This window comes from Crinia signifera, chromosome 19, assembly GCF_055691185.1.
Source record: "Crinia signifera chromosome 19, ASM5569118v1, whole genome shotgun sequence".
Lineage (NCBI taxonomy): Eukaryota > Metazoa > Chordata > Amphibia > Anura > Myobatrachidae > Crinia > Crinia signifera.
In genome coordinates, this window is record NC_139226.1 from 41,057,130 (window position 1) to 41,120,028 (window position 62,899).

General features: G+C 44.9%; 1 protein-coding gene across 2 annotated transcripts; it reads left to right on the forward strand.

Moving 5' to 3' along the window:
• The first annotated feature begins 9,547 nt into the window (after nt 1-9,547).
• LOC146042441 (E3 SUMO-protein ligase ZBED1-like) lies at nt 9,548-58,512 on the forward strand. Of its 2 annotated transcripts, XM_083162432.1 has the most exons (6): nt 9,548-9,974; nt 34,335-34,405; nt 35,966-36,228; nt 38,838-38,902; nt 42,858-43,015; nt 44,975-58,512. In XM_083162432.1, exons 2-6 carry the CDS (start codon nt 34,357-34,359, stop codon nt 47,023-47,025), a joined length of 2,586 nt encoding a protein of 861 aa, XP_083018558.1. In that variant the 5' UTR covers nt 9,548-9,974; nt 34,335-34,356; the 3' UTR covers nt 47,026-58,512. The 2 variants fall into 2 exon arrangements, with proteins under 2 accessions (XP_083018558.1, XP_083018559.1); XM_083162433.1 differs by lacking the exons at nt 34,335-34,405; nt 35,966-36,228 and having other exon boundaries at nt 9,549-9,974.
• Nucleotides 58,513-62,899: the final 4,387 nt, after the last annotated feature.

The following is a 62,899-nucleotide window of genomic DNA, read 5'->3' on the forward strand; positions in this document are numbered from 1 at the left end:
CAGCATACACTGTTGTCATGGTATCCAAACAAATGTGCTAGACGCGGCCGCCGGAAACTATGCGTTCCAGGGACCAATGCTTTCTAGCGTTCCAAAAGCCGGAATTGCGTCATTTTACACTCCGGATACTGGAAGTAGTGACAGCAAGCAGGCAGCACTGCGCGCTATCACCACTCACCCGCGGCATTGAATACAGCACAAAGTATGGAAATATAAAAACTCCACGAAAGACAAGAATTATTTACACTGAGAAGATGCTGAGAAACTGCTGGGTACTCAATCATTAGAATGATGAACTTTTCTGACTGGAACTGAAGGACATTGCAATAGAAATAATACTTATTTTCCACTGCTGCAATAGAAATGGTTATTGTCGGGTGTAGCTGGGTCATAGCTGTGTAAAGGGGTCCTTGAAAAATAAACTGGGTCTACTGTGATTTTGGGCGGTAATGTAGTGTCAGGAAAATGTCACCGCAGTCTAAGGGCCGGCGGGGCGCAGGTCCATTTTCGGGCAGGGACGCAGTGCTCTTGTGACTTCAAAAATGGCAGCTGCAACCCAAAACAAGGCACTCCGGCGACTGACTTTGTAGTACAGCTGCGCAGCCAGGGAGCATTAGCATTTCTGTGATGCGATTGCACAATTTTGGAATCGCATCACAGGGAGGGACCCGGGTCGAATGATGGCCTTGCCCTTTGCTGGGCGGGAACAGCAACTAAAGTTGCAGTATTGCAAATTTTAACAATACAACTGATACTAAATCAGGCCTCATATATGAAAAATGCTTATCCCCTATGTATGTGTTCTGTAAGGCACATCATCATACCTCCCAACATTGGTGGCAGTGGAGGAGGGACAAAATTAGGGGACGTGGTCTCCAGGTCAGTGGTTATGGTCTATGCCACGCTCCCACTTTTTACCACTGTTGTGGGCATGGCCAGCCTTGTGAGAGGTGCTCGCCATGCACCCATCCCCGGGTGTGGGTTAAAGCCGGAAATCATAGTACACGCATTGAAAAAGCCGGAAACCATGTAAAGTGTATTAGAAAAGCCGGAAATCATAATAAATGCATTGAAAAAGCCGGAAACCATGTAAAGTGTATTAGAAAAGCCGGAAGTCATAGTACACGCATTGAAAAAGCCAGAAACCATGTAAAGTGTATTGGGTATGTATCATTGGATAGAGAGCAACTAGATTGACACCACTAGGTCGACTTGACTTAAGGTCAACATGCAAGAATGTCGACTTGACTGAAGGTCAACATGCAAGAATGTCGACATGACTGAAGGTCGATGTGGGGTAGGTCGACATGTCATTAAGTCGACACAAGCATTAGGTCGACAGTCAAAAGGTTGACATGGGGTTTTTCACTTTTTTTTTTGGCCCGAAATACGACAGTTTTTTTTTTTTTAACTTGTGTAATTTTTATTAAATTTTACATGTTATATGTTATATGACAATACAATAAAAGAAATAAAGAATAACATTGGAGGCCCGATGGCCCCATTAGACATACATATAGAAAATTATTAAAAAGGTCTTAGTATTTGCTTTCTGTGTACATACAGTTCAATAAATATTAACATTTTACCAATTCTCTGTGTGATCTTATGCTAATTCTATTGTTGCATGGTATATACGGCGTGTATGAAGTCAGTGGACTGTGTTCTACCCTCCGCTATTCTCTGCGGGTGCAGGTGGCAAAGCAGCATCCAGAGATGTTCTACATTCATGTGAATCTTTATAATACATTGGGTATTATGTGGGTATTTCAGAGGCCAAGGTGGAAGCATTCCATCTATCCCACTTATGGTGGTATTTTTCAAGTGAGCCCCTCAATCGAAAGACATATCTCTCATGGCCGGATACCTCATTAACCAATGCACGCCAATGCTGGATATTAGGGGCGGATGGAGCGAACCAGTTTCTTGCTATTATTACCTTGGCCAGTGATATCAAGCACAAAACATACCTATAAATTATGGGCGAATAAGTCTCCTCCAAGTCCATTCCAAACAAACACAGCCTAGGTGACACAGGTGGTAGTGTTGTTTCTGTGCGCCGGATATCGGACCACACCCCCTCCCAGAACTTCAGTACCATAGGGCACAACCACACCATATGCCAGAAATCTGCCTCACTGGATCTACATCTGGGACAATCTGAGTCTAGCCTTATACCTGCCCTGTGTAGAGACACAGGTGTTCGATAGGCCTGGTGCAGGATGTAGAAAGATACCTGTTGGTATCTAACGCAGGGGGTAGAGCACTTGATGGACCCTAATATTAACGTCCATTGGTTCTCATCTATAGTTCCCAAATCTCGCTCCCACTTAGTTTTAAGCCTTTCTAGTATTTGGGGGCTTGCACGCGTGTTAAGGCTAGCATATATTTTGGATAGTTGTTTACGGTGGCCGAGATTACTAAGAAGTTCCTTGACTGGAGAGTTAGAAATAGCTGGTACTAGGCCTGCAAATTGTGTTTGTATTGCATGTCGTAGTTGAAAATAACTAAAAAAGGCACTATTGGATATGCGGAATTCCTCACCCAACTGCTGGAAAGATCTAAGGGATCCGTCTGCATAGAGTTGATTGATTGAGGTGAGTCCCGCCCTGCGCCATATATTATCTTCAGATATGGGTAATAGTTCCTTAAAGGATACATTATGCCACAGGGGGGTGTCACCGTCAATTCCCCCCCAGTCAAAAAAGGAATGGGATTGCCTCCAAACAAGTATGGTCTGCCGTACTATAGGAGGAAGATTGCTCGGGGAATTACCAGAGAGTAAAAAATGTAATGGGGAGAACATAGGGCCAGCTCTTTCATTGTAGAGACTAGCAAACGTGCCCCCCCCCCCCCCTCCCCCAATCCAGTCGGAGATGTGTGTTAGTTGAGCTGCTAAGTAATATATGCGTAGATCTGGAAGCCCTAAGCCACCATTATCTCTCGCCCTAACCAAAGTTCGTATGGCCACACGCGGAGTTCCCCCTCCCCATATAAATGTAGAGATTGTGCTTTAAATTTTACTGCAAATAGATTTTTATTGATTTTAGGTATGGCTTCAACAGTACAGTTCAGTTATAAATTTGCCAAATAAGGAACAATGTAATAGCGTAATAAAGTACGTATAAACTGGTGCGGAAACAATAGTACATTTAAGGAGAAAGGGGGAGGTATAAGGGGAGGAAAGGGATAGAGGAAGGGGAGAGGGGGGGGGGGGGGGGGTTATTCCGGAACATTCAACAACATATGACTAACAAAGATAAAGCACATAGTTATATGTATATACATATATATGGAAATGCGTGAGCCGATCAGAAGCAGCTTTCTGAGGGTAGAGGGTTGGCAAGGAAGAGAGTACGGAGGAGGAGCGGTAAGGTTCAGGTCGCTGGGAGGAAGGGGGGCGCTAGGGGGGCTAGGAGGCCATTACATCTTTGTAGGTCTTGGTGTCCCTGAAGAACAGCCATCTGGACCACGTATTCCTAAACTGGGCATGTCTATCGTCAGCAGAGGATATGATGTCCTCCATGTCCATGTAGAAGTCTATTTTCTTGAACCAGTCTTTTACTGTTGGAGGAGAGGAGGAGCGCCATCTCACCGGGATAACCGATTTAGCTGCGTTGTTCAGGTGACACAACAGAGAATTTTTATATCTTGAGAGTGGGGCTGGGGAAAGGTGAAACAGCCAAAATAGTTGATCGGAGGGGATCTGATCGCCCAGGATAATTCCTGACAGCCTGATGATCTCCGTCCAGAAAGGCCGTATGAGAGGGCACTGCCACCATATATGCAATGGGTTCCCTGGGGCCCCCGCGCAGCGCCAGCAGATGTTGGGAACACCAGTACCCATTTTGGAGAGAGTGTCTGGACATCTGTACCAGCGGGACATGAGCTTGTACTGTGTCTCACGGACTCCAACATTGGTGGAGCAAGCGTGAGCCAGGCAGAAAATCTTTTCCCAATTGGATTCGCCTATGTCTCTTCCTAATTCACGGTCCCATGTTGCCGTAAAGTGGGGGAGTCTGAGACTAGTGTCAGACAAAATGAGATTGTATAATGTAGAGATGGTGTGTTGGGGAGGGGTCGAACTGGAGCAGAGGAGTTCAAAGGGCGACGGGGGTGCAGTAAGTGCGGTGGGAGAGCCGAGCGAATGGAGGTAATGACTAACCTGAAGGAATCGCCAGGATTCACCGTCTGGCAAATTCCACTCAGCTTTAGCTTCGGCAAAAGACAGAAGGTGCCCCCCTCTCATCAGCTGTCCCAGTCGGAAGAGTCCCTCATCTAGCCAGCGGCTGAAGGCCTTTAGGTCGGTACCTGGGGGGAAACTGTTGTGGGCCAGGAAGGACTTAAACGGGGAGGCCTTTGAGGAAATAGAGGGGAGTTTCTTAAGAGATTTCCAGGCTTGCATAGTGGGCCCTATCGTGGGGTGGTCTGAGCCAGGCAGGGAGGGGAGCCATGGGGCAAGGTACACCGGGATGTGCAGTTCCTGCTGCTCAATCTGAACCCATTGCTTCAATGTATCTCTTCTGGACCATTCAAGGATCCTAGTTAGCATGGAGGCCTGATAATACCCTTGGATGTTTGGGAGTCTAAGGCCCCCTCTAGATGTTGTTCTGTGCATGAGGTCCAGTCTCAAACGCGGTCGTTTACCCGCCCATACAAAGTCTCGTATAATGGCCTGTATATCTTTGAACCAATGTTGCGGGATCTTAATGGGGAGAGTCTGAAGGAGGTATAGGATCCTCGGGAGGAAATTCATTTTCAGGATGCCCAGTCTACCAAACCATGAGAAGGGCCGGGCCCTCCAAGCACATAGGTCGTGCCGCAGTTTTGTAAGTAAGGGGGTGAAGTTGGCTTCAAAAAGCCGGGAGGGGCTTCTGGTGATGACTACTCCTAGGTATTTTAATTGGGAGTCATGCCAGGTAAAAGGGAACGCTGCTTTGAGGCCGGGGATTATGTTAGGTGGCGTGGAAATATTTGCGATTGACTGTGCTTTAAATTTTTGTAAAAAAATGTTTAGGGATATACATTGGGGCATGTTGTAAGACATATAGATATCTTGGCTGCACAACCATTTTAATTAAATTTATGCGCCCTGACATCGTCAGAGGGAGCTTTTTCCAGACGTGAATCTTCCTTTGGAAATCCGACATGACAGGATCTATATTTTGTTTCACATAGGCTGAGCTATCTGCTGTGATCCATATCCCCAAATACTTGAAGCGGAGGGTCCACTGAAGGGGGGAGTTAGTTGGGAGATCCTCTGGGACTGTACCCGACAAAGGAAAAATACTAGATTTGTCCCAATTAACCAATAGGCCTGAAAAGGTACCAAACATACTAACTGTGTCCAACATGGCCGTTAAAGATGAGCCGGCATCGTTTAAAAAAAGCAGCATGTCATCGGCATAGAGCGCAATAACATCAAAGCAGTTATCTATTGATAGGCCCTTTATTATAGTGTGACTCCTGACCAAGCACGCAAGTGGCTCAATTGCCAAGGCAAAGAGAGCCAGCGATAGCAGGCACCCCTGTCTTGTCCCCCTGCCCAGGTCAAAGTGTTCAGTTATAAAACCGTTAATAGATAGTCTAGCTCGGGGGTTGGAGTATAATAACCTAATCCACTTTATATAGTTGGGACCAAAATCAAACCCGCGCAGGACCTCCCACAAATAAGACCATTCAATCGAGTCGAAGGCCTTGGCGGCGTCCAGCGACACCACCACTGCCCCCGACCCACTCACGTCCCCCCTCTGTATGTGGCAGAACAATCTGCGCAGATTCTGTGTGGTTGACTTACCGGGCATAAAGCCCGTTTGGTCATCGTGCACTATAGTATTTATGACAGAGTTAAGGCATATTGCGAGAATCTTGGCCAGGATTTTTATGTCAGTCGTCAGTAATGAAATCGGGCGGTACGATTCTGGAGCAGTTGGGTCTTTTCCCGGTTTTAGTAGTACTATAATAATGGCTTCCAACATGGATGGGGGTAGTCTTCCTAATTGGAACAAGTCATTATACAGTGAAAGTAGATATGGGATAAAATGATCTTTATATTTCTTGTATATATCTATAGGGATACCGTCGCTGCCCGGGGCCTTTTTATTGGGAAAGGAGGCTATAGCTGTCTCTATCTCCAAGTGGGTAATCGGTTCCTCTAATCGTGTTATAGATGAAGAGGAGAGGCGGGGTAAATAAATTTTGGCCAAATAGTCATGTAGTTGTTGTGTCGTGTATGTAACCCTAGTAGCATATAAGTCAGAATAGTAAGAATGAAATACTCGTGCAATGTCCGGGGTGGAGTATTGTAATGCACCTGAGGGGATCCCGAATCTGCTGGATAGTGCTATTTCCTCTATCTTCTCTTGCCAGGAAAGCTTAGTAACTACCCCCCACCTCAGCCTGTGAATGCATTGCGTGTTTATTGAACAACAGTTTACGCTTGGTTTTGTCCAATAGATAATCAGACCATTTTCGCCTAGCAAGATTCCAGTAAGTGCGATCAATGGGTGATTTGGATAGTAAATAAGTGTCCTCCCGCCTTCTACACTCCTCCTCAAGCCTGTGTTCCACCATTTTCGCCTAGCAAGATTCCAGTAAGTGCGATCAATGGGTGATTTGGATAGTAAATAAGTGTCCTCCCGCCTTCTACACTCCTCCTCAAGCCTGTGTTCCTCTTCCCTACTAGCTCGCTTGATATTTGCCACCCTTTTAATAAAGGAGCCTCTCAGATAGGCCTTGAAAGTGTCATGTTTCAGTGCGGGATTCATACAGGAAGCATTGTGGGATTCAAAATCTTTCCATGAAATACGACACAGTTGACATGGACACTGAAACGTAGCACCGCGTCCCCTCATATGGCTCGATGCGCTCACCATGCTTTGGGTGCAGTGCCTCGTTATGCTCAGCACACTATTTTATTCTACCACCACGCCTGGTAGATAGTAGGGCATGAAATACCACCTGTTGGCACATGTCGGCTCAAAACAAAAAGGTGAAACCCCCATGTCGACCTTTGGACTGTTGACCTTCCCCATGTCTTCCTAATGACATGTTGGCCTTCCTGCATGTGGACCTAGTGACTGTATACCAGTGTATTAGAAAAGCCGGAAATCATAGTAACTGCATTGAAAAAGCCGGAAACCATGTAAAGCGTATTAGAAAAGTACGTGGCTCCTACACAAAAGTGAGTGCTGGCTCCTACTCAGTTACAGAAGCTGGGTGCTGCCGGAAATATTACAGTGCAGCACCCAATACAAAGCAATACAACAATTGATGTGCCTGTTGCTCCTTCATCAGCAGTTATGGAAAAGGCAGGCAGGGACCTTATCTTACAGTAGGATTTTGATAATATTTTTGCAATTTAGCTGACATAGGTTCGTGACCCTATTCAATAAACGTATTTGTTTTTCTCTAGCCAATGCTATATACAAGAAGCATGCTGCTGGTCAAAACAACAGGGCCCATTTACCATAGATTGCATATGCTTTTTCAATGCATTTACTATTATTTACGGCTTTTTCAATACATTTGCTCTTATTTCCAGCTTTTTTAATGCATTTACTATTATTTACGGCCTTTTCAATACAATTGCTATGATTTCCAGCTTTTTTAATGCATTTAGTATTATTTCCAGCTTTTTTAATGCATTTACTATTATTTCCAGCTTTTTCAATGCATTTACTATTATTTCCAGCTTTTTCAATACATTTGCTATTGTTTCCCACTTTTTCCAATACATTTACTATTATTTCCGGCTTTTTCAATGCATTTGCTATGATTTTCAGCTTTTCTAATACACTTTACATGGTTTCCGGCTTTTTCAATACTGATTTCCAGCTTTTTTAATGCAATTACTATTATTTCCAGCTTTTTTAAAGCATTTACTATTATTTCCAGCTTTTTCAATGCATTTACTATTATTTCCCACTTTATCAATACATTTACTATTATTTCTGGCTTTTTCAATAAATTTACTATGATTTCCAGCTTTTCTGATACACTTTACACTTTACCGTGTTTCCGGCTTTTTCAATGCATTTGCTAGGATTTCCAGCTTTTTTAATGCAATTACTACTATTTCCAGCTTTTTTAACGCATTTACTATTATTTCCAGCTTTTTCAATACATTTACTATTGTTTCCCACTTTTTCAATACATTTGCTATTATTTCCAGATTTTTCAATAAATTTACTATGATTTCCAGCTTTTTCAATGCATTTACTATTATTTCCGGCTTTTTCCAATGCATTTGCTATGATTTCCGGCTTTTTCAATGCATTGGCTATGATTTCCGGCTTTTCTAATACACTTTACATGGTTTCCGGCTTTTTCAATGCATTTACTATGTTTCCGGCTTTTACCCTCTTCCCCCATCCCCTTTCTGCAGTGAATAGACACTTTGAGTGCACGTATGGATAGGAATCAATTTTCACCAAAAACTAAATGCGTACATTTTCAGGGAAATGAGCAGCCATATTTAATTCTCTGCTGAGGTAAAACAATAATATCATTGTATTATCCAATGGAACCAAATGTTGGGATTTTATACTTAAATAAAAGGAAAAAAAAATCACTGTAGTATCCATTTTCGCAATTACGATATGAGGAGAAATTCTGGCATTTCGTTCAGCAGGGTTGAAAAGTAAGTCGGTAATGTCTTTCAGAGGCCCTGTCGGAAAGGGTTTTCATTTCATAACTCTTGCTTTGTACAAATCATGCTAGTTAATACTGTAGCTCTGCTAGTTAATACTGTAGCTCTCCTTTGTAGTAAAGCTGCATACAGTTCTATCCTAAGGTAACACAGGAAAGTTTAAAAATGAATTATATGTATTGTGCAAACACAACAGCAAGGGGGTCAGCACCAGAGCTGGCTTTTAATGTGCCAGCAAAATATGTTAATTTTAACATTTTCCCCCAGAAACGACTTTGTATTCACAGTTGTAATACCCCCCAATTCACATGACATTTCAGCACTCAAACTGCCAGAGTAACAATAGCCAGAGACGCCATACTCCTCTTGTAACACTACTGAGGTGAAGTAACAACTACAGTAGAAAATACCCATACATAATCCTATATAATTAAGGCCCCCCCCCCCCCCCCCCCCCATCCACTAGGGCGAGGTATCGCATGCGGTATAATCTACTCCACAACTATATGACTTTCAAAGTGCTGGACTATAGTCTGTTGCTGTGCACATGTAATGGCGCCAAACAGCAGTGACTGACTGAGCCAGCCAGCAGCAGCGCGTGATGTGACGGAGTCTGTCTGCTGCTGCTGCGTGCTCGGCCTCGGCTTCAGCTCCCTGGACACATGACTTGGTATCTAGTTACAAACAACCCTAGCAGCCATTGGTCACCTTGGACATCAATCCACACAGTACAAAGGGGTGGGACATATTGCATGCCCTGATTGGCTGCCGCATGCCCGTGTCCTTAACCACGTCTCCTTCTGCCTTCCTCGCCGACCATTGCCTAGCGGCGCTGTCCATCACCATCGCCGGCAGCGGGGCGTTTACAACACGCGTTTGAATTGTACCATGATTGGCCAGTCTCCTGCCCATCAAAGGGCAGAGCCCAAACCGGCGACCCCATTGGCCGCTACTACTGTCCGTCATGAGGTGATTACCAATCGATATGTCCAATCGGTACAGGCCGCGGGGGCGGAGCTTGGACCCGCGGTATTAGATTCTCCGTTGTTGGGTGAAGAAAATCGAAATATCAGAAGAATGATTTACCCCGGGATGGCCGATACATGACCGTACGGACGGAGCCACGCACAGGCTGGCGATATAATTGCACCAGACCGAGAGGTGCCTACCGATACCTCCCGATTCGATACCGATACCTGAAGACAACGGAGGGGGAGGGGCGGGGAAACTGCTGATCGGACCATCCCCGCCCTGGGGCATCATCACTCGGTCCGGATTGAGGGGACAATCGGAACGGACATTGCCGATTATCCCGATACTACAGGTGAGGCGGGTGCGGCGAGGCCCGGGAGTCGCTGCCATCACCGGGAGGGTGGCTGGGAGTCGCCATAGAGCCTCCACTAATCGATATATCGCTACTGATGTGTACCAGGGAAGTCATGTGTATATGTAAGCATGTATATATGTCATGTTCATATATATATATATATATATATATGTATGTACTGTATATGTGTGTGTCTATATATATATATATATATATATATATATATATATATATATATATATATTTATATATATATATATATATATATATATATATATATAATTAATATAATGCACATGTAGCCCTGGGCATTTAATACAGGTGCATGCAGGGTGCAGTCTCTGTGCTGTGCATATGATATTAGCAATATATCAGCAGCAGCCTCCCCGGCATGTGTGCAAGCTCCTATCAGAATGACATGGGAGGAGATTGCAGAACAGTGTCTCCCTCCTATAAATAAATGTAATATTTCCCTGTCATTAGTGAGGCAGAGTTCTGTATTTGCAGACAGAGAGCTGGAGGACACCATGATGCCAGCGATTACTGTGCTGCTGGATGGTTCTAGCTGCACCCTAAGGTCATATATATATACATGGAGCAGAGACAGGGAGATGAGGGAACGTTAGTGCACACGGTACAGTGATACATTCTGGTTATGGTTATTGTATGTGATCACAGTCACACAGTATAGCGTATGGATGACGTCCTACATTACCTAGGACAGTCCCTGAATCCAGAATCACCAGGGAGCGTAAAGAGGTACACATAAACCTTACACCACCTCCGATGAGGTTTATAGGGCATAATGGTGGTGAGTAATATGAAGATTGTCACTATTAAAGCCTCCTCCTCCTCTTCGGTTTGTGGCTGCTCCGAGTTCTCATTAACTGCATCAAATCAAAGCACTGGAAGTAATAAACGCAATCAGGTTTCCCTAATTATATTCATTTGCTAGCGTTCAGTTACATTTATTTTGCACAGGCGATTTGGCCATAAGTGCATACTTTGATGATCTCTGCCTCTCCCAGGGATGGATGTGAATGGCCATCAAGGGGTTAATGTCCCTGTGAATTAACCTATTAATCATACGTCTGTGAAAGATTCAGGCACATCCCATTACATGGCTGTGTATCCTGTACCCGAGTTATGTTACATCCGCCATGGTGTCCATGTCAACATTTCATTAGTGTCAACATTATCAACATGCTGGCTTTCTCGTGTCGACATGAATATAAAAACGGGGGGGGGGGCTATTTCAGATTTTGTTGGAGTTGCTAACACTGCTGCTTCCGTAGCACTGTATGGTAATGCAGCAGGAGGTGTATGTTAGACCCCTCGGTACTTGTTTCCTAGCACGGCCACAAATCTTGGCCATCGGGGGTAATTTTAGTGGCCTGCGACGCGACCGACGCGATGCCCCCGATTTTTCCATTGAAAACAGTGAAAAATCGGGTCGGTCGCGTCGTGTGCGCCTAAAAATGCTTAAATGGTCCACCCGCGATTTCCCCATAGGGAACAATGTTAAATGCCTCAATTTACCCGCGATGACCCCGATTTCCCATAGGAAACAATGTTAAATGGGTCAATTTACCCAAATCATCACAGGGAACAATGGTAAATGGGCCAGAAAGCCCAAAAAACCCCCCTGACCAGTGAAATGTCCCCCCAAAAGTAGTTCACTCCACCCCGCGATGAACGTGAACCCGAAGCGTGACGAGCGCAGCGAGTCCGCGAGGGGCGGCGGTATGCGTCCTCCGACCTTTTCATACCCCCACTATCCACTAGGGCGTGGAGTGAGAATAGAATAGTGTGGCGAGCGGACGCGGATACCTTTACAGGTAAACTTGTCCCTTCGCGGGCTTCACAGGTATCCGCGTCCCCTCGTGGGGCTCGCTGCGCTCGCCACGCTTCGGGCACTATTCTATTTTCACTCCACGCCCTAGTGGATAGTGGGGGTATGAAAAGGTCGGAGGACGTGCTCGCCACGCTTCGGGTTCACGTTGATCACGTGGTGGCGTAAAATACTTTTGGGGGACATTTCAATGTTCAGGGGTGTTTTTGGCCCATTTACCATTGTTCCTATGATAATTTGGGTAAATTGAGCCATTTAACATTGTTTCCTATGGGAAATCGTGGTCATCGCGGGTAAATTGAGGCATTTAACATTGTTCTCTATGGGGAAATCGCGGGCATCGCGTCTGGCCCATCGCACCCGATTATTTTGCGCATGCGATGCCCGCGATGGCCCCGATTTTACCCCCGATGACAGCGATTATGATCGTTGTGGCCGTGCTAGGAAACAAGTATCGACCCCTCCAGCTGTGGCCGTGATCCCAGCTACTTCCAAGGACACAGGCATCATGTCACTCACACCCAATGGGGACACGCAGGCCGTTAGTTTTAGCGGCCAGAAAATCTCTCTCCGATGACCGATCCATGGCCTCGGTATAGTGGATAGGCAAATGTTCGACACCTAAAAAGGTGTTCACTTCACCCAGCACAATATTATATTCTCCCTCTATGCCCACTTAGATAGTAAAGTATGAACCAAGTCGATCAACGCCAAAAAAAAGTACACATTTCCGTTAAGTGGTTACTCGATTTATCCACATACCAATGTGATATTTTATCTTGCCAGTATGGAAACACAATATGTGGGACAAACTACCCTTCATTCAAAAGATCAAATTAAGGAAGATTTATTGACCATTAAGGGAGGCAATGAGAAACATGTAATATCAATACGTTTTATATAAAGTAATAATTCCAATCCTGCTGGTGTGCAGTTTGCAATAGGAATGAGGCACATTATACAGTGGATGGGAGTGGGGGAGATTGTCATTAGAATCAGAAGTCTGTTGGCTTTTTAAATTGACTTTTAGCACGACGGATTGTTTTAATCACGGCTCCGTATTGTCCCTTTGTTTTGAATAACGTCATTTCTAGCGTTTCAATGAGTTTATTTCTATATCTTTATAATTATTAGATAGATGTTTCCCATATATAGCATCTTGACTACTTATTTAAGAAATGTGGGTCATTGATACTGAATGCGGGTACATAGCATTCTCATTAATGCCACATACAAGTTAGGTTGGGTATAAGAATAGTTACCATCCCTGACCCTAGCCCTCCCCGGTAGTGCCTAAATCTATTCCCCATACCCTGCCGCCTAAACCTAACCCCCTGCCCCTCAGTCTAACCAAACTGTTAACAACACCATCATCTCCCCTGTTCCCCAACTCCGCTGCCTGGGTGTCACTCTTGACTCCTCCCTCTCCTTTGCACCCCACATCCAAGCCCTGGCCCATTCTTGCCGGTTCCAGTTACGCAACATTGCTCGCATCAGGCCCTTTCTCTCACAGAGTGCAACTAAGCTGATCATCCACTCATTAGTCATCTCACGGCTTGACTACTGTAATGCTCTTCTCACTGGCCTCGCTCAATCCCAACTGGCTCCTCTCCAATCTGTCCTCGATGCTGCAGCCAGGCTTATCTTCCTCTCCCGCCGCTCTAATTCTGCCACTCCCCTTCAACAAAATCTGCACTGGCTTCCATTCCCCTACAGAATCCTCTTCAAACACCTCACACTCACATACAGGGCCATCTCTTATTACATTGCTCCATATATCTCTAACCTCATCTCCATTCATACACCCTCCCGCCCCCTACGGTCAGCTGACGACTGTCGTCTCTCCTCCACCCTGATCACTGCTTCCCATGCTAGAGTACAGGACTTTGCCCGTGCTGCACCCCTTCAGTGGAACGCACTCCCTTGCTCCATTAGACTCTCCCCGACCTTGCAAAGCTTCAAACGGGCACTGAAAACTCACCTATTCATCAAAGCGTACCCTTCCACTGCATAAACTAGATGGTTCTCCGATCCCTTGCCTGTTTACATCCTGCTATCTAACCACCACCCCCTCGCTTGCACCTCTTGTAATCTGTCTGTCTCCCCTTCCTACTAGATTGTAAGCTCCTCCGAGTAGGGCCCTCTTCCCTCCTGTTGTCAAAGCCCACTTCTCTTCACATGTCACTCACAGCTCTCCTATACTCCAACACTCAGTGACCATCTTCGTCTGCATACTTATCTCCATCATTGGCATCTAGCCTCTAGTTGTATGTTGATTGAGTCCTCACTACTTATATCCAAGCTGTAATGTGTATTGATCTGTGGCGCTCTTTATTTGTACTGTATTTTTGTTATTTATTCAATGTTATGCCAAGCTTTGTCTCCCTGTATTGTTCCTTTGTACGGCGCTGCGAAACACTTGTGGCGCCTTATAAATAAAATTATAATAATAATAATAACCCCTACTCTAAGTGCCTAACCCTCCCTCCCTGCAATTTAGGCCCGATTTCCATCGATTCGAGAGGTTGGACCTGCAGAACATAAGATAAATCGGAATCAGACCCATCAGTGGCATATTGTGCGTGCTTTGTAGCACCCACGATGTACTGGGGGCTGTATGGATGGTGTGGGGGCAGTACGGATGGTGTAATGGTTAGCATTACTGCCTCACAGCACTGAGGTCATGGGTTCCATTCCCACCATTGCCCTAACTGTGCGAAGTTTGTATATTCTCCCCGTGTTTGCGTGCCCGTGTTTATGTGGGTTTCCTCTGGGTACTCCGGTTTCCTCCCACATTCCAAAAATATACTGGTAGGCTAATTGGCTCCCAACAAATTAACCCTAGAATGTCTGTGTGTGCGTGTACATGTGGTAGGGAATATAGATTGTAAGCTCCACTGGGGCAGGGACTGATGTGAATGTTCAAATATTCTCTGTAAAGCGTTGCGGAATATGTGTGCGCTATATAAGAAACTGCTAATAAATAAATAATAAATAAAATACATGTTGAGTATCCCTTATCCAAATTATTCTGAAAACCATACAGTCCAGAAAATGATTTTTTTTTTTCTTTTGTTAAAAGCACTACTGAGGATATGATATATAACTGGCACTACTGGGGATATGATATATAATTGGCACAGAATGTGTGCAAGAAAATTTTGCTTGGCATTCAAAGTCAGTACCTGAGATAGTACGCAACCTTTGTTACATGTTTTGAAACCTTGCACAAATAAAATATATTTGTGTGTATTTCATGTGTTTTATGTTGTTATGCAAGATATCGCAAGATACATCATTGAAATATAAAAATATTCTGAAATACTGAATAATCCGTTATCCAAAATTCTTCTGGTCCAGAGCATTTTGAATAAGGGATACTCAACCTGTATCGCATTCGATTCTGTCCGTAGGTGTGTGCCAGCGGTCCGACCTCCAAGTACTGTAGCAGGCGGCAAGGAGATTAAAAAAAAAAAAAATACTCAAAAGATTGGGCGGCCTCTGATTGACTGAGATAGCTCTCTCAGCCAACCAGCAGCCACCTATTCATTTGTTAAGGTTTTTTTTTTTTTTATTCTCCTATCCCCAACGCTGCTGCAGCTCCTCGGGATTCTTTACATGTGATAAATTGTATGTAAAAAAAATGGCACAAGTGCTGGGCGGCTCACAGGGGAAATCGGAGAAGTCTCAATAGTGTATGGGTGCCTTAAAACACCCAGGGGGGTACCTAACCCCTAAGTCCCCCTCTAGTGCCTAAAATGAACGTTGCCCAAAGTCCTATTTTTCACCAAGCTGTTGCATAGAAAATGAAATTTCTTGCTTAACTTTCCCGCCTGTGACTAGTTTCGGTAGATTGCTATGATCATGTTTATTTTTAGGAGATCATTCTAATTTTCATCCTGTTATGTATGTAATTATCACAGTATAAGGTATCTATGGATGGAGCAATGATTCATTCATTCAGTCAATACATCTAGTTTTTTGATGTTTTTTATTTTCATTTGTGTTATTACTGAATGACATTTACCATACACATAATTGTAAATCGGATGAAGAGCCTCCCATATGCACCTAACTGAATGGACCCCTAATGATAGATTGCACTGTTGAGAGAGTAGGGCCAGAGCGAAAGAGATTGCAGTAGTCTTGGTGGCAAATGTGTATGAATGAGCATTGTTGGTCTAAATGAAATGTGTATCAATGAGCATTGTTGGTCTAAATGAAATGTGTATGAATGAGCATTGTTGGTCTAAATGAAATGTGTATGAATGAGTATTGTTGGTCTAAATGAAATGTGTATGAATGAGTATTGTTGGTCTAAGTATAGGGAAAGGTCTGATTCTAGAGATCTTATGGATTTGAAAGAAGTAAAAATGTGAGATGTACTGAATTTGGGCATGAGAGGTGACGCTCGGACAGGAGACTAGATAGGGTATCCAGATGATAGACTGACAATGTATTGGTTGACATGCATAATGTCAATTTGGGATTTTCCATAAGTTTTCTCAACATCTGGACATCTACTGGAGATAGTAACCATGTCCAAAGTGTGGCGAGCAAAGCAAGCCCACAAGCATACATGTTTGTACAGATGGAGATCACATAACATAAAATATACCAGAATTGGTTAAATAAACATGCGTCAACCATTGACATGTTGACCTTTAATCCTGTTAACCTATTGTCTGTTGACCATAGCATTGCCAAACCATTGGTCCAATGCCCCTTGAGAGAGTGTAGTACTTTCAGCAGATTTAGTAGGGGAGGTACACCCCATTACAGTCTAATACATGGATCCAGGTAAAATCCATACAAATGTAAAAATAATATGCTGCCAAGATTAAGAAAATTACTAGCCCCCCCCCCCCCAAAAAAAATATTTTAGATTTTTGACTGTACTATAGTACGAAATCAGAAATGTGTGCATGTTCTATACAAAGATTACTAAGACTCTACGATCCAATGGAGATCCCAACTCAAAAAGTTGTTAAAAATTAGACCAGTTGACGATCCACTTATGGGAAGATACGAAACCTCTTCAAATTAGCTTGTGTTTATATGATGGGTTTGATTGTTGTAGTCTACACCTGTGAATAATGGACATGATTTTGGCCCTTTTGATTTAGAGAGGCTTACCCGATAGTCTGCTGACAGCATTGGCACTAAACTTTATTAGGGCACATCCCCACATCACCTAATATCGATGGACGAAGTACCGCAAATGGGTATTGAGATTAGTTTGCAAGCTCCTGATTTTTGATCAAATATCAAATATAGCAGGGTGTACACCATTTTTTATCTTGGGGACATGTCCTAGTTAGAGGTGTCTAAAAAAAAACTATGTATATAAAGAAAGTTTGGTAATGAAAGTCCAGATTTTTATAGAATAAACAAATGTAGACATATCGGGTGTTGCTTCAATCATGTTACACGACTCCAGGTGTAGCTGCGTGTATAAACCTGCATAATGTTGCTGAGTGGGCGGCTAAACGTCAGGGTTTTTGGATGACCAAACTACGGATTTCAAAGACGTTGTTCTCGCACCTCCGGAATCTGCGAAGAACAATTGTGACTGCCCATTACTATAGACCAGTGGTTCCAAATTCTGGTCCTCAAGTACCCCCAACAGTGCACGTTTTCCAGGTCTCCACACAGAATCACAAGTGACATAATTTGCTCCACCTGTGGATCTTTTAAGATGTGTCTGAATAATAAGTGCACCTGCTGGGTGACCAGGAAAACGTGCACTGTTGGGGGTACTTGAGAACCAGGGTTGGGAACCACTGCTCTAGACAGCCACCAGGTGGCCACAATTGAATTCCTCTCTTAGCTCACACATTTGAATAATTGAAGAGCTGCTATATTTATGCAGTACAAACCTGGAGTTAAATAATTAAGGGAATTCCCTAGTAAACCAAAAAGCGGAGTTAGACAGCGTCTACTGAGGCAAGTCATAATGTTTTTGGATCCCACATAAAGCACTGTACGCGTTATCACTAGCCTAATTCAACTCTTATGCACGTTCCCTTGATTATTTTTATTTCATTTAAGGTGTGTACACACGGGAGCAATATTGTGTGAAATCGCTGGGAATATGGTCGCTGAGCGACCATATTGCCAGTGATTTGGAGCGCAGGTGGCGATAAATCGCCAGCTGCGTGCTCCCGTGTGCACTGCCTAATGGTCGCTGGAGCATGCTCCTGCGACCAGCGGCTTTCCCCGCGATCGCTGTGCCGGGAGGTCAGCGCCGGGGAGATCAGCGTTGATCTCCCCAGCCCCGTGCGGCTGCTCCCTCCTCCGTTCAAAGTGACAGCAGCAGCGTCTGCTGCTGCTGCACTCTCCCTCCGCCCCGTAGCAGTGTCTCCATTTCATCGCTGATGAAAAGGAGACACTGAGCAATATGATTGCTGGGGATATATTGCTAGCAATATATCCCCAGCAATCATATTTCCCCGTGTGTACACAGCATTAGCCTTTCATTGTTGGTTTAGTACAGCTGCATGTCTTTAATCTGCTAGCTTCACTTGTGCTATCTGTTGTGATGGCATCTCATTTGCAGAGTAGAGCCACTGGCATTTGTCTGACATCACAAACGCAAACAAAGAGAAAAGTTTAAAATAACTATTTTGTTTATAGCAAAACTGTTACTGGTGACAGATGTGTGCAGATTTTTTTATAAATAACCATAGACCCATAGACATAGGTTTTCTTTTCTTTTTAACCCCTTCCTGACAGAGCCAGTTTTTGCGTTCCTGACAGAGCCCTTTTTTTCAAATCTGACATGTCTCACTTAAGTGGGGATAACTTTTTTTTGCTTTTACTTATCCCAGTGATTTTGAGATTGTTTTTTCGTGACACATTGTACTTCAAATTAGTGGTAAATTTGGGTCGATACAGTCTGTGTTTTTTTGTGAAAAATACCAAAATATCGTGAAAAAATGGAAAATTTAGCGATTTGCAAAATGTTAAATTTTCTGCTTGTGAGACAAATAATCTTACCACTCAAAATAGTGAATAACTAACATAGACCATATGTCTACTTTATGTTGACATCATTATTTCAACTTCCTTTTAATTTTTTGGGACACTAGGAGGCTTACAATATGAATAGCAAATTCTCAAATTTTCAAGAAAATTTCAAACACTGATTTTTTTAGGGACCAGTTCAGTTCTGATGTGACTTTGAGGGACTTGTATGTGAGACACCCCCATAAATGATGCCATTTCAAAAACTGCACCCCTCACAGTATTCAAAACAGCATTTTGGAAGTTTGTTAACCCTTTAGGTGTTTCACAGGAATTAAAACAAAGTGTAGGTGAAATTTCAAAATTTCTTTTTTTTTGCAGATTTGCAATTTTAATACATTTTTCTAAGGAACACAGTACATTTTACTAGAGAAATGTGACTGAAAATTGATTCCCCCAATTCTTTTGTTTTCATAAATATCCTATATGTGGCCCTAGTGTGCACGGTGACCAAACCACAGGCTTCATAATAGAAGGAGCACCTACTTGATTTTGGAGCCTCCTTTTTATGAGATTATTTTTTAGGCACCATGTAGGTTTCTAGGCACCATAAGATGCTAAAAGTTAGGAACCCCCCCACAAGTGACCCCATTTTGCAAACTACACCCCTCAGGGAATTCATCTAGGGGTATAGTGTACATTTCAAACCCCCAGGGGTTTCACCAATTGTGGTACAACTGGGCAGTGAAAATGAAAAATTATTTTTTTTACACAAAAATACAGTTCTGGCTCCAAATTTGTCATTTTCAGAAAGTATGAAGGAGACAAAGCACCCCAAAATCTGTGCCCCAATTTCTCCCGAGTACGGCAATGCCTCACATGTGACCAAAAAATACCAGTTGGGTGCATGGCAGGACTCAGAAGGGAAGGAGTGATTTTTGGATTTTGCAGCTCAGATTCTGGTGGAATTTTGGTGGGTGCTATGTCGCATTAGCAAGACCCCCAAAGCACCAATACAGTGGAACCCCCCCACAAGTGACCCCATTTTGCAAAGTACACCCCTCAGGGAATTCATCTAGGGGTATAGTGTACATTTCAAACCCCCAGGGGTTTCACCAATTTTGATACAAGTGGGCAGTGAAAATGAAAAATTACATTTTTTTACACAAAAATGCAGTTCTGGCTCAAAATTTTTCATTTTCAGAAGGTATGAAGGAGAAAAAGCACCCCAAAATCTGTGCCCCAATTTCTCCCGAGTACGGCAATGCCTCACATGTGACCAAAAAATACCAGTTGGGTGCATGGCAGGACTCAGAAGGGAAGGAGTGATTTTTGGATTTTGCAGCACAGATTCTGGTGGAATGAATGGTGGGTGCTATGTTGCACCAATACAGTGGAACCCCCCCACAAGTCACCCCATTTTGCAAAGTACACCCCTCAGGGAATTCATCTAGGGGTATAGTGTACATTTCAAACCCCCAGGGGTTTCACCAATTTTGATACAAGTGGGCAGTGAAAATGAAAAATTACATTTTTTTACACAAAAATGCAGTTCTGGCTCAAAATTTTTCATTTTCAGAAGGTATGAAGGAGAAAAAGCACCCCAAAATATGTGCCCCAATTTCTCCCGAGTACGGAAATGCCTCACATGTGACCAAAAAATACCATTTGGGTGCATGGCAGGACTCAGAACGGAAGGAGTGATTTTTGGATTTTGCGGCTCAGATTCTGGTGGAATTTTGGTGGGTGCTATGTCGCATTAGCAAGACCCCCCAAGCACCAATACAGTGGAACCCCCCCACAAGTCACCCCATTTTGAAAACTACACCCCTCAGGGAATTCATCTAGGGGTATAGTGTACATTTCAAACCCCCAGGGGTTTCACCAATTTTGATACAAGTGGGCAGTGAAAATGAAAAATTACATTTTTTACACAAAAATGCAGTTCTGGCTCGAAATTTTTCATTTTCAGAAGGTATGAAGGAGAAAAAGCACCCCAAAATCTGTGCCCCAATTTCTCCCGAGTACGGCAATGCCTCACATGTGACCAAAAAATACCAGTTGGGTGCATGGCAGGACTCAGAACGGAAGGAGTGATTTTTGGATTTTGCAGCTCAGATTCTGGTGGAATTTTGGTGGGTGCTATGTCGCATTAGCAAGACCCCCCAAGCACCAATACAGTGGAACCCCCCCACAAGTCACCCCATTTTGAAAACTACACCCCTCAGGGAATTCATCTAGGGGTATAGTGTACATTTCAAACCCCCAGGGGTTTCACCAATTTTGATACAAGTGGGCAGTGAAAATGAAAAATTACATTTTTTTACACAAAAATGCAGTTCTAGCTCAAAATTTTTCATTTTCAGAAGGTATGAAGGAGAAAAAGCACCCCAAAATCTGTGCCCCAATTTCTCCCGAGTACGGAAATGCCTCACATGTGACCAAAAAATACCAGTTGGGTGCATGGCAGGACTCAGAACGGAAGGAGTGATTTTTGGATTTTGCAGCACAGATTTTGGTGGAATGAATGGTGGGTGCTATGTTGCACCAATACAGTGGAACCCCCCCACAAGTCACCCCATTTTGCAAAGTACACCCCTCAGGGAATTCATCTAGGGGTATAGTGTACATTTCAAACCCCCAGGGGTTTCACCAATTTTGATACAAGTGGGCAGTGAAAATGAAAAATTACATTTTTTTACACAAAAATGCAGTTCTGGCTCAAAATTTTTCATTTTCAGAAGGTATGAAGGAGACAAAGCACCCCAAAATCTGTGCCCCAATTTCTCCCGAGTACGGCAATGCCTCACATGTGACCAAAAAATACCATTTGGGTGCATGGCAGGACTCAGAAGGGAAGGAGTGATTTTTGGATTTTGCAGCTCAGATTCTGGTGGAATTTTGGTGGGTGCTATGTCGCATTAGCAAGACCCCCCAAGCACCAATACAGTGGAACCCCCCCACAAGTGACCCCATTTTGCAAACTACACCCCTCAGGGAATTCATCTAGGGGTATAGTGTACATTTCAAACCCCCAGGGGTTTCACCAATTTTGATACAAGTGGGCAGTGAACATGAAAAATTACATTTTTTACACAAAAATGCAGTTCTGGCTCAAAATTTTTCATTTTCAGAAGGTATGAAGGAGAAAAAGCACCCCAAAATCTGTGCCCCAATTTCTCCCGAGTACGGCAATGCCTCACATGTGACCAAAAAATACCAGTTGGGTGCATGGCAGGACTCAAAAGGGAAGGAGTGATTTTTGGATTTTTCAGCTCAGATTCTGGTGGAATTTTGGTGGGTGCTATGTCGCATTAGCAAGACCCCCCAAGCACCAATACAGTGGAACCCCCCCACAAGTGACCCCATTTTGCAAACTACACCCCTCAGGGAATTCATCTAGGGGTATAGTGTACATTTAAAACCCCCAGGGGTTTCACCAATTTTGATACAAGTGGGCAGTGAAAATGAAAAATTACATTTTTTACACAAAAATGCAGTTCTGGCTCAAAATTTTTCATTTTCAGAAGGTATGAAGGAGAAAAAGCACCCCAAAATCTGTGCCCCAATTTCTCCCGAGTACGGCAATGCCTCACATGTGACCAAAAAATACCAGTTGGGTGCATGGCAGGACTCAGAAGGGAAGGAGTGATTTTTGGATTTTGCAGCACAGATTCTGGTGGAATGAATGGTGGGTGCTATGTTGCACCAATACAGTGGAACCCCCCCACAAGTCACCCCATTTTGCAAACTACACCCCTCAGGGAATTCATCTAGGGGTATAGTGTACATTTCAAACCCCCAGGGGTTTCACCAATTTTGATACAAGTGGGCAGTGAAAATGAAAAATTACATTTTTTTACACAAAAATGCAGTTCTGGCTCAAAATTTTTCATTTTCAGAAGGAATGAAGGAGACAAAGCACCCCAAAATCTGTGCCCCAATTTCTCCCGAGTACGGCAATGCCTCATGTGTGACCAAAAAGTGGCAGGACTCAGAAGGGAAGGAGTGATATTTGGATTTTGCAGCACAAATTCTGGTGGAATGATGGTGGGTGCTATGTCGCATTAGCAAGACCCCCAAAGCACCAATACAGTGGAACCCCCCCACAAGTGACCCCATTTTGCAAACTACACCCCTCAGGGAATTCATCTAGGGGTATAGTGTACATTTCAAACCCCCAGGGGTTTCACCAATTTTGATAAAACTGGGCAGTGAACATAAAAAATTACATTTTTTTACACAAAAATGCAGTTCTGGCTCAAAATTTTTCATTTTCACAAGGAATGAAGGAGACAAAGCACCCCAAAATCTGTGCCCCAATTTCTCCCGAGTACGGCAATGCCTCACATGTGACCAAAAAATACCAGTTGGGTGCATGGCAGGACTCAGAAGGGAAGGAGTGATTTTTGGATTTTGCGGCTCAGATTCTGGTGGAATGAATGGTGGGTGCTATGTGGCATTAGCAAGACCCCCGAAGCACGGTGAAATTATGAACCTAATATTCCATAGATGTGTGGTATATTTTAAAACACTCCTTTATACATAGGCCGGGTTTGTCGGGGCAAGTGTCACACTGGAAAATAGTTTGCTTTCTTATTCCCTTTTTATAGCAAACTTTGCACCTTTTTTGTGTCCTGCCCTTTTTTCCAGTGGAGGGGATTTCATCAGGAAAATGCTGCCCTGGTACAATACGGGGGCCAGTACTAGAAGTACTGGGGCCCTCTGCCTGCTGGTTCCCAAATATTAGGCCCTTTATGACTTCCTCTTGAAAGTGCATAAATGTCCCCCTCTGGCCGGTAGAACGGAATAGCACGTAAGCGTTATACAGTGCCATCTGGATGATATACACGGCCACCTTCTTGTACCAGATTTTTGTTTTCCGCAGGGCACTGTACGGCTTCAGTACCTGATCTGAAAGATCCACTCCGCCCATGTACCTATTGTAATCCAGGATACAATTAGGTTTTGAGGTGTGGGTACTGGTACCTCGTACAGGGACGGAGGTGGTACTGTCTCCGTGAATTGTTGTCAGTATAAGGACATCCCTCTTGTCCTTATATTTGACCAACAACATATTTTCGTTGCATATTCCCCTGCTTTCACCCCTTCTCATTACTTGGGCAATGTGCGTTTTTGGGAGGCCTCTTTGGTTCTTGCGCACAGTACCGCAAGCTGCTGTACCTCTTGAACCAAGGGCCTTAAACAGGGGGATGCTAGTGTAAAAGTTATCCACATAGAGGTGATAACCTTTATCCAGGAAGGGGTGCACTAAATCCCAGACAATTTTCCCACTAACACCTACGAGGGAGGGGGGGCATTCTGGCGGTTGAATTCTTGAATCCTTCCCTTCATAAACCCTAAACCTGTGGGTGTACCCTGAGGTGCTTTCACACAGCTTATACATTTTTATGCCATACCTTGCCCTCTTACTGGGAAGGTACTGGCGGAATTTAACCCTTCCTTTAAAATGTATAAGGGACTCGTCGATACAAATAAATTTTTCAGGGATGTACACCTCTTCAAATTTGGCACTGAAATGATCAATGACCGGCCTGACTTTGAATAGCCGGTCAAAGGTGGGATCATCTCTGGGTGGGCACTGTGCATTATCGGTGTAATGTATAAATTTAAGAATTGTCTCAAATCGAGTCCGGGGCATGGCCATACGGTAAAATGGAGTACTGTACAGAACATCTGTACTCCAATATTGCCTAATTTCTGGCTTTTTTACTATGCCCATATGAAACACCAGACCCCAAAACGTCATCATCTCTACTGCATCTACAGGGGTCCACCTAGCAAATGATGACGTGGGGTTTTGAGCAATAAACTGCTGGGCATATAAATTAGTTTGGTCCACCATTAAATTTATAAAATCATCAGAGAAAAATAATTTGAAAAAGTCAATTTCTCTGAGACCTGTGGAATCAAATTGGATTCCTGGCATGGCCAAAAACTCAGGAACCTGGGGCTCAAAATTGTCTGGTGGTGGGGTCCATACTAGATCAATTATTGGGGGGGGAATCTCAGCTGATCTACGGGGGCGTCTTTGAGGGGGTCCCTCATCACCAGAGGAGGAAGAGGAGCTTAAGACGAATCCTTCAAATTCCCCGCTTGCATCACTGCCTGTGTCAGAGTCAGAGGCAAGCATGGCATATGCCTCCTCCACTGAATACATTCTCCTGGATGACTGGGAGGACATTTGGGAGGACATTTGGGAGGACATTTGGGATGCCATTTTTATTTTTGTGTTACTGGTAGTGAAATGTTTCAACACGTGTATAGTGTAGGGGGGGGTACAAACTTTATTTCAACCTGGGGGGAATGTAGTGTGTAATGTGTATGTAGTGCAGAAAAAAAAAATACTTTATACCAAAAAAGAAAATTGAAGGGGTTAAAAAAAAAAAAAAATTGAAGGGGTTAAAAAAAAAAAATTGAAGGGGTTAAAAAAAAAAAAGGTCCTGCGCCAAAAATTGAGCACAGATGTTGGTCAGTAACGTCTGTCACTGAACAGCGCTCAAAGGCAACAGGAATCTGATCAAAAAAAAAAAAAAAATAGATCAACCCTGTGCCGAAAAAGCTGATCAGTGATGTACGTCACTGATCGGCGCACAGTGGCCACAGGACACCCACAAAATCAGTGTGTGTAAAAAAAAAATTAAAAAAAGACCCCACAGCACTCACAAAAAAAAAAAAAGGTGATCAGTGATGCGACACTGATTACCAGTGAGGGACAGCAGGTGCACAACCTTTGGTGCAACTGACAGTGCAACTGGCAGCAACTGACAGGTACATATATAAAAAAAAAACCTCTGCGCCCCCAAAAAGTTGCTGATCAGCACAGATATACTGATCAGCACAAAAGGGGGGGTAGCAGACACAAAATATACACTCTCTATCACTCTCTGTCACTATCTCTCTCTATCTCTCTATCTCTCACTATCTCTCACTATCTATCACTCTAGGACACTGCAGCAGCAGCACTGACAGTTATATGTATAAAAAAAAACTGCACCCCCAAAAAGGGGGGGTAGCAGACACAAAATATACACTCTCTATCACTCTCTGTCACTATCTCTCTCTATCTCTCTATCTATCACTATCTATCACTATCTATCACTCTATGACACTGCAGCAGCAGCACTGACAGTTATATATATAAAATAAAACCCCTGCACCCCCAAAAAGGGGGGGTAGCAGACACAAATCTCTCTATCTCTCTACCTCTCACTATCTATCACTATCTATCACTATCTATCACTGTATGACACTGCAGCAGCAGCACTGACAGTTATTTATATATAGAAAACCCCTGCACCCCCAAAAAGGGGGGGTAGCAGACACAAAATATAGCTCTCTCTGTCACTATCTCTCTATCTCTCTCTATCTCTCTCTATCTCTCTCTCTATCTCTCTATCTCTCTATCACACTGCAGCAGCAGCAGGAAGTCTCAGGAAGTCAGATCCAGGAAGCGTCCAGCACGCTACAAGCAGTGATAAGGTGATCAGGTAAGGTATTTGCAAGGATCAGGTAAGTATTAGCAAGGATCAGGTCGGTATTCACGGCAGGCAGGCACGGTGACCGTTCTGCACGCTATTCCAGACCGGAATGGCGTCTGCAGCGCAGTCACCGTCAGTTTAAATGTCGCGCCTTGGCTGTGATTGGTCCGTGGGTCCCACGGACCAATCACAGCCTTGGGGGCAGGTGGGGTGAGGGTGGGGTGAGGTGTCATCGTCACCGATGACCCCCTCATGCCCCCTGACGCCCGGCGGTGATTGACACCTGTGTTACCGAGCGTCTGATTCGCTGGTAACACAGGAAAACGCTGTGAATGGCTGTTCACACTGAACAGCCAATCACAGCGATCGCCGACGGGGGGGCGGCATCGCAGCCCCCCCTGGGCATGCAGGGACATGTCTGCTGTCAGGGACAGCAGACATCGTCCCTCTGTCACTGCGTCTCGAGACGCAGTGACAGTTTAAACTCATGACGTACATTTATGCCATGTGTCGGGAAGTACCTCCCGGCCATGACGTAAATGTACGTCAAATGTCGGGAAGGGGTTAAAACTGCCTCTGGAATGATGACAATAAGTATAATGAATGTAGTCATTGTTTTTCTGTGGCCGAGAAGACATTTGGAATGCTAAAAGGAAATTATGGACTTATTTTAACTTTAATATGGTTACGTTTCACAAGTTTTCCGTTATAACTATGACATCATCAGCTTCAGTATAAAGACTGCTTTGTGTGCAGGGTGTACGGATTTCCTGTATTATCCGACGTATTCGCCAGTGTGGAAATTGTTGTAGTAACCAGAGCTGAAAACTGTCCTATACAGCTGTTACTAGGCTTCATCCTGGGACCTTAATTACTAAGATGAAAGTTTTATTGAAGATGGAATGTTGGCCATAGTAACCTTCCAGAAGGTAATATAATCTGGTTGCTATGGGAACAATCCCATTTTCAATAAAACTTTCATCCTAGTAAATTTACTTAATTTACTTAATTATAGGGCAGATGTTACATCTGCCCCACCTGCAGTGCACATGGTTTTTCCCATTTTCCAAACAAATTTGTACTGCGATCAGATCTGAATAAGGGCCTGTGTATTGAACATAGATGCACAGATAACAGAGGTGATGAATGGTGTTCCGGGTGCAATGCCACAGCATCCATAAATATACATAAACATGGATGAGTTGCAGAATATTTGAACTTCAGCAATTGAATAAAACATGGCAAATATGAGGCAGGTATGTATTGCTGGTGCAGGGAATTATAACTAGGATTTCCTATGCACTGTGTTTGTTTGTTTGTTTGTTTGATTTATTGTTTGTTTGAACATTTCAGTGTTATGCCAATAAAGTGATTTGGCATTACATAATACATATGAAATAAAAAAGGGTAATATTTGACAGGAGTGGGAGTAGAGCGCATCAGGAGACAGGATGCACGGGGAGGGGCATTTCTGTACCTCCTACCTCCTGTGTAATGGAGTGGGGCACCTTTTGTATTTGTGACCGGTAGCCAGCACTAAACCCCAACTGCTAAAGGGGCCCTTTTATACTATTCTAGTCACTTTAACAATGGGCCTGATTCAGCTTTGTTGGTAAAGAAAAGAAGTACACAACTGGGCAAAACCATGCTGCACTGCAGGGTGGGGCTCATGTCACACATGCAGAGATATTTAGATTTGGGTGATGATGAAGATGATGCTCTGGACCCTTATAGGCACATGACCGCATACTACCGCACTCACAAATCTCATATTTACATGTCTGACAGCCTAACAGCCAATTATAACACTACAAGCAGACCTCCTCACACAGCATGCCAGAAGTTCCTAATGAAATGTGCCATAAACCTATACACAAACGCCCCAGAAATCGCCTGCTGCTGATTAACCCCAACAAGCCAAGCAGAGACGGGGGCGCCAAAGATTGGTTACTCCTTCTCTTATACAGCGCATGCCAGCGAGCCATGGGAGGGGGAGACCATGCAATGTAGCTATTGGTCGCAGTGCTCATGGCCAGATCCTATTGGCCACATGCCTGCTGATTCATCACAACTGAGTAACTGTTATCGCTGAATTTTATAGATTACAGAGATGAATTGGTCAATAGGTCGACCTTTTGCCTGTCCACCAATAGTGGTCGACCGATGAACTGTCGACCTATCAACCGCGACCAGCAGAGATTAAGATTTACCTTGCGTGTACACATATGCACCCCCTGTTTCCTAAAAACAATCTGTCTTCTTGTATGTCCCCTTATCAATTTATTTAGCCCTCCCTCTGCTATAAGCAGTTAGCCCCTCTGCAGCTTTTCCTCCATCGACCCCTTCTAGCAGTTCCATTCCCAACTCTATAGGCTCCTTGAAATTCCTCTGTACCAATCACACAGGGCCAGCCTATACGGTTGAGTGTAGATCCATGCGGGCTAAAGACCTTTTCCTTACCCTAACCCTCCCCTCCTGCTGCCTAACCCTAACCTCTCCCTGATGCCTACTATTCCTAATGTCCCCAGGAGCGCTGCATTAGGAATAGTAGGAACCCTAATAATGGAAGTCCTGTTTTTCTGTGCGCAGAGAATCAAAGTACTGTGGCAGCTGTACTAAACACACGAAGCCTTCACCAAAAAGCTCCAAAAGAAAGTCAAATAAGCATGCACAGAATGAGTGTCTTTCCAAAAATGTATTCATATATTCATCCTTCCTCTGTTCTTATATATCTGGAAATAGCTTCAAAAAAGAAAATAAAAGTGCAATATTGTTTTTACACCATGATATTCAGGAAAGTTGAATATATTTCATTGGTGAAAAGACAACTACTGGTGGCGCTTTTTGGAAAGACTCATTCTGTGCATAGTAGGAATCCTGTTAGTGTTGCATTATTACTGCCATCTGCAGTAGTAACGTATCCTATCCATCCTTTGATGGCAGTTATGGTGAAACGGAGAGTAGGTATACTTTTCCATAATGGAGCAGAACATCTGGGTTCCGGAAGGGGGGCGGAGCTGATGTCACACGGCTTCCCTGAAACTGCCTGACACTCCCAGAAAAAGGTAGAAGGATGATTTACTGAATAGTGTGGAGGAAAACTGAGCCCACCAATCAAATTTCAAGCTTTCAGTTCCATTTCTAAATGGCAAGAAAGCACCATCTACAACTCAAGATTTCTCTTGAAACCCCATAGAGGTGCGCAGGATAGTGTGCAATGTCGGGTGTACCGTAAGTGGCTGATATGGGTGTGGTCAGGTGTCACCGGTGGCCAGGGGCGGATTTAGGGATGAGGGCGCCCCTAGGCACAACAATAATGTTTACTAAGTAGGACAGTTTATAGGGGCAGTATCTGCATGTCCTATCCATTTACACTCTATTTAAGACGGAATATAGTACAGTACAGTGGATATTTTGCAGTTATTGGTACATTTTGGGCTGACAGTACTATCACAGGCATCCAAGTGCCGCCCCCAAACATGTGCCGACCCCTAGGCCGGTGCCTCACGTGCCTAATGGGAAATTCGGCTCTGCCGGTGGCCTGCAGTTCTAGGAAAAGTGCAAGGGATTACTGTACTTGTTTCCTAGAGCAAAACTGTTTATTTGATAAACTTTGACCTTCACACATCAGAGTTAATATGATGTTTGGCTATGAAAGGGATTAGGGCTCTGTAAACAGATTGCTTGGGGATAAAGGAATCACATGCTGCGTTGTGCACAATCCCCCTTTCATTGCAGCATGTGGGGTTTGTAGACATCAGAAGAGTTTATGTTCGTGGAAGAGACCGTGGTGTGAATCCTTAAAAAAAAACAAAAAAAACAGCTGTTAAGTATTTTCATCTCTTTCACGGTAATCACCAGTCACAGATAATCTCCGTCACAACAGTGGCCGTTCCGAGGCAAGCCAGAGTGGTTTAAGATCGTTATTGTCGTATAATTTGCACGACTGTAACACATTTCCCATCCCCTGCTACACAATGCAGCGTTGCATGCCATTGTGGAGTGGGTGCCATCGCTGTGCTGCTAATTTTCGGAGCCAAGCGATCAGCTATACCCCGCCACGCCAGAGTGAAATCCCGCCCCCCGTGCAAGCCTGCAAATTCCTTAGCAGGTCTTGAGAAAATCCTGCAGGCCTGTGATTGGCTGCAAACAGCTCGCCATCGAATATTTTTTTCCAGTGTGCGCAGTCTGTGCGTAGCCCAGGTCTTGGTGGCTGCAATAGAAACCGGCTGTTCAGAGACGGAGCTGACATCATGCACCTTCCCCAATAACACCTGGATACGCCCTTTTTTTTCCCTGACACTACCAGAAAATGTCCAGTTACCACCACAAAACCACGTCTTTCTGTTAATCAACTTGCACATGGCCACCAATGGAAAGAGTAGCAGGACTTTATCGCAGGACGGCCTTGTGCATGCGTTCTATGGGGCGTATATATGCGCAGTCTATCGATAATCGCCCAGCCTGCGAATTTGCGGCAGTGTGATCAGGTCTGAATTAGGTCGACACAAAAAGTTTGTCACTCAATAGTTCACCAGTGACTTAAGGTCAGCATGTCGAACTATCGACTGCTGAAGGTTTGGTGTTGACCTATTGAATGTCTAGCTGGAATTTTTTATATACAATTTCAGGTTGTTTTATATACTGCTGCCAGATTTTATTTATTTACTTATTAACAATTTCTTATATAGTGCAGCATATTCCGTTGCGCTTTACAATTGGAGACGGCAATACAACAAATTGGGTATTTACAGATAGTCAAGGTAAGAGCAGGGATGCCTCTCCTGGCCCCCAGAAAGAGGGGAAACCCTCCTGGAGAGCCGCCAAGCTTCTGTGACCCACCCCCTCCTGAGCGTTCCGTGGGTCAAATTACAAGAATCTCAGTACAATGCCTGAAAAACAACATTGCACGACAGGGGGGGGGGGGGGGGGGGCGTGGCAAAAGCATCACAATCCTGCTGGTCCCAAAACAAGTACCCCCTCCTGTTGCTCCACCCACCCTCCCCTTTTCGATCCCGGTGGCTCCGCCTCTCTTGAGGCAAGTAGGTAAGTATGGGTAGGCTGGCCCTACTCACAAGCTTACCATCTATAGGGAAATAGGCATTGATACACAAGGATAGATATTCTTTAGAGAACCGGCATTACGCCATGCTGATTGCGTCCCCGCAGATATATAGGTCTATAACACATCTTTATATAGACATAATGTTGAAAACATTCAAAGTGCAAATCTATATTAATTATGTAACAAATCTATGGAAATGTAGGAATTAGACTGAAACGAATGCCTTGTACATGAATTAATAACCTCTTTTGAAATATATAGGTCAGTCATATACTATACATGCATCAATGAGTACATTAATTCATCAAATCACTTTCATGTGTATGACACTCCATAATTATCTTCAGTGCTACAATGTGTAGGAGGATACGAAATGTCGACATCGATCAAGTAGACGGTGTTGACTTGTTCCTTGTGACTCGGTGGTGACTTGTCTTCTACCGGCAGATCCAGCGGAGGCTTTCGGGTCACGGTTTAGATCTCAGATACCTCATGGTCGTGATAAGTATTATTCATGTATGTCTAATCCATATTGGGGATATATGAATATGGACATAAGTGGACATGGACACCTTATCAGTGTACCGCGTCCCCTCGCATTGCTCGGCATGCTTCGGGCACGGTCCCTGGCTATGCGCGGCACACTGTTCTATTCTCCCTCTATGTCCACGTGGAGTTAAGTATGAAAAACCATATTTTAAAGAACAACACCTCATGTCAACCTTTTCTATGTTGACCTATTGCTTGTGTCGACCTTTTGCCTGTCCACCAATAGTGGTTGACCATTGACTGTTGACCTAATTATTGTAGGCCTCAACCGCATCCCCCTAGATCACTATTGTTGACACTCTGGAAGTGTTGACATTTCACCTGTTGTCCTTCCAAGAATGCCGATGTATTGATAACTGTTGATATTGTGGTGTCGTGCGGGGGGGTCCTCACATCGCTGGTTATCCACTGACCTGCTGCTTTCGGGTTTGGTCCTGCAGGGTCTTCCCCCTGTGATCTCCTGAGAGTGAGTGAGCTCTGGATATGCAGGGAGAACTAAGCAGTGCTGCCAGCTAGCTGAGGCCTGAAGGCTACGGCATCGGTAGCCAGGAGACCGCTGTCCAGTGTATGGATGTCTGCCCTCTGGAGCATACTGTCAGTCAGGAATAGAGCCTCCCCCTAGGGATGGCCATCGTTGCCTTTGCCATCGATGGCAACTTCAATGGATGACCATCAATATTTTTACATATCGATGGTCATCCATTTTCTTTGATTGGTCTGTGGGCAATCAAATTACAGGGACGGGGCTTTACGGGAGTCAGGGGCGGAGCTATGCTCCATCTCCCGGCACCTTGGGGGAAAAAAGCAAAAACAAAACTATTCATTTAAGCTTGACATCGATGGTGGGAAACCATCTGGTTCTCCCCCACTGATTTCTAATCATCAATGGTCGATGGCCATCCCTACCTCCTCCCTGCACCAGCTAGCGCAGTAAGGACATACAGTGAAGAATGTGCCTAGGGATTGTCTAGCTGCCCCTCCCAGTGTCCCTATGACCCAATACTAGCATTACTCCTCAGTGGCAATATTTCCCTTTGTGGCATTAATTGTATGCTGCATGTTTGATAATTTTCTAACCGAATCGTGGCCCCATTGTCTTTCTGCCGCCTCTAACTCTGGTATGTGCAAGAGAAGTGAGCAGTAGCTGCTGACTTGGGTGCTGGACGCGTTCCGGACAGTCATTTACCCACCGTGCCCGCAGCGTGGCAAGCGCAGCGAGCCCGCAAGGGGCTTTTTTGCGCTCGCCCTGCTGTCTGAGTCCCGGCAGTGGGGATCCCGACTGTCGGAACCCCATACCACACCCGCTGACTTCTATATGAGCCCAACTATGGATAGGTCACAAATACTGTACTACATTTTATTTCCACGGGTCAATAGTTCGGTAAATTGCTGCGGCGTATGTATTAACCATACTGTAGTGATCGCGGCCTAATGTGGGAGTGTCGCGGGAGTTACGTTGAATGCGGCTGTGCTCTCCTGATTCAGACCTGATCGCACAACTGCGCCATTATCAATAGACTGCTCAGGCGCGCCCAAGCGTTTGAGGGGAAGTCATGTGACGCCAGCTCCGGCCCCGATCAGTCTCTTTCTAACGCAGCCACCGAGTAAGTCCCGGTCTACGCACAGACTGCACACAGTGGAAAAAGTCATATCGTTGGCTTGCACCGGGTGGGATTTCCCTCTGGCAGAGCGGCGTAATTCCTCATGGCTGGGCTCTGAAAATTAGCAGCCCATTGATGAGTTCTGAATCAGGCCCTATGTCCAGCAGTGCCCACATTTTAATTCAGGCAGTTATGGTTGCACCCAACTCTGAATAAGGTCCCTCTCTGTTAGATTGGGCTTGAGCACCGTGCCTCATGAATATTGCTCATGTCTCATTGGTCACAGACTACATCAGTGCTGTTCCTAGGGATGCCTAAATCACTAATTGGTTGCATTCTAGAAAATGCGACCACAGTCTTACGTGCCAGCAGTCAGCACAACGGAGGAGTGCCTAGACTCTGACATCACACACAGCCGCTGCCTTGCACTGTTCTATTGATAGGCGTATTTGGTGAGACCAGATCACCCTCCTGGTTTGAGCATTGCTTGCCGCTGACTATAAAGGCGTGAACAATTGTCTCTCAAATACCGAAAAGATCACCGTTAATGGTGAACGTTGTATCCTAATGAATATCTGACAACAGGCGCTGTCCTGTTACCGCCGCTGCACGTGTCATTAATCGCTCCATTAGCACAATATAGTAGATTTTCTGCTCACATTCCACAATAAAGAGATTGCGCCGTAGCTGTCATGTATTGTTGGAAATGAGAACAATTCGGGTATAATTACTCGGCTCTTGATTATGTCCTTGGTCTGATTAGCGTTTGTTTCACACAATGACTGATTTGCAGACTATAGATGAGCTGTGTTTCCTCCGCAGGTGCCTGGACATTAGTCACGCCATGCAGGCTGCAGAAGAGGCCTGCGCTCAGCTGGAAGATGAGTTGCTCTGTGAGTCGATCATTTTTGTCTTTTTCTAGTGTTGTTTGCTATTAGAGTTAGGGAGCAGGCGCTGGGGTGGCAAGGGGTGATTTGGGGACATGTGCAGCAGACAACAGGCATTGTTCTTGGTAAAACACCTTTAGCTCTGTACTACAGCCACTCTATAATCTGTACAGATTACCCAACGATTGCTGGTGACTGTACGGATTAAAATCTCTGCAGTGATAATAGTGCAATTTATTTTTTTATTTATCTGTACACTATGGGGGTGATTCTGGTTGGTTTACAAAAGCAAACTCATTCTTTAATGGACAAACCCATATGCACTGCAGGTGGGGCAGATGTAACGTGCAGAGAGTTACATTTGGGTAGAGTGTGTTCAAACTGAAATCGAAATTGCAGTGTTAATGCCCCTCCCCCGTACACTGGGCCGATTTTGGTCCGATTACAGCCGATACCAAATCGGCTGTATGCGACATGCCGCCGAGTCAGATGCGCGGTCCCGTGCGCATCAAACCCAGACCCTGTGATCGCACCGGCGGGACATCAGATGTCTCACAATTGGACCCATCACTGGCACATTGCGAGTGCTTTTTAGCGTGTGTTGGGCCTGATCCTAGGTGTATGCCAGTGGTGGAGCACTGCTGGCACGCACCTATGTGCAGTGGCGGGGGGCGGGCAGCGGGGCCTGTGAGGCGGGGTCTGTGCAGCAGGGTCTGGGAGCTAGCAGCAGCATTTGCCGGGAGGTGGGGCAGGAAGTGACTGGCGAATTTGAAAAAATATTTTGAAAAGACTGGCCGGACGCTGATTGGCTGATTGGCTCTCATCCAATAACCGGCCGGCCAGTCTTAGGATATATGGCTTCGGGATACTCAACCTGTATTCGCAAATCCCGAAACATCAAAGGGTCCTCCCATCCTGAGCAAATGTGAGTAGGTCTGAGGCCGTATAACGCCTGGGCACACCTGCATTATTCTAAACAGACCCAGAAACTACATGTTTCCGCCCAGAAAGGCTGACTTCCTGTCAGTCAAACAGCAAATACTACCAAAGTTTGTGCGCGCATGCACAATACAGCCAATGCGCATTCATTCAATGGTAGGCCGATTTGCAGATGCATGCCGAATTAGGCCCATGGCGCATAGTTTCTACAAACAAATCCCAATTGGGCATGGTCACTCAGTCACCTCTGGCTAAGTGGTGGAACAGTGTATTACCAGTCCCATAGCCGAATCTGGTTATGGAACTGACCATCCTACTGTAACCTCCTGGGCCTTGTGCTCTGGTCTGAAAAACTTGGCGTGCAAGTGCCCCTTACATCACAGGCCACTACCATTATTAGGCGTTCCAAACTCTCCGCATTCATTTTAGAATCACCTTATTTTCCCATCACTTATGGCCAGAAGTGCTAAATAAATAAGTAGATTCTGCTTGGTTGCTACGGGCAACATCTCATCTTCCATAGAACTCCAGCTTAGTAAACAAACCCCTTGGTGTCTGTAGCTGACTTGATCTCTCCTTGGTTACCTGTTTCTTGTGTCTGTCTCATGCATCTCTTTTCTCCTGCAGTCTGTGAGGATTGCCGCTTGTACTTCAGAGACTCCTGCCCACAACACGGTGCTCCAACGTTCATCCTGGACACTCCTGTTCCAGAAAACGTACCATCTCGCGCTCTGCTTTCTCTGCCGGAAGGACTGGTGGTGAAGGAGAGATCCCAACCAGGGTTCGGTGTTTGGTGCACAATTCCGATCATTCCGCGGGGCTGCATATTTGGGCCATACGAAGGGGATATCTTGGTGGAGCGGAACGAGTGTACCATTTACTCGTGGGCGGTATGTGTTACTCCTGAGCCTAACCCCTTTTCCACTCCCATTCCACTTTTCCATAAAGCCGGGCGGGTGACGTCATCGGGAGGCGGGGCCGGGGCGGCGCTCCCAACAGCGGCTGTTACATTGCAGTGAACGGGACCCATGGTTACCCACTGCCTCTGGACCTGAGAGCATCCCGGTCCAGCCCAGGCAACTACCCAGGTTGGAGTCGTTTAGCATTTCCACTAGCAAAAACCTGCTTCGGTTTTGGTATTTTAGATCTACAGTGTCTACAGTCATAAGGTCAACCACTATAGGTCGATAGGGTCAAAAGGTCGACACGTTTTTCATGTTTTTTTGGGTGTTTAGGTTGGTATGGACACCGTGTTAAGTGTACCATGGCTCGCTACGCACTATTATACTCTCCCTCCATGCCGTATTGGATGGTAGGGCACTAAATACCGCCTGTCGGAACATGTCGGCACAATTTACGGTACTTGTGTAGTATCACGGCGCCCATCGCATCGCAGACCATAAGGCATGCGATGCGTTATCGCGCGATGTTCACCAATGTCATACAATTTTTAAATTGTATGTCATTGTATATGGCATACAATGCCAAACAATGCGATGGGATGCAATTATAACTTGTATAAGCACCCTAATGTTAAATGCACTTCCACGCCACCCCCCCACTATAAACCTGAACCCGAAGCGTGGCGAGCCTGCGAGGGGCGGCGGTACGCGTCCTCCGACCTTTTCATACCCCAACTATCCACGTCGGTGTGGAGTTGATTTTATAAAGTGGCGAGCCCGAAGCGTGGCGAGCGCATAACTTCACAGGTATACGCGTCCCCGCGCGGGGCTCGCTGCGCTCGTCACGCTTTGGGCTCAGTGGCTCGCTGCGCTCGCCACACTTTATAAAATCACCTCCACGCCGACGTGGATAGTGGGGGTATGAAAAGGTCAGAGGACGCATAATCACCCAGTGTGTATGGACCTTTACATTTTCCTTACATCAATTTAAATTCTTCTTTCTTATTCTTGGTTTCCATATATTTGATAAGCCAGTCATTTCTGACATGGAGATACTTTATATAAATGAATGAAATGCATTCTGAATTTCTGTTAATAAGATCATCACCACAATGTCCTATTTATTGAACACTGGTTTGTACTTCGCCTGAAGGCTGAGTCTTATGGGGCCTACACACATGCCGATTTTGTGCCATTTTCTAAGCGATTTAGCAAGGTCGCTTAGAAACTAAGCATACATCGGTGTGTGTGTGGGGGCTAAACCGATATAGATGCGCGGCCCCGCGCGTCTAAATCGCATTAAGATGAAGAATGAGCATGTCCCATCAATCTAGCAAAATCGTTTAGCAAGACCCTGCATATCGGGCACCTTTTGTGTGGTGTCAATCTGGCATGCTTAAATCGCTAAGCAGAATCACTGAGGCATATCGTTGACACATTTTGCACGTTCTAAGCAATATAGATGATTTTGTGCTCAAAGGAAATCTGCTATGCTAAATCTGGCATGCTATATCTCTGGCCAAAATCGGGATGTGTGTAGGCCCTATTAGGAACTAGGCCGTGAAAAGTCTTCAGAATGAAGCCACATACACACATTCGCCTGTGCTGCATGCTCAGTGATGAATATACCGTCAACAATGCTTGTTAGGAGCGGGGAGTGGGTGACTGCACTGAATGATATTGTTCAGTGTGCATACGCTATATCGTTTGCCCAGGTTCGCCGCCGATATTGTCATTGGAGCGTATCATCTAGTGTGTATGGGGCTTTACTGTCTGCCAGGGAGCCGGGAATGTACCATGAAGGAGGGGTACAGATAGATGGGAGACAGGCTAATGATTGCATTCTTGCTTGGTACACGTCATGTATTACCCACCCGCACAGCCTGGGTAGCACAACCCATTCCTAAAACATCACCTTTAGGGCTATGATCTCTATTCATTAAAGGGCGAGCAGCCCTGTCTCAAAGGGTTACCTGCATCAATGCCATCGCTAGTGGTTTACCCCACTAGCGGTACAATTCCTTAGGTCTGCGCAGCAAATGCACTCCCCTGTTAATACCACAATCCTTCAGTTAGAAGAAAACCACCAAATTAGTCTATCTCTTGCTGTCTGTATTCATTCATAGTGAGTCAAGATTTTTCAATATTCACGCCCTGATGAAAGTGTATGCATTATACTGAAATGTCGGTGAGAGCTAAGCTGAATCATATCTGCTTCTTTCAAATACATGTGCGTATCTGAGCTTTCATGGCGCCAGCCTCGCTGTTCCTGCAGCCAGTCTGACTCCCAACTCCCCGGGGATTCGATGTTCCTCGTTTCTGCGTTGATGCTGCACATTTGTATACAGTTACTGAGGACTTTGCAGTGGCTCCGGTGTGCACCTCTGTTCTTCTCTGGGAGGCTCATACACTTCTTATGATTAGCAAACCCATAGGCAAAACCGCAGCTGTGTAGACATGTAAATACAAATCAAAATCCAGGCCAGAGTGCATGTTTCGTTATTTTACAGTACACGCAATGGGCCTGATTCTGGTTCCACGACAATTTTATTATTTGTGGAAGAAAAAGTTACATTATAATCTTTCTTTTTATTCAGGTCCGAGATAACAAGTCTTATTTTTATATTGATGCCAGTGATGACTCCAAAAGCAGTTGGATGAGGTAAGCTGAGTGATCCCTATGTGCCATCCTTAACAAATAGCATTGCATGAAGGAGAATAGCTGGTGACTGTTGGGATCCCGAGTGTTGGGGTTTAAACAGTGGGGATTCTGATGTCGGTGTAATGACTGACGGAATCCTGATGGTCTGTCAGTCATCTGGCACCCCCTAATTATAAGCTGCCTATAGCATAAAGCCGTTTTAGGGGGGTATTCAGTCCTATTTCTAATGTCAATTCAATGGTCTAAATTAAATCTTCCGACTGTCGGTACCGAAGTGATTTATAGAAAAGGGGCACGGATTCAACAATCCAGCGGATGTTTTCAACAATCCAGATTAAACTTTGAATCTGCATGCTTTCAATGCAGTTGAAAATTGGCGCATTGAATAGATGTGTGTGGATATTTCTGACTGTAGCAAATATTGACACAAACTGAATACCCCCCTTATTTATTTATGTATTTACAGTTTCTTACATAGCGCAGCTGATTCCGTTGCGCTTTACAATATGTCTTTAGTTTTGCGGAAAAAAGTGCTAAATACATATTATTATGTCTTGCCTATTATTATTTTTTTATGTAACTGCCCATTATTACTTACCACTCAAACTGATCTTTGTGCCTACTTGATTTGTCATCATTTAGTGCTTTATATTTGATTGCGTGAGGACTGTAATGTGGACAGGTGCACAGGCGTAAGCTAACTCACCACAGCGGGGTTTCTAATCTGCTCATTGGACCTTAAAGTTTGGGGCAGTACGGATGGAGTAATGGTTAGCATTACCGCCTCACAGCACTGAGGTCATGGGTTCAATACCCACCATGGCCCTAACTGTGCGGAGTTTGTATTTTCGGGTGCCGGACGGGTTCCCGACAGTCATTTACCCGACGTCGGGATCCCAACTGTCAAAATGCCGACAGCCGGGTGCCCGACGGACACCCGCTATTTTCCCTCGTGGGGGTCCACGACCCCCATAGAGGAAGAATAGAATAGGTGGCAAGCGCAGCGAGCCCGCAAGGGGCTTTTTTGCGCTCGCCATGCTGTCTGACTCCTCCGGGCAGTCGGGATCCCGACGTCGGGATAATGACTGTCGGGATAATGACTGTCGGGATAATGACTGTCGGAGTCCCATACCACACCCGTATTTTCTCCCCGTACTTGCGTGGGTTTCCTCCGGGTACTCCAGTTTCCTCCCACAATCCAAAAATATACTGGTAGGCTAATTGGTTCCCAACAAAATTAACCCTAGAATGTCTGTGTGCGTGTACATGTGGTAGGGAATATAGATTGTAAGCTCCACTGGGGCAGGGACTGATGTGCATGGTCAAATATACTCTGTAAAGCGCTGCAGAATCTGTGTGCGCTATATAAGAAACTGCTAATAAATAATAAATAAAAGTCAAACTATGGAATCTACGCAGTGTTGCCCACTGTGGGAGTGCCCCCATCCGATATGCTTGGGATCTTGACTTTTATACATGGTCAGAACTTGAGGTGTAGAGTCAGTGACGGTCACAAGTGTCCTGACGGCTTCATGTAAGCAGCTATTTTAGTCTGGCTTCAGGCGATTTTTACAAACGTAATGAGATTGTGTCCAATGTAGAATACAAATTACATTTCTCTGAAGATATATGCAGAAAATCAATTTGACATTGTGTCACAAAACTGCATGATGGGAAATGTTTAGCTAAACCAGGAACTGACACCGGCAGTGGACGTTTTCTAGTTCAGCAAGACCGGGAGATTTGTGTAGTGCAGATGTCACTCCAAATGAAGCTGGCGCCGCAAATGGCTGCCTAGGATCTGTGCACTCAGCATATGTAACCCCCTGTGTACCCTGTGTTTCCCCTGTGTGATAACTGTACTGTCCCTGCTATAACTGCGGTATCTTTGCTCATACTGTTACCACCCAACTGCTGCAGCGACCAGTGGCGCCGCTGATGGCTGCCTGGGCGCTGTGCAGCTTGGCGGGTATATGTTCTGTGTGATACTGTAATGTCCCTGCTTATATTGTCACCTACCTGGCTGTGCGGTGCCTAGGCGCTGTGCAGCTTGGCAGGTATATGTTCTTTGTGTGATACTGTACTGTCCCTGCTTATATTGTCACCTACCTGGCTGCCGCAGCGACCAGTGGTGCCGCTGATGGCTGCCTAGGCGCTGTGCAGCCTGGTGGGTATATGTTCTCTGTGTGACACTGTACTGTCCCTGCTTATATTGTCACCTACCTGGCTGCTGCAGCGACCAGTGGCGCCGCTGATGGCTGCCTAGGCGCTGTGCAGCTTGGCGGGTATATATTCTCTGTGTGATACTGTACTGTCCCTGCTATACAGCTGTGCTACTCGGTGAGCATGTGTTGCCAGCATGAAATGTGTCAATGTAACCTATGTAATGCCTCCCCCCCTTCATCCCTGCTTGATTTCTGCACTGTATATCCACAACAAATTCCGAGTGTGCGCAAGCACACCTGGCCAATAAAGTTGATTCTGATTCTGATTTATCTATACTTGCTGTGCATATCTGGGACTTCATGGAGGGGAGATAGCTGAGGGGGTGCATTGTAGAGGCGTCCTCTTCCGTGGAGAGAGGCACACAGCCTGATCCAGGCCACGGGACTGATTGATTCTAGACAGTGGAGCTTAGACTGCTTTTAACCCCTTTCCTGCTGAGCCTATTTTGGCACTAATTGGTCTAGTCCATAGAGACTTCAATATCCTTAACAATTTCTCCCATACCTACAAATAGTATAATAGTATATTCCAGTCACCTATTACAGGGTGTACTACAGATTCTAGGTCCTCCCACATTTTAGTATAATCTCAGCTGTACAGCACCTAAACACTACTTATTGATACTTCACATATCTCACCTCATAATACTCGCCCTCTCACCCTCGTAGATAGATATTTAATTTATTTATTACCAGTTTCTTATATAGCGCATACATATTCCACAGCGCATTACAGAGAATATTTGAACATTCACATCAGTCCCTGCCCCAGTGGAGCTTACAATCTATATTCCCTACCACATGTACAGCGCACACAGAAATTATAGGGTTAAATTTTGTTGGGAGCCAATCTAACTTCCTACCAGTATATTTTTAGATTGTGGGCCGAAACCGAAAATACCCAGAGTAAACCCACGCAAATACGGGGAGAATCTACAAACTCCGCACAGTTAGGGCCCTGGTGGGTATTGAACCCATGACCTCAGCGCTGTGAGGCAGTAATGCTAACCATTGCATCGTTCGTGCTACCCGCATGGACATAGGACCTGCACGTCCCATCCATGTCGACTTTGAACATGTTGGCACTAATGTAATGTTGTCCAGTTAATTTCTTTCTTCTCCTCTTCTGAAGCATCCTGGAAACCTTCTTGTATTGAGCGCCATAACCTAATAATCCCCCCAACCTGGTAGACCAGGGCTGGGCAATTGCGGCCCTCCAGATGTTGAGGAACTACACATCCCATGATGCTTTGCATTAGTTTTGCTATGTGGCCATGCTGAAACTGATGCAAGGCATGCTGGGATGTGTAGTTCCTCAACATCTGGAGGGCCGCAATTGCCCAGCCCTGTGGTAGACACTAAATTGGTGGTGAGGATCTTCATACCCCTCACCAATACCTCCCTGGTGTCTGTCCTGCTTTCTCCCTTGTATCTGTCCTGCTTTCTCCCTGGTATATCTCAAGGCCCCCCCAGGTGTCTGTCCGGCCAGGCCCTCCCATCTGATGCCTGTCCAGCCAACACCCCATGATGTCTGTCCAGCCAACCACTCCCCCGTGATGTCTGTCCAGCCAGCCTCCTGGATTCTGTCTAGCCAGCTCCACTCCCTGTGTCTGTGCAGCCAGCAACCTCACATCTATCTAATCAGCCAGACCCCCTTCTGTTATTTTTATTGCATGCCTTGGGATATTTTCCATTTACAGGCTGATAAGTGATTTTCTTTCCTCCACAAGGTACGTGGCCTGTGCATCAACAGACGAAGAACACAATCTCACAGTTTTTCAGTACCGGGGGAAAATCTACTATCGTGCCTGCCAGCCTATTCCCTCCGGTACAGAGCTGCTGGTGTGGATCGGGGAGGAATACGCCAGGACTCTAGGTCTCAAATTAGGTAACCTAAATGAGTTCCATTATCACCGTGATCTTGAGCTGATGTACTTGTAGGCCGGAATCAATAAGCGGGTTACTCCGCACTTATTTAATTCTGCTTGTAACTGACTGAGGTGATAAAGTGAAGCACAGCAGTAACTGGCCCCACGGATTAGTCCTAAAGCTGAAATTCACAACCATAATATCATGTAGTAGGTATTTGTGCAGATAGTGAATGCAAATGCTGTTTGATCGATTATCCCTTTTCAAGGGCATTATAGGATATAAAGATCCCCCTCCTAAAAATATGGCACAAATGCAGAAGGGGACATAGACTCAGGTCATTAAAAAAAATTCTTGTGCCATATTTCTGAAGAATCACCAGGGCACAGGTGGCTGCTGGTTAAGACTTTGCCTGTATACACCGCCACACCTGGCACCCGTTATAGACCGGTTGTGTGCGATAACCAAGGGGTGACCATCCCGACAGTCAAATTCTTAACACATTTTTGTGAGTATCCTAGCTCACATCCACCACTCCTGCAGCCTAACCATTCCCTTCATCAGCCTATCACTAACCCACCCATCCCAGCAGCTTAACCATTCCCTTCCTCAGCCGAACCATTACCTTCCTCAGCCTATCCCCAACCCTCCTGCAGCCTAACCAGTCCCTTCATCAGCCTAACCCACCCATCCAGCAGCCTGACCATTACCTTCCTCAGCCTATCCCTAACCCACCCCTCCTGCAGCCCAACCATTCCCTTCATCAGCCTATCACTAACCCACCCCTCCTGGAGCTTAACCATTCCATTCAGCAGCCTATCACTAACCCACCCCTCCTGCAGCCTGACCATTACATTCCTCAGCCTATCCCTAACCCACCCCTCCTGCAGCCCAACCATTCCCTTCATCAGCCTATCACTAACCCACCCCTCCTGGAGCCGAACCATTCCCTTTCTCAGCCTATCCCTATCGCACCCCTTCTGGGGGAGGGTGGCTTAGGCCTCATAAGTGATGAGGATTGGTACCTAGCTAGGAAATTTCCACATTCTGCTAACAAGTCTGTTAAATTCCAAAAGATCCAACTTTTTACATTACATAGGACATACACGACTCCAGATACTGGAATATCTTTATTTTTGCTTACTCCCAAACTATGTATCATAGGGGCTGTAGAGATGAACTCACTGAATAAATAGGAGATACAATATGTGTAATATTTGTGCTTTGGCAAATGTGTTTATTGCTAGACTGTGGCTGGCACATGATAGTCTTAGTGTTACCCTGTCTAAAGCACCGGTGAATGATTCTATTACCCATGAGCGTTATGTCTATATGAAGAACAAGGCCAGTTTCAAGTTTGATAAACTTTGGTCTAGGTGGTTAAAATCTGCATATTCCTCCCCAGAGCCCCCTATATGATTTATCCAGAGTTCCCTATTTCTCGATAACACTATTGCACACTTGTAGCAAATGTTCGGAAGTCAGTCTCTCTCTCTCGATCTCTCTCTCGCTATCTCTCTCTATCTCTTTCTCGATCTCTCTCGATATCTCTCTCTCGATGCAGTGCTAGTACCAACTCTATGGGAAAGGGGACTACTAGAGGCCAGTATCGGATGTGAATACAGTCACCAAATATACCCGAATGTAGACATTGTACCATCACAATAACTCTTTAATAAATGGAGTAAATTTACTAAGATGGGAGTTTTATTGAAGATGGGATGTTGCCCAAAGCAACCAATCAGATTCTACTTCTACACCTTCTAGAAGATAATAAATAGAATCTGAATGGTTTTCCCATCTTCAATAGAACGCCCATCTTATTGAATTTACTCCAAGGTATCTGAGCTAATTCTGTAATTTCTCTGTACCCCCAGGTGGTTGGCGATATGGCCTTTGCTTAGTTTGTAGAACATTTATACTAGCCCTGTATTAATGTTTGGCCATACTGACCTATTTATCTCATTGTGTTTCTTAGGTGAGCATTTTAAGTATGAGTTTGGTGAGAAGGAACTTCTAATGAAACTCTTCCAAGACTTGCACCTGAAGACGCACGATTCCATGTCGAATCACATGTCAACTCGAAATCAGTATCTCTGCAATGATATGGTCACCCCCATAATGCAGGCACACAAGCAAACTTACCCATTGAACAATATAGGTCATCCTTCATCTGGCTTCCAGCTTCTGGAGGGAACCCAGAATTTAGTGAGCCTCGGTCGAGCCCAGAGCCGCTATTGGACATTTTTCGGTTTCCAAGGAGATGCATATGGACGAATCATTGATAAAACTAAGATTATTTGCAAACTGTGTGGCGTTAGGCTTTCATACAGTGGTAACACTACTAACTTGAGGCAGCATCTTATTTATAAGCATAGACGGGAGTACAATGAATTGGTGGGAACACAGGGTGCAGTAGTGGACCCGCAGAAAAGCATTGACTCCGTCTCTCCTCGTGAACTGGCTTCTAGGGCTGTAGTGGCTCCTACAGTTGGTAGAACAACCAAGGCCGTGGCGGATTTCATCGTCCGTGATCTGATGCCAGTTGAAATCATTGAAGGAGAAGGCTTTAACCAAATGCTGTCTATTTTGGACCCTAACTACAAGTTACCAGCCGCCTCATTCTTGGCTCACACAATCCTGCAGGAGATGCACCTCCAGGCCAAGTTAAAAGTGATGGAGTTGGTAAAAAATCTTCAAGAATGCTCTGTTAGCCTTGACCTATGGAAACATAGCGGCTCTTTGTCCTACCTCACACTCACTATCCATTACGTAGACGAAGGATTCGAAACGAGGAATGTGGTGCTATCCAGTAGGGTTGTTTCAGAAGATCTTTCTGAAGAAAGCCTGAAATCAGTTCTTCTGGATTTTGCAGATGAATGGGGGATACGTGTAAACACATACTATGCAGTGGGACTCAATAGCCCGTCTGTAAAAATAGCCGCTTCAAAGGTGGGTTGGAAATCTCTGCCATGTGTAGGACAGGTGCTGAGAAGCTGCATTGAAGCTATACTTCAGCATAATACTATACAAGCCACCCTTGATAGGTTTCGAAGACTGATTGCCACTATTTTCTCCTCGGCTGCTCAGAACGAGGAGTTAACCACACATGGACCTGTGCTGAAGGTTCATTTGAAAATGTTCTTACGGGATGGCACAAAGTGGTACAGCATCTATACTTTATTGCAGAGCATCGTCGACCATTCCAAGTTTTTTAAAGGCCTCATCGAGACGTTGCATGGAGACTGTATCGTTCTGCAGCCGGAGGACTGGTCCATTCTTCAAGACGTTGTAGACATTCTTAAACCTTTAGCTATTGCTACCTCAACATTTACCAAAGATCAATTTGCAGGGTTATCACTGGTGAAACCTGTGATAACCAGTCTGTTGTATAAACACTTGGCACCTAACGAGTGGGACTCTGACTTCTCCAAGAACATTAAAAGGGCCATACATGAAGAGTTAACTTTTAAGTATTCCGACTGTGATGTCAATCAGGTTCTCAACTTGGCATGTGCCTTGGACCCTCGTTTCCGTGGCCTTGACTTCCTCAGCCAACCGGACCGCGTGGAGACCCTTCATTTACTTAAGCTGGAAGCGTCAAATCTGGCAAAGATACCGCCAACTGAATCTGTTTGTGTTACACCTGAACCCCAAAATTTAAGGCCACCTGCCAAAAAAAACAGGCAGGACTCGGGAATTGAGTTCCTATTGGGAGACCTGTGTAATGTAAGAAATTCATCAGCTAGCACAATTAACCAACAGGCAGAACAAGAGATTAGCAGCTTCCAGACAAGCGAGGCTTCTTCTTTGTGCCAGGACCCATTGCAGTGGTGGAAAATGCACCATACCCAGTACCCACTTTTAGCTCGGGCAGCACGGAAACTCTTAGCCATCCCTGCCACCTCTGTGCCCACAAGCTGGTTGTTTACAGACGCCGGCATGGCCGTCTACAGAAAGCGCTCCGCTCTAACGGCAGAGCATGTAGATATGCTAGTCTTTCTCAATGGAAATAGGTTAATTCTTTGAACTCGTGCTGGTGGTCCTTCACGTTTGTGCCTCTCCTAGCTCCAACTTAGCCACCCTCTGCAAGTGGCCCATCATGTATCCTCCAGGTCTGATCTAGTGCTTCCACTACTTTCCTTGAAGAGTTCAAGCGAAGTGATCCTTTATCCAAACCATAGTCTGTAGCCTAAATAACCAGTACATTACTGGGCATAAAAATAGAATTCAAACTGCAGTGGCATTACGGTTTTATGTTCTCCTACCAGCATGGTGGAAATCTAAAGTCTACTGCAGTTATCATTTTGTAGGAACACGTGATGAAAACTGTTTAGGTATTAGGATTTGGCATATATCTGCGTTCCCTGAATGACCGTATTTTCAGTCTGATGATGCGGAAATTGTCTCAATGTTGATTGGTTTTCTGTTCTAGAAATGTTTGTGTTAACCATTTCAGAGCAGTTCAGCTGCATTCACTATGGCACATGTATGGAGAAGGTCCACAGTTCTGTCCATTTCATAGTACTGATCTGAACATACAAAATTAACAAAGACGTACGGGCAGCCATGTTCATTCCCCCTTTTAGAGTCACTGCGAGGAGCAGTGCTAAATAGTGTACTGGGAACGTATGGGGGCATTAATAATAAAGGCAGGACTCATTTATGAAAATGTTTTTGGATATTTATGTAATTTACGTAACCTGGAGGGAATTTACGATAAAAAACCCTACTTGTATTACCTCATTACCGATCCCAACCCCTCTGGAATATCCCCTTGTAAGAAAGAAAAGAACAGTTAGGTGCAGGTTTGCTAGATGAATCTATATTGAATAGGAATGTTCTTGAAATCTGTGTCTCTCTATGGACCTTGGGGAAAAACAAAAGCGAACAAGTGACATTGCACCTGGACAAACCAAGCTGCAATGCAAGGAGAGCAAATTTATTATTTGTTTATTGTATGCAAGTTAATACTGGCTGCTTTTGAATGTAGCCTAGAAATGTTGGAGAACTTTATTGTTACACTAAAGCTTAGATTTGTGCTGGGACATGCTCCTCTCCCATTTCTCTCTGTATAGGTTACATCTGCCCCACCTGCAGTGCTGTGTGGTGTTACCCAGGTGCACAGTTACTTCCTTTTTTTGCATTACTGGAAGCTCAGGCCCTATGTGGGGACAACTAGTGATGAATGTGATTGGTCCGACAATGGAATATATCTTCCAAAAAAAGATGTCCTTGATTTCATAACGGTGATACTGTGAGTGGGTGACATGTCATCGGCATATGTCACTTTCAGTCTTCAAACTGTAGTCCCTGACAACTGACAGAATGGACTAGATTACCTCAGAGTAGAGCACTGGTGTTGATTACACCTTCTACCTTGTTGCATCCATTTCTCTGCTCGTTCATCCTCTGCCCTTACAGCCCTGCCTCACAAAATCACTTCTAAGGGGGCAATGCAATAGGAAGCGATGTAATGGGCAATCCTGGCAATATGCCAGTGTTCCGGCATATAAACGCTGATGAGGGCATACCTCCTTGCCCCTGTATTGTGCATGAGGCTGCTGTTCCATGGGGGGGGTGGACAGGGAAATGCACAGTGTTAGCCTGCCTGTATGTACGAATTTGTTAGCACTGCCTATCGCTGTACATGGCCCTGCAATGTGCAGTCTTTTTCATGTCAATTTGCATAATAACTTGATTTTCACATCCAATCCATCTGTATTTGTATCAGCCGCACCCAGTTTCTCCATCATTTCAACCTCAAATGAAAGAATTTAAGAGCCTGATTTAGACCTGACCACTAATTTATAGAAATTCCGAACTGAGTGACTGCCCATGCGTACTGTTCAGAACGCACATGTGCGCGGGCTAATAGTGGCAGGAAATGCGTATGTATTGTAAATACAATTTGACTGATGAGAAGCCGACGTTAGGGGGTGGAAACATGCCTTTTGCTGTGTGTAGGAAAGACTGCAGGCCTGCCCAGGTGTTTGTGAAGAGGAGGGCCTATGATGTCAGCGATGATCACTTCCTCCCTACTTCGTTACAGATTAGTAGCAGCCTCAGAGTTACAATTACACAGATAGCAAAAAAATGTTCAATGGTTCGGGAATTGGGTACGGTTTAGCAAGAGGCATTGTTTTTTTCTTTCTGTCCGGGCGGTGGCTTTCTCCTCGCAGTTAAGTGCTAGTTCTCGAATTAGCAGTCAAGTCTGTGATGGGCCCTTTTAACGGAAATTCTGATTTCAGTTATATTTTTTTCCATTTTATTTGTTCTCGTTTATATCCTGTTTTCATGTAATAGGATGATATAGCAACTGCAATATACATTTCTCAGTCATATTTGTATACCAGTGAAATGAGACCCAGGACTTTGTATTTATTGCACATATTGTATTACTGTATAAAAGTAGAGCATTTCTGATAAGGTAATGGGGTCCGCGTTCGACGGCGCTGCACGATGCCAGACAGTCTCGATTTTTTTTTTTTATTAAAACGGCAATCATTTACGAGGCGAAACAATGTCTTGTAAATGACTGCCGTTTTAAAAAAAACTCTGAGAACGGCCAGCATCCCGCACGTGCGACAAACTCGGACCATATTGCATACACCCCTATGCCTCACATACAAGGATTTTTAAATGTATTATATATTACCTCTAGCCTTCCTCAGAAAATGTCTTTGGTATGTTTTGATAAATTACTTTTTCCCGCTGTCAGTTAGTACTTCTCTCAGAGGCCTTGCCCACTTGTGTCACATGACAAGCATTTGATGGCGGTATAACTTATGCTGAGAGTATATTGAGAGGAATTCAGAACGCGCTATTGATAAGCGCCAGGAATGAGCAAAATATTCAAATAGCCGCACTGTAAACTCGCCGGCAGATGTTTTCTGACTAAACTAGCGCAGTCATATGAGTTGTGGGCTGACCGTCTGCGCTGATGGCATCATGCCGGACTTCTAATTGGTAGAGTTCCGTTTACCATGACTAAGTCCCATTCTTTAGCCGTGGTATCCTGCATATGTTGTTCCCGTTCTGTGCAGGGCTACTTTGGCTGGGTGCTAGGGGGATGTATACATTACTGTGCAGGGGGCTTGATGGCATGTTGTCTGAAATCACTCCCACCCTGGGTGTATGGAAACAATGTGTATATTATGGGCACTGTGCCCTGTGGTATACAACACCTGTGTGTGACCAAGTCCATATACACGAAGCAGAACAGAGCTTGTGTTGGAAAAAAAACATGGCCTTTGCATTGTAGCACTTCATATGCAGATTTAGAGACTCAGGTGCTTATCACATTAATCTGCACAGTCTCCTGGTGTGTCCTAGTCGCATTGCATTTTGACAAAGATGCAATTTGTGTGCCACGAGAGGCTGCTTGTATGTAGACGGATGCAGCTGTTTGCAGAGAAATCTTTGCTCCATGATGGCGTGTGAAGCTATATTTGCCATAACATCACATATTTACCACAGGAATTCCATAGAACTGGAAACTAACATTTACCCAGAGTGCTTTGATTGTAACATTACCTTTTATTTAGCATGTAGTGCCCTGCACTACGTATATGTCTTTGCTGTAAAGACCTGTTCATTTATTTATTTGATATTCCTTTTGCCTTTTGTGTGCTGTGCTAAGTTATTATTGTCGATTTTTTTTATTTATTGCTGCACAGATTTTCCCATAATGCTGTGACACTGCCACACTTGCAGGCCTAGTTATCAAACCGAAATAAGAAATATTTAATTCTTCCTGATCTATCAGAGGATCACCGTGCAGCACTCTTGCCTGTAGTAACCCCCACTGGAGAACAGAATTGCTGGGCCTCACCAGGGAGAACCTTTCCTGAAAATCATGGGGTAGCTTATTTAGCAGGGTTTGCCCTGGTACATTCACCACAGTAATCCTTCTACCTCCATGTCCGATTAACAGAGAAAAACAATGAAAGCATTTTTTTTTTATCCTTTTTTTGTACATTTGTATTTATTTTTCATTCTGATATTTTTATTCTGTATTCTCCTCAGGATGTGGTATCTGTCTTCCTCTTAAGATGCTGTTCCTGCTTCTTACTCTCCTCAGATAGTGTTCCTATCCTCACACCTCCTTACATTATTCTTCCTGCCCCCATCCTCTAGAATTCCGCCCGATATACTGTCCCCAGTGCCTGTGTTCTCTCAGATGCTAGCCCCAATTACTACCCAAGCTTATATCCTCCTCATGGCATCATCGCTAGTCTTCTCAGAAGCAGTGCCCAGCCATTTTCCACCCTCTGTATGGCTCTGTGGCTATGTGGGAAGCCAGGAGCTGGGTTGGGTAATCTCCTAGGGGCAGCATACCTGGGTAGGCTCCTGCTTCCTCTCAAGGGGTGTTACCTCAGTTCCAACTGTCCAGTGGCAGTTCTCATCACTCGCCAAGGTGTAGGTTGATGGATGTAGTGGCTATTCCAAGACTCCAAACTTCTACCTAGGCAGAGGGCAGCATTTTAGCAGGCGGCGGGCTCTATTTGGACCAGTAAGATATGGTTTGGACACCCCTGATCTAAGAAAATGTTTGTCAATTACATTAATGAAGAAAGTTCTACACCTTCAGCAACCCTAGAGGCCATTACGTGTAGTAGTCCCTAGATTTGTTACTTTGTCCTTTGATTAAAGCTTGTACAGTTTGATGAGCATCATACAGTTATTAGTCATATGGCAAATAAGGTATTAAGCAGTGCGCAGTAAAAGCGCAAATCCCCCCCCCCCCCCTTTCCTCGGACAGCAAGGGCCTTATTCTAGTTCACTCTTAGAGGCAAATTCCTTCCTAGATGGACAAAACCATGTGCGCTGCAGTGGGGCAGATGTAACAGGTGCAGAAAAAAATTAGATTTGGGTGAGTTATTTTGTTTCTGTGCAGGAAAAATGCTGACTGCTTTATTTTTACACTGCAATATAGATCTCACTTTGAAGAAAAACCCCACCCAAATCTAAACCAAATCTCACGAACGATGACCGCCTTTTTTAAACGTGGCGGCCATATAAATTTTCCCCAAGGAGTGATTATTCGTTTTTTTTTTTTCTGAGCAGCACTGGAAAATGACTTCATGTTCTAATGTTACAAAGCTGAATTATCCTCCCCAGACCACACAGAAGTCATTCAGTAACTATACTGTTCATGTAAATGAGCTGCTTGGTCAGGTCTGAGTAATACTAAGAATGTGCTACTACTGGTTTCCATTACTTGTATGCGATTGTCTTACCGCGGCACATTTTAATGGCCGTCCATGCATAGGAGTGTTCTGTATAATCATCATTTATGCACACAGTTACTAAACAGTTGTAGGGAAGGACTACAGTGTTTTCTTTGGCTTGTGAGCTATTTGGAAGGATAGGAACATATGACTGATTCATATTTCATAAGTACAGCTACGGTAGATGTGGAGTCCCACATTGGCGTATCTGAGACTCGTGCAGAGCATAGAAGGACAGAGCCTTAGGTGACCTCCATGTGTGAGAGAAGCTGACTGCATATAATCTGCCTGTGTTATGTCGCTGTTTAAGCTGCATTGTTTGTTCTCAGGTTGGCTGCATAGAGTGGCTGGTGTCTCATCCATGGGATATGTGACTGGTAGTGTAGGAAGATGACTTCTGCCTTCGTTCTATGAAAACGTTTTTTGTGCAGCTAGTCAGGCAGGATGATCCCTACATTTTTGCCTTGGTAACATCACTGAACTTTATTTTAGGAATTTGTCTCTTCAGCGAAATGAGAGGGGAGGGGGCCTGTGTGCATACCCAGTGCGCACGTCTCAGGAAGAATGGCACCTGCACCATGTTTCCGGGGAATTCTCTACTGTGCATATCTCTGGGAAAATGGCCACAGCTCCATGTTTACAGTGATTTCTGCTGCTGCAGCACTGATGCGGGACTCCAGAAAACAACAGATTATGCTTACCGATAATTCCTTTTCTTCCTAGAAATCCCCTGTCATGATTATCAGCACGCACTTGCACCAGCAATATCCATGGCAGATGTCAGCCTAGCCTGCGACTTCCAAATACACGTCCTCTGCACATCCTTTGCTACACTAGTACGCCAGATACCCTAATACTCCTATTTACCAAAAGTGCTGATGTGGCTGATATATGCGCTGTGCTACAGCGCATATGTAGTGCTAAACCATGGCAGATCTAACCACAGAGGGAGACTTGCACGCAATTCAGCCTATGGGTGTCTGTGCAGTGGCCTGTGCACTCTGGTTTCCCATGTGTAACTAAGAATAACAGGCACTGCCAATTGCTTTGTTCTGACTTGTATTCCCAACTGCACATTAGGTTAAAGGAGCAAGCTAATGAAAAAATAGTGAAAAAAGCAGAGTTCCGGGAATTCTCTAGCGCTCCTTAATCCCTCTGCTGCAGTGGTTCTCAAATGGTGTTTCAATCTCAATAACACCCAAAAAAGGTACAAATGTTAGCAAGTGGAATGGGAACCGATCTGCAGCGCTGGACAATATGAATAAATTTACTGGAAATCCCAAAGAGAAGCAGTCCACTCCGTAGTTTCAAGGTAAAAAAAGTACTGAATGCTTTATTAAATAAAAAGTCACATAAAAGGAAGAAAATTTCCTTAAAAAATCACACAAAAACAGTCTAAAAGTATATAAAAAAGGATTCACTCTCTTCTTTGCATAGGAGAGAAAACAATTTAAAGGTAGCTCACCAGATTCTTGGAGACGCAAGTATCCCTGTATACTCCAGACTGCACTATAGGTCCTTATGGTGGGTACACCTATCTGGGTGTATGGGGTGTTTCAGGGCTGGGAGGCCGTTCTGCCACTACGGTTACCTCTCTAGTCCTTATGGATTCCCCAGATCTCAGCTCCACCCGGACTCACGGTATTGCGCTTTGGGTTCTGGAAGCCGCACTGCCACTACGGTTATTCCTTCCTCCTTCTGCGCTCACCTGCAGATCTTTACTGTGTAGTGTATCTGGATGGGTACTTTCAGGACAAAGGAACCGTACTGCCACTTGGGTCCTAAGTCCTTACTCTTCCCCAAAAGGGATCCCCGGTGTCTGGTATAACACGGAATGGAGGGCCGCACTGCCACTGCGGTTTATTTCCCTTGCGTGGTTCCCCGTCCCGGGTCCCGTTTAAAGAGTGTCCGGCTTTGATGTAAAGTGCAGGCACACTCCTCCGCCTCTGCTGCCTGCGCTTGCAGCGTTTGGCGGGCACACAGGTCCAAAAGTTCTTAGCTGGATACTGTGTGATAATACAGGGGACTCTGGTCTGTTTGGAGTCTGGTCTTTTCTCCTTCTCTCCACAAGCAATATCCTCCAGCTGCTCACCAACTAGTTTCTACCAATTATGGTCTTTGTCAAGGTGCCCTAATGAAAAAATAGGTTTTGAGGGTTTTCTTAACATAAATAACTGAAGCAGACTGTAAGAAGAATTGTTGCGCATTCTGTTTGTGCTTTTTGTTTCTTTAGGCTATAAAATAAAAAAATGCAACTGACATCTGCCACATCATCTCAACCCTTTCCTCTCCTGTCCTGTAAACGTACCCCATTCCCAGTATGGTCATCCTTTTTTCTGTCACTGCAGCGCTGGAATGCCCATGTGCTACACTGCAATTGGGGGGGGGGGGGGGGGTGTGATGACCTAGTTTCCATCTGGCTCAAATTCTATAATAATAGAGTTCTAACTCTGTCGTGCTCTACCATGGCAACCACAGTCTCATGGCATATTTTGTAGTGAGCAGAGAGGCGATGGAAGGTGCCTCAGATCTTTTGACATGTAGACTGTAACTTTCCGTCATTCTTCCGTCTGACATCACATGACATACTGAAAGCTGTGGGCTTGCATCTGTGTAAATGAAGGCCATATTTTGTAACCTAGCAGGAGATTTTTAAAAGAAGATAATTTGTAGGTGGCCAGCTAAGGAATAACCTATGCTTGGTGATGGTATTAGTTGTTAGGTCTGCAGCAGTTTTTATGTCTGTAGCCCAGATAACGGACAGATTGATAGGGCCGGTTTATGCTTTTCTTATGCTTGAGACGCGCAAAACTGCGGTGATCGACTGCTTCCCTGCCCGTCTCCGCTTCAGGGAGAGAAGCAGAGAGGCAGGAGTAGGGAGATGGGCGGGTCTAAAGGACAGCGGGGGCGGTGATTGGTTATAGAATCGTCAGGAGCTGCTCAAATGAGAGCTGCCCCATCTGTATGTATGTCACCCACATATAAACATGTCCAAGCCGTTTGAGGTCTATATGCAATAACTGTTCTGAAGGACATTAGTACACGTAGAACGATAAAAGACTGGGCATCTGGCACATGGCAGCAGGATGGGCGAGATAAGGATATTGCGGTTTAACTAGAATATGATTTTTAATTGCTTCAGTCATTCAGGACCCAGAGCTACATGACTGTTCTTGGCTGTCTGCTGTTATCGGGTTGATCTGTATTGAGTTGATAGTGTTTAAAGCGCGTGGAATAAATATTTTACATGCTCACGCTGCTACATCAGTATTCATGGTGTTCATATTGTTTCTCCCAGTGACCCACTTATTGTAGCAGAAAGCTTTTCTGGTTAGTTTAACACAATTACTGAGATTCAAGCAAAACATTATAAATTATATAACATATTCTTTTTGTTTGCAGAATATTAGAAGCATTATGTTGTGCGTGCTATTTTCATGTAAGTAAAACCACATTCATACAGTATATGGCATATTTGGGACCCTTTAACTGAGCTGTGCTAAATACAAGCAACGGCATTTGAAGACTGAACCCCATTGGATTACTGATTGATTGTTCTGCTTTCGCTTTGTGGGCCTGGCACGCCTACAAATGAGGTATTGTAGTTCAACAACATGTGCATACATTTTCTTTTCTTTATTATTATAAAAAATTTTAGTTTTTTCACCGGCCAATCAGCTCCGACTTGTCATTTTTAAACCAAGCCTGTAACTTCACAGGTAGGAGCTGATTGGCCGGTGATAAAAAAACCAGACAGTTTATCACTTCACCGAGCTTAATAGATCTGCCCCTGAATTCGGAAAACTGCCAATTCATTATGTGGGGTTTGGATGTAGAGAGTATTAAAGGCTACATTGATTGTGGCTATAGATTATTAAAGAGAAAGAAGAGCATCTATAAATGAATGATCAGTCCCTGTCACTGCAAATAAAACATTCTAATTTCAATGCAAAATACTTTACTTGAGAAACAAGCCACTGATATGTGTTATCTTCAAACAGTTGTCAGAGACCACCAAACCCAGTTTATTATAAGATGAGAAGAGTACAGATGGAGCCCCTCTTGTCTTTGCCTGGTGCCCGCCAAAACGTCCCCTATGATGAGTGCCGGCGAAAAGGGACTCCGTTAAACTGGGACGCGCGTACGTCTCATGCGCACGCGTGTCACAGTCTGTCGGCGGCTGGGCAGCGGGTCCCTGTCCGTCTCTGCTTCAGGGAGACAAGCAGGGTTGGGGGGGGGGGGGGTCAGGCGGAGGTGGCGGACGGCGGCGGGAAGCTCCCTAGCAGGGACTGGCGATAATTTGGCCCTGGTTCTCAGATTCTGAACGCAGGACCCTGGACAGCTCAGGTCACCCAGCCAGATGCACAAGTGTATGCATTATTCACAGACACATTTCCCAGGTAATGTAGCAGGTGCACTCATTACTCATGGACACATTTCCCAGGTCACCTGGTAGGGGATGCAGTTACAATCCCGGCGGTCGGGATCCCGGCGTTCAGAAACCCGACGCCGGAATCCCGACCGCCGAAATGCCGACATATTCTCCCTCCGTGGGTGTCCACGACACCCCTGGAGGGAGAATAAATTAGTGTGCCGAGTGTAGCGAGGCACCGGGCCCGCTGCGTGGCGAGCGAAGCGAGCCCGCAAGGGGGGGCGATCCACGTCCCCCCCTTGTCGGCATTTCGGCTGTCGGGATTCTGAACGCCGGGATCCCGACCGCCAGGATTCAATACTGAATCCCCTGGTAGGTGCCCAATTGTACTCCTTATTCGCTGACGCATTTCCCAGGTTATGTAGCAGGTACACAGATGTACTCATTACTCACACACTTTAAGATGTCCACAGGTGGAGGTCATTATTTCACTTGTCAATCCCGAGGACTGAGCTTGAGAATCTATGCAGTAGATGGAAAGCTGATTTGTAAAGATGAACACTTCTCAATTTCAGTAAACCTCTCAATTCTCATCCAAGGCTGGTTAGGGTGCAGGTAAACCTTCTGAAATAAATTATACTTCCTTTTTCAAATGATGTATAAAAAATATTACAGTATATGTAGAGGTTATTTACAGAATAGGCAAGGTACTGTAGTTTGTTGGACATGCATATGTGTTGTTATCCCCTCTACCTACAATCTACTGTATTTCCCGCTAAAACTTCTGTATTTCAGTCTTCTCCATAACAAACTTTTACTGTAGGCACTTTGTGATATCACTATTAAACTGTACCTGTCACCTGCATATAATAGAGGCAGCCATCTTGTAGTCCTGTGGCCTTCGCATTCACTAAGGACTGGTGATGTCACTTAGGCCACGTGCTTTGCCCTGTGTTCTAGTGATAACAGTGGTTCCAAGAGAGTTGATAAGCTCATTTGAATGCAGATGCCAACAACAAAATGGCTGCCACCATGGTGTGTACACTTTTAGATTCCTGAGAGCTGGTCTCGCTGTCGATAAGCTATAGTCCTTGAATTGTCCCCTTACATAGTTATTTATGTCACTTGTGAGACTTACAGGTGTAAAGTGTTTAATGAACATGTCAAATAAACAATTACTGCTAAACCAAAGAACAATGCGAACAAACTGTAACACATAAAATCTCTTGCTTCCTGTTCCAAATGATTGTTTTATGCATGTTAGATGGAATATTACATAATTAGAGACCTTTAGTTGGAGGCAAACACATACTTTATATGAATGTGGGTCTTTGTGTCCATGGGGATCGTAAGGTTGTAAGCAAGCCACTTAAAACCAGACAATGACTGCATTGCTATTCATTCTGATGCGTGATGTCATAGTACGGTATATTGGGGTATGCAGCACATGTCGGCTTAATAAGGGGGTGCTGGGCCTCTACCAAAAACAACGCCTGTCTGTCATTTCTGGCTCCATACACGGTGCCCGTCCCTGATTCTTCCCTGTGTTTTCAGGAGTGCTTCCTATGTTGGCTCAGGAATCCCTGCGCTTAAAGGTAACTCCAACCAGAAGTAGGCATAATTTTGGATGGAGTTGGATATGATAAACCATGCAATGCACGCGTCTCCATTCCCATGACCATCCACCGCAATGGGGTACCCTGATGGCATTAATACCAATGTGAAGGTGACTGGACATCATTGCTAGGAAATTTGAAATAGTCTCCTGCCCTGAGCAGGGGATTGTCCCTGTTAATTCCCATCCCAGACGAGCGTCCCATTGGTATACATGCCATCATGAGGATCCGCCCCTTTTTTTTTTTATTACCCAAAATTATCTATTATCTCAGGAATGTCCAGGAGACCCCAGAATTTCATGGGGGGGGGGGGGGGGGGGGGGGGGTTAGCAAACCTTCCACGACTTAGGGGGTTATTCTAGTCCATTCTTTCTGACAAAATCCTTCTTAGATGGACAAAACCATGTGCACTGCAGGGGGGGCAGATGTAACATGTGCAGAGTGAATTAGATTTGGGTGAGTAATTTTGTTTCTGTGCAGGGAAAATACTGACTGCTTTATTTTTACACTGCAATATAGATCTCACTTTGAAGTAAAACCCCACCCAAATCTAATTCTCTCTGCACATGTTACATCTGCCCCACCTGCAGTGCACATGGTTTTGCCCATCTAAGAAGGATTTTGTCAGAAAGAATGAACCAAAATAAGGCCCTTAGTTAGGTGGAAAAGGTCTTGATGTGTCAACAAAAAAATAAGTGTGTATAAGTTTACCTAACTCCACCCAAAATTATACCCCACCTGCTTTTTTTTTTGTTGTTAAAGTTATCCTTTTAAAAATATGGGCTACAGCCACTAAACTGCAACACAAAAGGATGTGTGTGTGTTGGGGTGTCGGAGGAAGGGGGGGGAGTGTATCAGCAGACAAATACGGCCTAATTCAGACTTGGTCGCAGGACAAATTCGTTCTCAAAATGGACAAAACCACGTGCACTGCAGGTGGGGCAGATGTAACGTGCAGAGAGAGTTAGATTTAGGTGGCGTGTGTTTAAACTTAAATCTAAATCGCAATGTAAAAATAAAGCAGGCAGTGATTTACTCTGCACAGAAACAAAATAGCTCACCCAAATCTAACTCTCTGCACATGTTACATCTGCCCCACCTGCAGTGCAGCATGTTTTTGTCTGGTTTTAGAACAAATTTGTCCTACATGCAGGTCTGAAATAGGCCCATAATTTCATTACTGCCTTCCTGTTCGTTCTCTAAAACTGCCTGTCTTCACTACCCAGGGAATGGAATTAAGAGATTGCAGGCATAAAAACCCAACAGTGGAAATTGATCAGATAAATGTTGAGCTCCAGATCCGTGTGGCCCACTTCAAAGTTCTGCATGCAGCGTGTAAAGTATATGTCTAGATTTAAATGGCTGACCTGTCACTCCACATTACTCTAGAGGCGAGAGCAGGGCATGCATCCTTACACTGTCTCCTTATATAATGAAAACTGGAAAACACAAATAAAAAAAAATCTATTTTATGAAACTGCTTTTCCGTGTGGTTCTTGATGGTAAAAGAACCGTAAATGTGTTTTTATAGTGCGCAGTTGAATCAATTACAGCCTTTTTTTTTTTTTTTAGCCCAGCGGCTTGGAGTAGAGGAGCCTCCATAAGCCATGCAGAAGGACCAAGCAAACGAGCGCTTAACAAAATTGTGTTCAAGCTTGTCCTTGTCGCGGAGTTTAATATTCCTTTGTCCCTGCACGAAGCTGCTTCAATTTTGGAACAGTGGGGGTTTAAACTGCATTTTGTCTTAAGCATAAAAAACATGCTGCTTTAATCTGCGTCCCTGCTGCGTGTTATTGCAGGTTTGTTGGCTTTTTACGTCTTCACCGCTATGGAAAATGAATAGATCTGTTGTGTAAGTAGTACCTACATAACACCAGGTAAGTAACGATGACATCATACCGAGGTTGCGGAAAATAATGAAGTTTATACTAAAGTGCATAAACTGCTCTCTTCCTTGGTATCTGCGTAAGATAGTCCTCTTGATCTTATTACTGTAGTACAGTACCTATGCTATTTATTCTCTACATTCCAGGTCAGTACCTGGACGGGCCAATGGGTGACCAGTGAGAGGTGGGGCAATCGCCTCAGCCCCATTGTCATGTTGGAGTTGCAGCAACAATCAGCGGGATGTGATTCGCTGAGAATTGCATCAGCCCGCCCACATCCCACCCATTTCACTAGAATGTGGGAAGTGACCTACTCTCACTTGTGTCGGGTCAGTGGCCATTCCTATATGCTCCGCTGGCCCCATTGAGATCAGCAGCATCAGTCTTGTGGGAGTGACACACAATGAGGCTGTGACTGCTCTTCCCCATCACAGTCTTCCTCATCCTGTAACCCATTGTCTCTTCCTGTCACCATGCCCTTTTCCAGGAGCGTGTACTCCTGGCACACACAAATATCAATATCGCCACTGTCCCCATACCCCTTCCCTTATTACACACATATATAAGGAAGCACAACTAGTCCCACACACACACACACACACACCCAAAAAGTCCTGCGTTTACCGTTGCTCTCCTTAAATTCAGTGCTGACACCGGGACACTTGAGGATGAGTCCATATGTTGTCTGGTGGTAGTCCTGCAGTGCTCCTCTGGGAATGTTTTGGATGGCCCAGGTGTCATTATGGGGACCTGCAGGGCCCTAGGCAGGCATTAAGTTGCATTGTGGGAAATATGCCTCCTGACTAGGACACTACAAAAGGGCATACCATTTACAATGTCATACAGTGGTGGGTGAACGCATTTCTCTATGCCACCTAATTACACCCCCTTCCCTTGCCCCATTAGGCAAAGACAGGGCCAGTGGTAGGGTTTTTGGCATCCCCCTGCAAACTAGAATGCTTTTCTGTGAGAATTACTGCGCAGGGCCAATGTGGAGGATACAATGTTCCACCTCATAATTAGAGGTGGTGGAAATCAGTTCTACCCCGTTCCCCCTCACTTTAACCCCTGCCATTTACTAGGCAGTTGCACTCCTGGCCCCCTTGAAAGTGGGCAAGTCTCCCTCATTTCAATCCCCCCTGAACCCCACCCCCAGTGGCTCACCCAACTAAATTGCGTCATAATAGCCCCGCCCCCATTTTGCAATGTCGGTGATATGGGTATTGAAAAGCAGGAAGGGTCTCTGAGTCTCCACGGCTAGGACCGCCTCCTCCATGCCCCCTCATGTACGACCATCTGTTTTATTATGGAACACCTGCGTGCAGATCTGCCAATGCATCGCTATTTTGTAAGGGGCATCTGTGGGGCCACTTTATGATTGCAAGCAAATGTTTTTTTCTCTAGTGATCCATGCTGAATCCGGCCTATAAAGTCATCCAACAACTGCTACAGAGAGTTGTCCCTTTAGAAACATTTGGGTGGGTCTTACCGCAAAATGTTGCTATGGGAACCGGAAATATCTGGCTACGCCCCTGATGGGCATGACTTGGATTATTAAATTCAATGTATTAGTGCCGTAACTAGACACGTTGGTGAAATGTGCCAGGAAGGCAGAGAAGGGAAAGGGGGGACATGATAGAAACTGTCACATATATCAAGGGCTTTAACAAGGTGCAGGTGGGAGACATTCTTCACAGGAAGAGGAGCAGCAGAACACGAGGACATGCACTGAAACTAGAGGGAGGAAGATTCAGGGGAAATGTGAGGAAGAATTACATCACAGAAAGAGTAGTAGATAAGTGGAGTAGCCTCCCAACAGAGGTGGTAGAGGCAAATACAGTAGTACAATTTAAACATGCTTGGGATAGGCATATTGATATCATTACAAAGAAATAAGGATCAAATATGGTTTGAGGTAACATGTTTAAAAAAGGGGCAGACTAGATGGGCCAAGTGGTTCTTATCTGCCGTCATATTCTATATTTCTAAGGGATCTCCCCCCCCCCCCATATTTAAAAAAAAAAACGATCAGTGCACATGGATGGTGGGCATCAAAATTGTACAGAGTGGCTTCAAGGGCAAGGGGCGTGGCCACATAGTAGTGCTAATAATGTCTCAGGAGTAGTGCCCCTTATACACATAGGGCCTAATCAGGTTGTCTTGCTTAGCAGTGATTGATCACTACCTAGCTGCCGGGGATTGCACAGAAATGCACATTCGCAAACCCAACCATCGGGGCTTGGATGAAATTAGATCGCAATGAGCGATCCTGAATCAGCTCCATAATGCCTATAGGTTTAGCACCACTTGTGCACACAATGCCCTCAGCAGTATCGTTCCTCTTCACCCAGTGTCAGCCCTGTCTCCCTTTCCCCCCAGTGTCAGCCCTGTCTCCCTTCCCCCCAGTGTCAGCCCTGTGGGCTGGCAGTCTTCATCATCCCTCCTCCACACCACAGCCAGTTACAGTGCGTCCCCACCACGCTGCACTGGCTGGCTCCCCCCATCCACAGTCAGTCACGGTGCAGCCTGAAGAGCAGAGTGCCAATTAGTATCAGCACAGCACTTCCCTTCTGCATCGTGTGGTCAAGACACTGCTGGCACACACCTAGTTACGGCCCTGCAATGTATTATGCCTCTCATTTGGATATATGCATCCTCATTATACTTGTTCATAGACCGAGAACCCATGAAATACATTTGTACTGCTCTGTAGAATGAGTGACAGATCAGTTTCCTCTGTACCGGACGGTCCTGGCTGCAATGCACTATTCTCCCTGATACCAATATATATCAGGA

Coding starts and splice junctions, on each gene's coding strand:
- LOC146042441 (XM_083162432.1), top strand. CDS start 34,357: ATGCAGGCTGCAGAAGAGGCCTGCGCTCAGCTGGAAGATGAGTTGCTC. Junction 34,406..35,965: donor GCTGGAAGATGAGTTGCTCT/GTGAGTCGATCA, acceptor TTTCTCCTGCAG/TCTGTGAGGATTGCCGCTTG. Junction 38,903..42,857: donor TCCAAAAGCAGTTGGATGAG/GTAAGCTGAGTG, acceptor TTCCTCCACAAG/GTACGTGGCCTGTGCATCAA.